The sequence below is a fragment of the Mesocricetus auratus genome, unplaced genomic scaffold, assembly GCF_017639785.1.
Source record: "Mesocricetus auratus isolate SY011 unplaced genomic scaffold, BCM_Maur_2.0 Super-Scaffold_100018, whole genome shotgun sequence".
NCBI lineage: Eukaryota > Metazoa > Chordata > Mammalia > Rodentia > Cricetidae > Mesocricetus > Mesocricetus auratus.
In genome coordinates, this window is record NW_024429199.1 from 9,233,650 (window position 1) to 9,305,738 (window position 72,089).

The window sequence follows — 72,089 nt, forward strand, 5'->3', positions numbered from 1 at the left end:
GATGCTTGCACATACGGTGCCTGTCTTCCTCAGTCAATCTACTCATTTCACATATCAATTATCCCCAGGACACCCTCACAGAAGACTTCCAATATGGAACATGCTTGAGTATGTCTACATATTAGCACTGAAGAGGCAATCCCTACACACTAAGCAGGCTCGGAGGCTTTCCTTGGATGCGGTAGAGACTAGTATGGCAAGTTGTCCTAGATAAGGAGCAGTATTCCTCTGTCTAGCATATCTACATTGCTTATGCTTTCTGGGTTATGTGATGGACTGTTGGAATACTGCATGGCTTGGGCTCATTAACTCTTGTTTTTTTCTTTCTCATGACTCCGAATGAAAGACTAGTGAGACAGAGGAGACACCAGCACACATAACATGGAAGGACAGACTGGCTTTGCTTTCATATGGCAATACTTCAGGACATACAGGGAACAAAAGCATAGACAGAGTTGGATTCCACCTACAGTTTCAAGTAACAACGGAGATCTTAGAATACATCCGCATGGACATGGGGGCTATTGAATTCAGACATGGTCATCCAGGATGAGGGCAGACTTGCCTCATTGTCTAAGCACTGCTATCACGGTGTCCCCATAGGAAAGGCTGGCATCAACTCTGTAAACTTTAGGTGCAACTTAGTACTTAAGCCTCCTGGCCTTGGGATTTTTAATGCTGGAAGATTATCGATTACTGATTTAATACCTTTAATTGTTTCATGCCTACTAATAATTCCTAACCTTGAAGAGAAGCACAAAGAACTCCAATGGTGTTTTATAAAGCATACCGTTTACTTTAAATTATGGCCAAAAATTTGTTTAGGGCCTTACAAGATATTAGTTTGCATTTCCATCGATCAGTTCAATTGGAAAATTGCCAAATACTCACTTAGCGTCTCTATGACTCACATACACAAACACACCTACTGGATACCAAGTGGTCTGTATTTTAAAATTAAAAGGTGAAATTCCAGTCATTTTCTGAACATTTTTCTCATAGTTATGCGGCACGAGTGGATAGAGCCCTTCTGTGAACACAAAGAGGACCTCCATTGCAGAGGACCTCCATTGCAGAGGACCTCCATTGCAGAATGCACCTGAGTGTGTCTCAGTAAAGGTAGCACATTGTACATGCTAGTGCTGAAGTGAAAAGCCCTACACACTAGGCAGGCTCTGAGGCTCTCAGAGGGCTAGGTAGAGAAGACAAATATGCCAAGTTGCCCTACATGGGGAATAGCCTCAGAGCATGGGGTGTGGGTAAGTGTGAGGCTCGGGCCTGCATTCAGCAGCCTCAGGAAGCTGGTTTTGTTCTCTCTGTGTGATTTCAGTTTAATGCTATTTCATGCTAAATGCAAGGCTGACATCTATTTCTGATGTCCCCTAAGGAAGATACAGGATCAGCTGGGATGAAACAGTGGAAACTAGTGCCTGATCCTATCTGTTCCTGGAGGCCTGTTTGTCAAAGGGACATAGAATAGAATGAGGAAAACCATGTGTCATCCAGGCAGTTGGATCCCAAATCCCCACATAGCACCCTTCTTTAAAGAAGATACAACTTACTTTTAAACAAACACGACTTTTTGTCATTTTGGATGGGAAGGTTATTAAATTTAGGCAAATATCCCTTGTACATTGCTCATCGTGAAATGAGGAATTGCAAGGGATGCAAATCTGTTTGTTTGCTTGTTTGTTTGTTTTGGTAAGGGAATTTTAAGAGAATGCATCTTTTCCTCCAACCTCTGCGGCTTAGAGAGCTGTGTGAGGTCCAAGTGTCCAAGTCATTGTGCACAGTGCAGAGCAGTGTGATGTGACCGGCTCCTGTATCCTTGGATTATCCTGGAAATACATCTGACCAAGTCTGTGGAAAGACTGGCGAAGGCTGGATGGTACTCTGGGTTTTGTTCGCTCTCATCCTACACTTGCAGAGTCAAGGCTGCCCTGACAGGTGCCTCAGTTAGGACTCTCCAGAATAAAGATGGGGACAGGTGAAGCTGCTTATCCCAGTACAGAGGAGAGCTAAGCTTTCTGGGATCATTCAGGAAGTTTTCCATAGAGCAGTAGCTCTGAACCTAGAACAAGGTGAGAGAGAAGGAATGAAGAGGAAAACAGCTCAGGCATGACTGACAGCCCGTGTGGAAGCGAGCTGGGAGCAAGCTTCTGCCCAGACCTGAGACGCTTGGAAAAAGGTAGCATTGCCTCCGCCCTCCTCCGCCCCGCCATCTGTGCAGTACTTGTTCACCCTGTCCCCTCTCCGCCATCGGGGGGCTCTGAGCCTGTGGCCTCCTCCCTGCCCAGGTCCCCAGCCCCGCCCCACCCCGCCCCGCCCCGGGGCTCTGGGCTCTACCCCGAGCTGGGCCAAGCTCCGGGCTCCAAGGTGCAAACGCTGGAAAGGATGGCCAAGGTCCCCGAGCTAGAAGACGCTTTCGTGGAAGAGCAGCCTTCCCCCCAACTTCCCTCCGAGATCGCGGAGGAGTGCTGCGCGCAGCTGCTGGGCAAGGGCTTGCTGGTCTATTCCCAGGACAGTGCGTACCTGGCTGCCGGAGCAGCGGCAGGTGGCGGCGGGGAGAAAGGCGGAGACCCCAGGCTGCAGGTGGGAATCAAATCAGGTGAGTGCTCCGTTCGCCTCGGCTGCGAGGCAGAGGCTGAGTCCCAAGGGCGTCCAACAATAAAAAAATAAATAAATAAACCCACACCGAACACACGTAGAAGAAGTAGGGTGTTCTGTCGGGACCATTGCATTTCACCAGGAAAAATGTTAACGGAAACACTGTGAACTCCGAGGGCTTTGCTCAACTCCTGCCTAGCTCCTCCTCGGGCTCCCTTTCAGTGCAAAGCAGGTAGATGTGGAGACCACGGGACTGATCGCATGTTCCCTTGTTCTTTGTCACTCCTTAAACTCGCCCTCAGAGATGCACTTAAGCAATGGTAACTTTTCCTCCGAAGAAGAGGATGCGGACACACACGAGAGCAAGACCAAAGCCGCCGACCACCCACAGCTCTCTCAGAAGAAGAGCATCACGCAGATCATGAAGGACAAGAAGAAGCAGACTCAGCTCACCCTGCAGTGGTAAGCCGGCCCTGCGCGTGCACCCGCTGAAGTCCACCTGAGGGTCTCTAGGGCCCTGGCTTTCTCCCTAGTTGCTTCTCCTTAAAACTTGCACAAGTTTAAAAGACCCATGAGAAATGCATCCATTTTGTTTTCACGGCCTATTCCCACGGTCCAGGTGGTGAAAAACGGGATATATATTTTTGACTAAAACCTTAGGTTCTTCCACATCTAAGCAGTGATGAATCTTTCTGTGATTATTTGTCAAACATGAAACGCATTTATTTCGTATTTTTATGCTTTTGAGATAGAATTCTTCAAAATAACAAAAAGTGGAAGGATCCGCAGGAGGGCAGATAATGCGTCTGTTGGAAAATAGATGAATTGAGTTAGAAGTAAAAAACGGAAAAGTCAGTTAAACTGTCATGATTAAACAATTTTCAATTTATGTACTGTATCCCACATAAGACTTACTATAGCAAAACATCACAAATTGAATTTTCCCAAGATCTTTTAAAATTAAAAGATTATCACCAGGTCTCCGAAATATGAAATATAATATGTTTTTGTTAGTTTGTTTTTTAACACTTGTCTGAAAGGAAGAGACATCTAAAGTAAGTCCGTGTCATTAGGAACCCTTGCATAATGGGAAGAATTAAGGGCACAAATTTCTCCCCAATTCTGAATAATAAATAAAAGATTACCTACTTACTGATTATTTATTCTGTCTGTCTATCATCTTTCTATCAATCATCTATCTAGTATTATCTAAGGGTTAGAAAAAAATCAAAAAATAGAATCCATAAATGCTAGTAAACTTTATTTTTGATTATTTAATTATTTAGTTAGATTTGCATAGCCCGAAGTTCTGAAACTGTATGCTTGAACCCTTCCAACATTTGAAATATAAAACAAATATTCCTGTAAAGTTGTATTTTGACTATTGAAGTTTGTTGTCACAATTACTAGTTAAAAATATCATGGAGCTGTAAATAATTGAGAAATTATATGGAATATTTAGGAAAAACTACTGTCATCAGGATAATTGGGAAATATTTTTTACTTTGGTTTTATTTTAAAGGATTTTGAATGATCTCTCTTGTGTTTTTAGTTCAAATTGAGTGATTTGAAACAACCCTGGCTTTGTTTAAAATTCTTATCGTGTGTGTGTGTGTGTCTAGCTTGACATAATATTTTGAAAAATCAAACAATGACTATAAAAGCAACTACCCAAATGAATGGATTATGGGTATTATATACCTGTCTTTAAAATGTGAATTTTAAATAGCAATTTATCATAAGAATTTTCATGTTTTGAAGAATATAAAGCCATTACATTTTTGTTTATTTTTCTCAGTCTTCTAAAAAATTAGTTAAAACTCTGTTATTTGGAATTTGAGAAATTCTGTAAGTCTGTAGAATTGTCTTGGGAGTGTTAAAATTAGAACTGAAAAATCAAAGTAAAAATCTGGCTTATTAACTCCAACTTTTATTCTCAATTAGCTATTCAATTTTAGGTAGGCACATTTATTTCTTTTGAAATATTGCATCCTAGTTGGTTTGGATATTTTTATTAAAAGAGTAATTGGTGTCTGAAACTCATGGAATGGGTCTCTTAACTTTTGTTTTGTGTGCATTGAGAGTATGTTAAATCTGAAATCTTGAAAGACTTCACCCAGTTTTAATCTGAATAATACTGCATGCTATATTGCTCTTGTGTTATAAATGATCATGACTTTACTAAACATGAAATTAGTATGATTACATTTTTTTGTAAAAATTACTGGACAATTAGAAAAAATAGGAATAGAATCTAGAAGCATTCATTTCTAGATTATCATTCAGATAATTGCAGAACAAACATTCATTATATTACATTTAGTTGAAATCAAATGGAAATCTACCCAGATTTTCAAACTTTATAGAGTTACATCTGTACTACAGAGTTGGGATTGTATGCATTGTATTCAGAGACTTCCATAGAGATATATTGTTTCTTTAGATGGCCATAGGCTTAATCACAGTGTAAAGGTGAGTGGAAATACATCACCATTTCAACTTCAGTGAAGTGAGTTCACCCTGCTGTCTTTTCCAAACAAATATTGTACCATAGTTTCTCTTGTTGTTCAGGATTCAGAAATAGTCTGTGGATGAAAGTAAGGGTGTATGAGCATTAACAAGCTGAAACCTGGCAATCCTTTTAATTAAGTATTAAAAAAAAACACAGCATCTTCAATTTCACCACTCATAGTCCTAGGTCAAATAGTAAACTACTGAGCCCTGAAGATTTATAAGGAAGTAAGACCCAGTATTCATAATGGTGGTCTGGAAGGGGTGGTTTCTACGTTAACATCACATTGTGGTTGAACTAACAAGTGCTCGCTGAGGTTCATACTCTTCTCAAATTAATCCTTGGCTTTGTTTGTGTTTGCCTGCCACGTGTTTACTTGCTTACAGCACAGACATATTGTCTCAGAGGGAGCTTCTGTGAGTCAAGGGTCTAGACAGGGTACTTGGCACTAAGTCCGTGGCCTTGCCAGACACAAATTAACATATTAGTGGATGCTGGAATTTCATGAGACCTTTTTGCTATTGTTTCTCTAATCTCATTGGTTGTTGAGAGAATTTATTCTCTCTGTAGACCTGAGGTCCTCAGCTCCTAAAGATTACCTGCCATCCCCTTAGACGTGGCCCTCTTTAGAAATTACCATGTGTGTCTCCAGATCTGCAGAGGGTGTCTGCTACTAATTTAAACCTTCCTTCCATTTCTTTCTTTCTTTCTTTTTTTTTTTTTTTTTTTTTTTTTTGGTTTTTACGAGACAGGGTTTCTCTGTATTGTTTTGGAGGCTGTCGGTCCAGCCCAGCCTCGAACTCACAGAGACCCGCCTGCCTCTTCCTCCCGAGTGCTGGGATTAAAGGCGGGTGCCACCACCACCCGGCGTCCTTCCATTTCTTAATTACAGACATTGTTTCTAGGGCTTGCAAAGCTAAGTGGAATCATCAAAATAATTTCATTTCTTAAGAAATTAACACGTATACATAATCTTTGTACACATTTTAAAATTCCACTGTTATGTTTTGGTTATGTAAATACTGGATAGTGAAAGTGTTGTAAGGAGTACATCCATCACCATAAACCGGTAAGATTTTTTTTTTATGGAACACACATTCAAATTTCTCAATTTTTGGTTATTTTTATCCTGGTATTATTTTAAACATCATCCAGAACAAAGAAAGCCCATTTATGTTTACTCATTGACTCACTTGTATAGTCTGTTTTCAAAATGAGCATTAAGTCATTGAGGAGGCAGGAAAGTAATAGTGAAAAGGTTTGACCTAACTCTTGGCCTTTTCTCTCAGGCTTGAAGACAATTACATAGTGTGTGAAGGAGTTTGCCTCCCACGGTGCATTCTTTATGCTCACTATTTAGATTTCTGCAGGAAAGAGAAACTGGAACCAGCTTGTGCAGCCACCTTTGGAAAGGTATATGACATATATTGGCTATACTCACTGAAAACTAACATATTAGGTAGATATGTAAGTCAATTCATCTGAATGTTAAGACATTTACTTTACAAGCATAAATGAAATTCCTTAGTGTTTGGTTGGAACTGCTATATGTTTATATCTTGATTTTTTGAGTCACTGAATAATGGCTGTCAGATCTAATATGAGCTCAAAGCAAGCTCCATAAAACAGTAACTTGTTCCTTCAAAGAGGATGCATTCGTGAACATAGTTAAACTATGTTGGGAGGTAAAAATAAATGAAGGTGAGCCCTTATTATTTATATAGTCCAACCATTTGAGTTTTTTATAGATTTTTATTCTATTACTTAAGTAACTGTCCTAAATCTTTGTTTCAGTGTGACCATGTTTATGTCACAGACTTAACATTTTTATGGTTGTGATTGATTAAATTTCTGACATTTAGCATTTCTATCATTAGGATGGGAATCTATAAATCTGACATTAGATGATTTATATGCATTGATATCATTTTAAGGACCAGAAAATAATACTAATTACTTGGAAACACTCATATTTGAAACCTCTTAAGATGTTCTGTCATCTGATAATCTAGGATATACTTGTAGAACTGTAGAAAGTTTGAGTCTGAAGTATTTTATCTCCAAAGTCCAGATCCTAACCTGTAGAAGACTCACTGTCTAGAAAGCAATGAATGCTCTGGTCCAACTCCTCCGATTTTTAGGGCTGGAAGAGGCAACTAATTTGAGCAGGATTTATCTATATATCTTAGACTGACCTTAAACTCATGTAGCTCAAGTTGGCCTTGAACTTGTGATCTCCCTGATCAATCTGATGAGTGTCAGAATTACAGGCATGCATCATTATTCCTAGCTCCCCACTTTAAAAGCTCACTTTAAATGTGGCCCAACGCTATACTTTCAAGTAATTTATTTGGGGGCAGGAGAGATGCCATAGTAGTTAGGAGAACTGTCTGCTCTTCCAGAAGAACTTCTGTAACTCTAGTTCCAGAGGATCCCATGCCTCTTCTGAACTCCATGGTCACTGCAAGAATGTAATATACACATATACACATAAAATAATGTTTAAAAGTAGCTTAATTATTTTTGAAAACATGTTTTCTTACACAGACAGTGTGATATAGAGCGTGGTACTCACGGGCTTAGAATCCAGCCATGCCTGTGATTAGCTTATATGATACTTACTGATGACCAGTCTCCTCAAGGCTTCAGTGCACCCACCCTCTGAATCAAGATGAGACAGCTTCAGATGTCCATGTCAGCACTACCATTTTTCTGAGTCTATCTTATGGCACTGTTCCTTAAGTGGGAATCACAGAGCACCTTGAACATCTATCTGATAACTCTAGAAGTAATTAACTCATCGAAGTTTCCATGGAGCTCTCTTAAGATCCAAGAACCCTTTCAGAATGGAGATGGATATTTAATGTGGGTAAACCTCTGAATAGAATTATTATAGAGGAATCTAAACAGTTCTCCTAAGTATGTAAATAACGTAACCATTGCCTCAGTAGTTACATCAAGCAAAAATAGATCTTGGTGGGCTCTTCCATGGTAACTGGTGTAATTCTTATCAATACACGAGTATTAATTTTCTGTAGCTTAAGTGTTCCTTTTAGTCTACCATTTACATACTTAAATTAGTAGGATATGAGTGGCTTGCATTAGAATTATATAGTAAAAAACCTTATTTTTCTTTTTTAGACAATTCGCCAAAAATTTCCCCTCTTGACAACACGAAGACTTGGAACAAGAGGGCATTCAAAGTAAGAATGAAACGATAGGTTTCTCCTTTATACTTATAGATGTAAGATAACTATTGTCCTTATCAGTGAATGGAATCAGGTATTTTCTTTCTTGATGAAGTAGGGGAAAATAAATAAAAGAAAAGAGAATCTATTAGGTTTAGAAAAGAAAAATTTACAAAGACCACCCATAGTATCTATCATGCTTTTGTCTGGAATATGTTAAGTGAATAGCCTTAATGATCTTAAGCCATTGTTGAAGTCACCAGTGTCATGAACAAGGAATGTACAAGAAAAAAGTTAATGACCAAGGAGATCAACAGCATCCCCTCAAGGACAATGCCAGTATGCCAGTAACAGAAGGGGAGTTCTGCCATGATTCAAGTTTTTCCTAGACTTTTCTGACTCAGATGATGATTTCAGACATGTAAGATTTCTCTTCCCCCCATTCAAGACAAATGGCACACCTAATGACCCGCTTGATCATCTCTCACTATAAATATAAAAGTGCAGTAAGCTCTATGCAGCCTGCCTCTTGGCATTTCTGGCTTTTCTTTTATACCTATCTGTATAGACCTCTGTTACAGGCTCATGCTCATCAGTGATTCATCTGTCCATGGTTTCATTTCTAACAGAATCAGGTCTTTCAGATAAAAACAAACAAACAAACGAACAAACAAATGAACGAACGAACAAACAAACCCTAGTATGTTAGGCCTGTGATAGCCTTCACCATGTTTTTCTTCTCTTTGCTGTTCCTTGAAAGACAAGATTCCATCTACTGCTCCCACTACTGGGCACATTATTCTGCCCAAACACTTCTGTATCTGGGTAAGAACCCAAATAGCTTATTTCTATAATCACTCATTTTACTTGGTTCCCTCCCAGCACTTGCTCTTTCTGACCATCCCCTCTTCAGCACAGCGTCTTGGCCTCTGGCTTCTGAGTCACTGCATCCTCAGCTTCCTCCATCCTCTTAGCTTGCAGGCTGTCTCCTGAATTCCAGTGTAGTACTGACCCATAGAAGGATAGCGCCACCCCATATTAGTATTATATTATATTATATAGTAAGAGTAACAAGAAATGAGTGAAATTAATATTAATAAAGTTTTATTTAACCCAAAATACCAAAAATGATTTCAGTATGTAACCCCTATAAAAATCTGAGGAAGTATTTTATTTCTTTTGTTCATATTGAGTTTTTAAAAATCCCACATATATATTTTGCATATCTCTGTTCAAAACTAGCTATTGTTCGAGTTTTTCCTATCTGTACATGTCTTGTGGCTGCCTTGCACTGGCCAGCTCTGGTTACTTACAAAAAATTAACTCCTCCTTCTTTGAACTTTTCTACTGAAGTTGTTTCTCCTCCTTGTCATTCTCATAGTGTCACCTTGACTCTTTAGTCATTCTATACAATATTTCCACATTGACTTTACAAAATTTATGATAGAGCCTCATTTCTCTCATGCTCAATGACTTTCACAGGCTTACATTTCAACTCTTTAAAAATTATCTATTGGTCGGGTGGTGGTGGCGCATGCATTTAATCACACCACTTGGGAGACAGAGGCAGGTGGATTTCTGTGAGTTCCAGGACAGCCTGGTCTACAGGAGCTAGTTCCAGGACAGGCTCCAAAGCCACAGAGAAACCCTATCTCAACAAAACAAAAAAAAAAAAGAAAAAGAGAAACAGTATCTATTGATCTGTTCTCTCACTCTCTCTCTCTCTGTCTCTCTCTCTCTCTCTGCCTCTCTCTCTCTTTCTCTGCATGTGTATGTGTGTGTGTGTGCACGCGTGTGTGCGTGCATACATGTCTGTGTGTTTACACATGTGCAATGCATGAACCTTGTGGAGATCAGAGAATAACTTTCAGGAGTCAATTTTCTTCTTCTAACATGTGCATTCCAGGGATTGAACTCAGCTCTTTAGGCTTGGCAGCAAGCAACTTTACCAGCTAAGTCATCTCACTGCTTCACAATTTCTACTCTTAAAGATAACTTCTTACTTCTATAATCAAAGTCTATTATGACTTAGTTTCAACCCATTTTCCTGTCTTGCTGTTTACTCCTCAGTTCTTAGTAGATTTCTCTGTTGTCATTGTATTATCACACCAGTACCTTTAAATCACCCAACTGTCTCTCTTCTGTGGCATCTTCCCTTCTGAGGACACTCTTGCCCTTGCACATAAAGCAATTAGTCCTGAATCTTCTCTTCTGAATGTTGTCTTATTCTGCAATTTGCATAGGCTCTTTGCACCCTCATAGCTGTTCGTTAGTATCATCTGTCTCAACATTACATTAACTTAGCCCCTTCCTCATATATTAGGAATATATATTTTGAGGACAGATACTTTGTCTCATTCACTTTTAATTCTTTCTAATGCATTGTCAACCAATACTTATTTTGCTGATTATAATTAATTTAAAAATATTATGGCCTGTGAAAGAAGAATAAAGTTCCACAATGGGAAAAAAGTAGCCCTTTCCTTCTAACTGAGGCAGTTTTATGCTAAGTTTGTCTCAGTTTGGTTTGATGATTTCCAAAGCACTGTATCGTGTAAGTGGAGGTGAGATCAGATAGTGTTTGAAGTAGAAAGATAGGGGCCAAAGAGGCAAAGCAACTCAAGCAATCCTCTTGACAGGATCTAGAAGAGGGCAGGTAGGCAGGCTGCAGAGAAAGTCAATTAATCCCAGAAGGAGCCTTTAGGATTAGGGATGAATCATTAACTGTGCCCATTGTGACACAGCCACACTCCAGTGCTTACGTTGATATAGCAACATTTGGTGACTTCTGGCAACTTATTTGATAATTAAGAGCCATAGACATGCTCAAGGCATTAACAATTTGAAATTTTCTGCCTTATTGATATACCATTTGCTTTTTATGACATGGCTATCACCCTTCCAGGTATTTATATATTGTAAATAGAAATAATGTGCATTGTGTATACTAGGTTTGTTCATAGATATAGCAAGACACATCTTGGAAATGGTGATGCTGTGTCATGATTATTCTTATCCAAGCAACATTCCTGGTTTTGTTCCTAAAAGACATACTCAGATTTTATTTTGGAAGATAGTGCATCTAAGACAGCATGCCTAATGGTTGGAACATGAGTTAGAGTTGGACAAATCAGGGTGAATTCTATGTTCTCATATGTGACTGTGTGACAATTAGATCACTCAATCTCTATCAGTAAAGTGGCTGTGTGATACCTCATATCATTGTTTTAGGAATTAAATAATATATAAATAAATATTATTGGAGGATCAAATATGATTTCAACCTTATAATGATACTCTTTTATAAGAGAAAATTGTGATGAAGGCATCAAAATTGACAATGCAATGAAAAGTTATTGTTTATTGAATTGTACACAGAAGCATATATGAATTTTCATTAGGTTTAATCCTTCCAATAATGATACAAGATAGGAACTACTATGTTTTATAAATAAGGAAACCATAGTTAGAAGGTTATTAACTTGCCTAAGGCCACAAATGCACTAACAATGCTGGCATTTATACGAAGGTTCAACTACTCTAGAGTTTATGCTTTATCAAGTAGTAACAGTACAAAAACCTACTTGTTTCTACTATCAGTCATATTAACAAAACAATTACTTTATTGTACTTTTTTATTACTTTTTATCTATTTTAATTAAAAAATTTATTAATTCTTTACTGCTCTAACAGATCTTAAGATTCATTATGATTAGGTTTTTCCTTAAAAACAAAAATATTTTATTAACCTTCTTTAATTTATTTCTAATAAATTCTTCCCTAATAAATTCTCTAATTTATTCATCTCACCAATTCTAGAGATACATATTTTATATGAAAGCAAATTTGCACCACTAATGAATTATCAGCCTCTTAATTTTAGCCCTAAGCATTCACTATGCTAATGTATTATCTTCCAACCACTATTTCTGCCATGTGTTTAATATTTCATGAATTTGAATTTTATAAAAATACTTTATAGTTATACAAATATGGACAACTAAGACAGAAATACAAATGACATAATCTTATTTTGTAAAATCAGGATATCATGCTTACTTCCAGAATTTGAAGTCATTCTATTGCAATTATAGTGTTTAATACAATAATTACTCTTAAAACTGCTGAATATTTGTTGAATTACTTTAAAATTTAAGTGAATTTGTCAATAATTGTTTTAACTTTATTATGTAGCTTGTTAGAATGTTAATATTGTGTAATATTCTGAAGAACATTACTCCAAAAAGTAAAATTTCAATTTTACCATATTTTTACAGAATCGCTAGTGTCTAAATATTTCATTTGGTATTGTCAGTTTGAACTGTTGCTAGGTGATGACTGACCAAAAGGCTCTTTTGTGATCTGGGTAGGAAGAGGGTATCTGAAGCTGACCTCAGGTGTACTTGGGGTTCATGGAGCAAAGGCTCTTTCCATTTAATGGAAATATGTGGAATCTACCATTTGGGAGACAATGATCGATCAATGTGACCAGGAATAAGAAACACCAGTCTATGTGGGAAAGGGATAGTGGGCAGCTCTGTGAATCCAGTGAATTCACTTGTGATTTTTAAGACTTATTTTCCCAGCCTCAATACAGGCTCTGCTTTTAAGTAGACACCAAAAAAGAAACCAACTTTATCTTCATGTTTTTTCTCCTCCTCCTTTAATTCCAAAGGAATACATAGAGCTATAGTTTATTTCACATTTTCAAATTTTTGTTTTCAAAAAATTAAATTCTATAGGTACCATGGAGTAAAATTCATGAATATTTCAGGAATAAAACATTTAGTTGAGGCACAAAGCATGGTTCTAAAGAACTTTGAGGTGTAAAGAATTATAACATAAATTATCTGCTATCAAGATTTTTCACTATTATTAATTGATAAACATATTTATAATCTCAGTTGTAGCTAGTCTCTGGGGATACAAAATGAACAAAAAGAGCCTGTATGTATCTTTGCTCAAAATAGCTTAACACAGTAAGGGGAGAGGGTTTAGGTGATTTCACTAATAGATACCATACACATGGTGGACTGTTTGAATCAGTTACATTTTAATTTCTGGCAGACTTTGATCAACCAAATCTTGGTGTTCAGACATGATGGGAAAAAGCTATTATCTTATTTATTAGTGGTGATTTAGTGGGTTAATAAAACTGATATGACAGCTGCTCTTATCACAGCAAGTTATTGCAAGTCCCTGAGCAGCTTAACCGCATCATTTCCTTATCGGTTATCATTTGTGTAGTGTAAACAACTAACATACTAGCTCAGTGTGAACATATGTTTCAGGAATTCTATATTGGAAATGGTGAGAAAAAGAAATGTAAGCAAAGGTATATGCTGATTAGCTATTGAAGAGAAGTGCTAGATACAACATGAACGTGTTATCTGTGAAAGAGAAATGTAGTGGTTTCACCTCGTGTCCTAAGAATCTGCTATGGTTATATTATGAGCCCAAGAATTATTTAATCATTCCTGTGCATTCATAACTTACAAATGAGATCAGTCACTTGACATAAAGTTTAAGTCAGATGACAATTGGTGCTAATGAACGAACACAATTCTGTTATGAAATTAAATTTGTAACAAAATTTTTTCTAGAGAACATAGCTAATTATGCTCAGAATTTTAATTGTATTTATAACATGTTTCCCTTAGTAAAATGGATGTCATTATATAGTAATAAAGAACTGTGAAATGTTAGAATTACCCATTAAACAAATAGCAGGTAGAGGTACCAAGATCAAAACAGGTAAGCAAATCTCACTCTTATTTACCATGTATTAGCATATGTTCTTTTGTTGTAATATTCTTGGAAACATTTTCTAGCAAGATTTACTTTTGCAAAATCTACTAACGACAAAACGGTGTTGTAAAATGCTAGAGCGGAGATGAAGAATCCGTGCATACCCTGCATGAGCCCGCTCCTCCCTGTTTTACGGGGTTTATATTTAACTCTGGGAAGACAGGGTGCTCGTGCACTATCTCTTCGCTTTTCTGAAAGACACTAAATCATCACTAAGATGATAACAGGTGCCTTGTTAGACCAAAGGAAAGCTTAAGGGGAAACAATTGTTTTATTTGCTCCCAAAGAAGCTTGGTATGAAGCACGGCAGTGGACAGAAGACAACCCTAAGATGTGTGTCGCCACCAGCTTCCTGTCTAAACATGCTGCCCTCGCATCTATCCTACACAATAGCCAAACACACAACTTTTGCTTTACCCAAGTGTTTTATTGGTAACATGGAAATTCAGTGACAGGTGCTTACAAAACAAAACAAAACAAAAAACTGTTGGCTTTAAGAAAGTTTATGTTTTATTGGTTTTCAAATCCCTAGAACATAATGATTTATAAATGTTTGAGGATTTCCTCAAATCTTAGTGCTTAAGCCATGGATGGAGATACTAATGATTACAGGGATAAGGCCACAATGGGATAAATAGCCAAGAGTGGAATTCAGTGGACAGAGAGATTAGTTTTGCCTCAGAGACTAGGCAGTTCCACAAAGCTAACAATACGCCTCAAAGTTGACTAAGATAGATCCTATCCCAGGAAGGAAGATATTCCTATTGAAGAGTTCAGCAAAACCAAGGCAGGAGCCAGCACAAGCTCTTTATGGAGAGTAATCCAGACAGAAATGGATAAGCTTACAATGTGCTCATGACTGGCTGAAAGGAGTAATCATATGTCCTTATATCACAGGAGATAAAATATTTTTATCTCTACTAAAGTTTAGATTATTCTGATAATACATATGTGATTATATATGCTTGACTTTAATTGTTAAGTTGTTTTTTATAGTTTCTTTATGGCACATGGTTGCCTTTAAAACTTTCCATATATTCATTCAATTATTTAACAAGTTTATTGACTTCCTGTTATAGGAAGCTTGCAATCTAGAAGGTTTTATTTACATGTGGCTGGTCAAATATGAAACATTCCAGTCAATGTTACAGGTCTTAGGGATTCATGCTGATGATTTGTGTGACTCTAACTCATAATGCCTCCTAGAGAGAGTGTGCATAATTGCGCACGTATTCAAGCTATATTTGACTCAAGAATTTCTAATTGAAAGTTCGAGTTAGAAAATTAGTTATATCTTCTGCATTGCAGGGGTGAAGGTAACATGCACTGTTGAAAAATGGTGTTCTATGAAACTGTGACCTTGAATTTTGCCTTCAAACCCATAAGGCTATGAAACAACCTTTAAATGGACCACAGGGTTGGTAAAATGGCACGTGGGGTAAAAGAGTTTTTCATGCAAGCCTGACATTTGAGCTTGGTCTCTAGAAATCATGGTGGAAAGAGGGAGCTGTCTCCTGAAAGTTGTCCTGATCTCTATACACAGGCACTCACAGTCACACTGCTTCACACACACACACACACACACACACACACACACACACAATCGCACATTATGTGCCCACATACTCCAAAATATAATAAAGAAAATTGACCATAAATCACAGAGTTTTTCAAGTTTTGTTATGAAGTTGGGGTAATATTCTACTTATAGACTGTATTTGAAATCACCTATGTATAAGATTCTTTAATTAACTCTTGAATCCCAGGCATCAGCCTGGGAATCCAGCATGGGACTGATCAAGACCCCCTGAATGTGGGTGTCAGTGAGGAGGCCTAGGTAACCTATTGAGCCTTGGGCAGCAGATCAGTACCCATCCTGAGTATACACATGAACTTTGGACTCCCATCCAACAATGTGAGGTGCACTCTCACCCTGAACTCTTGGGGAAGGGTCTAGGCCCTGCCCTATATGAAATGACAGACTATGGACATCCCCATGGAGGGCCTCACCCTCCCTGGGGAAATGAGGGGATAATGGGGGGGGTAGGGGGAGGGCATGGGAGGAGGGGAGGGAAAGGGAGAGGGACCTGGAACTGACTTGTGAAGAAACCTTGTTTCTTATCTAAATTTAAACTGAAAAAAAAGATTCTTTACATTAGTAGGAACTCAGTAAATGGAGACTACTTCTATTATCATTTGCCATTGCTCACTTCAACTGTATCACGTGTTGATTTGGAATCACTGTTCTTTGCATGCTTTCTTGCTCTGAGATTGTTAACTCCTCTAGGTCAGAGACCCTTCTCTACTTGTCACTGAAACCTCACTATATAGTACACAGAACACAGAATACATTTGAAGAAAAGAAGACTCTCTTTTCAGTGGCTCCCTGTCTCCAGGCATGTTCATAAGATGGCATTCATAGAATATGTTTGTCCGTCTCATCAGTCCTAAATAAGGAGACATTGTTAATGAGAAAAACTGCTGTATCTCCCATGCAGAGGTGAAGGTCACTGACAAAGTCAGATCCCTGGTTTCTCTGTTGATATGTCAGTTACATTTGACTAGTGAATAAAATGCACAAAACCTTGACATTGAATTCAAGGAAAAACAAAATCTTCTATTTATGAACTTTCTTGCTCTAATGGTTGGATTAGAAAAATAAACAGGAAAATCACTTTCTAAAAATAAGAAAGTAGTAAGTGTATATGGACCAATATTAATGTCATAAATAAGAAAAAGAAATACAAATTCATACTAGCCAAGGTCTTGAAGGACGTAGCAATATAAAACAAAGGTAACTCCAGGTAATTTTAGAACCTGGAAATATAAATCACTGTCATCACTAGAGCAGGACTGGTAGGCATCTAGCTCAGGAGGTCATGGACTGAGATGAACAGCTGGTCTTATTTTCCATGTCTATTTCATTCATCATTATTCTGATAACTATCACAATGGCCAGATGCGATAGAAATGCTCTAATGTTTATTGAACTTGTGGCTACCTCTTTGGCTGCCACCTGTAAAGCCAAAGTAGTTCTCTATAAACTGCATGGCAAACCACTTTACTGTGGGATACAATTATTTTATTACAGGTTGAAAAAGGGGTTAGAGGTGCCTACAAGAAGATAGGAGTTCTAATAAGTTTATCAGTTTGAAGTGATGCTTAGTGTATATTGTTTCAACAAGTGGCTGAAGTGTAGTTGTTTAAACTGTTAAGTCTAAAGAACAAATAGTAAACTTTGCAAAAGAACATGAAGTTATGATATTTTCCATTTAAAAAGATTTTCGTATGTTTGGTTATCACTTGTTTATTTCTTCAAATGCGGCGACATTATGCTGGTATCTTCGTTCTAAAGTTTTAAAGGGACATAATAATACTTATTCCAGATTACCAATCTCAGAATCCTAATTCTACTACTATATCTGAACAAAGGCATATAAATCTGCTAGTTTATTAATAGTTTAAGTACTACTTTATTATTTATTGTTCTCTGTTTAATGATTTCCTTTACTGTGTTTCCTTTGATTGGGTCTTTATTAATTAAGCTTCTTTTTACCGTAGAAATGTAAAATCAGTTCAGAGTTTCTGAGCCTTTACAGACTTCTTATTTCCTGGGTCATGAAAATGTTTAAGTACGGAACTACTACACCAAGTCCTTTTTAAATCTTGAATTGCCGATGTTAGAAGAATGACTTGAAGTACTTATCTGCCATTGATCTATCCCCTTTAAACTTTATTGCCCAAAGTAGCATTTAAAATACAGTTAGTCTAGTTTCATCCACTTCCTGACCTTAGATGCATGTGGATAGGGAAACATGATGGGAAGGTGGCAGTGGTACTTCCCAGGGAATGTCTTGTGTGGGCTGCAGTCCTTACTGGGTTGATTCTGCTATTCCTACTTTTCCTTTCTCTTTCACTAACACAGAAATGGCTCCTGTCTTGCTGTAGGTACCATTACTATGGGATTGGCATCAAAGAGAGCAGTGCATATTATCACTCCGTTTATTCTGGAAAGGGCCTGACAAGGTAAAGTGATGTCATATTCGAGATTCATCTCTACACTTCTTTAAATATGCATGGTAATCATTCAATAAAATGACTTTGTATCTTTGCTTATTATAAAAATGTTTTCTCCTAATCATCAAATGTAATTTCAGCTTTGTGCAAACATTATCATGATATAATCTATATTACTTGGTAAATTATATAATTGGTTAATGAGAAATTAACAGTGAACTAAGTGTCCCCAAGAGATGAGGAGGAGAATTCAAGGAAGCAGAACTGCCTTTAAATATATACTTACTCATGGATGGGGATGGCTTAAGGGTTAAGATCACTTGTTCTCACAGCAAACCCATATCCTCTAGCTAACAACCATTCAGAGCTCCAGTTCTAGAGGATCCAATTCTGGCCTCCATGGACACAGAACATACATAGTGCACAGACATTCATGCCACCAAAAAACAAAACAAATCCATACACATAACATAAAATAAATAAATCTTTTTAAATATTCTCATTTACGCATAAGATTGGGTCTATTTTCAGGCTGAATTCAATAAAAATGTGACAGTTTTGAAGAGACAGTTGTTTTAAAAATCTGTGCATTTGAATAATACCTTACTAAAGTAAAAGGTTATTATAATAACTGCTAAACACTTGAATCTTTGAGTACCATCTTACTTAGTAAGACAGTACAATATGATTGTCCTATTCGAGTCTGTGGCAGAAATCCATGTTGCTATAAAGAGCACATTGTTTTAAGCTGCCGTTGACTATTAGGAACAGGATATTAATATGTGAGGTTATAGTCAATCAGACCAGACTAATTAATCTGCTCCTGAGATTTCCTCATGGTGTGGTTACTGAGAATTACTTAAAAGTAGAAATCATTTTAAAAGTAAAACATCTTAAAGAAAAAATAAGTAGTTATAAGTAATTTGAGTTATGCTAAGATTAATTCGGGTGTTAGAGTAGCAGGTTATTAGTGAACACTCACAATAAAATGTAAATACAGGCTAGGACACATGCAAACCTTTAGTATAAACTGTTTTGTTTACCTCAAATCTCACCCAACTTCCCAAGATACCTTTTATTTTAATTTCCTCCACAAACCACGTTCTCTTGGACATTTTAGCAGTAATGATATTGTGAACAAACTACTTTTTAATGTCCTCTGTGTTTTCTTCATGCTATAATTATAATTTCTTTCAAACTAATGGAAAGTGTATGATTTTTAAGGTTTTCGGGGAGCAAGCTGAAGAATGAGGTAAGAATGCTTTTCATCTCTATTTCACATCTTCTCTGTGTCTTAGAAACTCAGAAAGTTTTGTTCCTTAAATATAAAAGTGAATGTTATCTTGGGAGCTATTTGAAAAACTAGGACTCCAAATGCAGTTAAGTCAGACTTTGAGTGAGAATGTTCACATAGACCTGCTCAATGGCTTCTAGTTCACTCAGGAGGGATAATTTTCAGTGATCTATTGCCACGTACTTAGGAAATTGAAAAATAGACCACCATTGACCTAAGAGCTTCTACTTCAACAATTAGTAAAGCTCTAATAGAGAATACAGACAGAATTGGTATTTGGATTATGCGAATTCAGGGGAAACCTTGAATAGTTGTCAAGAAGTCCCAGTGCTATACTGCACTGAGATCTGTTCTGCGACTTTATGTACACACACACACACACACACACACACACACACAAACATGAATGCATGCACACACATACATATGCACGCACACATACACATACACACATTCATGAATGCATGCCCACACTCATGCATACACATACATGCATGTGCTCTAAGGCATGCACTCTTTCTCACACACAAACACATGCACTCAAACACACACTGTATGCAATCTTTTCTCTTTGGCTTCCTCTCCAACCTCTCCTTAAAGAACAGATCAGCAAACTGACTTTATCTAAATAAGTTAGACTACCATTAGGGACTGCATGGCTAATTAGACTCATGATAAGACCTTCATTATCTACAGTTTAACTAATCATTAAAACAAGGGGCCACAGAACTAAATGCACATGACAGTAAACCCCAACTAAAGGTAAAGTGTAACTCCATTAGTTTGATGAAATAATGCAAGCACATTATCTTAAAATAACAATAAAAGCCCCCAACCTCCTGAAATGACCAGTTTCTTTCCAGTAATTTTAAAACAGTTAATGGCTAATTACATAATAAAGTCCCGATTGCTGTTTTATCAATGAAATAATAGCTTTTTATTAAATAAACAACTATGAAACTGTAAAAATATTGACTTAGAAATACATATTTGGTTCATTAAAGATTCAGCTAGTAGAAGGTTTTAAGTGATTTCACTAGGGCTTTTAAATGATTCTGCTCAGGTGTTCTTCCAGTTTGACGAGGTGGCAGATCTGATCTATCTACTGATCTGCTGTGTGTAAAGCACATCTTAGCCTACAGAAGAAAAGGAAACTGCCTCTCGGATCTACTTTTTCCTCCTGACATAACTACATTACTAATTCAAGATTTAGCTAATAAAGTTTTTAATAAGCTAGTCTAGGCATACTGAATGGACTGTGTTTTCTACAGGTACCTGGAAAAATTGTGCATCTTTGTGATGATGACTAAAATTGACACATGAGAGAGCTTTTTTAAACCTCAGAACTAAGTACTTTGTTGCAGGCAAGGACTGCGTTTGAGGCCTTGTACATGTTTGACAGTTCTGCTTCTGAGCTGCACCCCCAGCTATCTAAAGTGATTTTTAAATGATATTTGCACATCAAAGTTGAAAATTTAAAGTTATTTTGTGCTTAAGGTAATCAACAATTCCTGTTTGCTAAGGCCAAAAAACAATCAGTGCAAATCTATTTAGACTTCAGATTATTTGAACATTAATAATTCTGAGACAGGTTGAGTAGCTGCCAACACTGTTGATTTACAGCCAAAGCAAGCGAGACTGTGAGATGCATGGGCTTAAAAACAATCAGAATAGGGCTCTACATTTTAAACCCATGATCAAAGCAGCCAATTCACATATTCATGGTACTACAGTTTCTACAAGACAAGGTAGTATGTGGATATTCATGTGGAGTTTAAGACATACATTTATGAATTAACATTTTAAGACAATCAAACTTCATAAGATCACAGAGTAACTATGTTTACTGAACTCTTTGGTTTTTTTCCCCCTTCTTCGTTGTTGTTTAGCTTCTGCTGTAGCCAGCTTTTGTTTGCCTTTACATTTAAAGCTTGGCAAAGCTATGTAGAAAAAAATATCAAAATCCCATATACTCACCATCCCGACTAAGACTTGAGAATGAAGGTGCATTTCTTCCCTTCAAGCCAGAAAGAAAAAAGGCAAATTTAGATGGAGGATGCACACTCTGGCGTAGCAACTTAGGCAGCTTCTGTTAGGTGGTGTTTCTCTCTCAGGTCACAGCTGACTGTTCTAGAGAATGGCCAGCTTTCCTAAAGCTCATCAAACTTCTTCGGCGCCATGCTACTTCAAGGCATGTGATGAGCAAAACAGTTACTTTTCTTGTTGTCATTTTTATTTTTACTAGTATGCTTAATATTCATTTTAAAACAAAATGTATCTCTCTTTTTTTTTTGGTTTTTCGAGACAGGGTTTCTCTGTGGCTTTGGAGGCTGTCCTGGAACTCACTTTGTAGACCAGGCTGGCCTCGAACTCACAGAGATCCGCCTGCCTCTGCCTCCCAAGTGCTGGGATTAAAGGCGTGCACCACCAATACATGCTTGCGAGAAAAACATGCTGATGGTAGTTTTTGTAGTTTATTTGGTATAAGACCCATAGATTTAGTTGTTTTTTTGTCAGTTTTATTTGCTTGATTTTTCTTCTTTTATTGTTTGAGAATATAGTACATGCATATAATGTTTTCTTTTTGTTAAAAATCTGTCCCAGTCCCTCTTTCTGCTCTTCAAATGAAACTTGGGTAGGCTTTCACAGGTGGCATCCCAGAAGAAACTGACTCTCCCTCTACAAGCAAACATCAATTAAACATAGCTCCTCGGCTAGGGGTGGGACTAGGAGTACCTCTTCCAACCATGCTGGGATTTTTAGCTGACTTGATCTTGTGCAGATCTTATGCATGTAGTCACAGCCACTATGAGTTCACTTGTGTAATGGCATTATTCCAGCAAATACTGTTTTGCTACAGGTGTGTATTTTCTTTCACTCGTAGTCTTTCCACACCCTCTACCATGATGACCACTGAGCCTGGAAGAGAATGGGTGTGATACAGATGTCCTAATGAGAACTGAGTACTCCATAGTTTCTTATGTTCTGTACATTGGCCAGTTGTAGGTCTCTACATTAATAGCTGTCTAACACAAGAAGAAGCTTCTTTGTTAAATATTAAAAGATGCACTAATCTATACGTATAGAAAGGAGCCATTAGGGGTTATTTTAATACTATGCCTGTTTACCAGAATGGTAATATTGTGTTCTCCTCTAGGACCTATGATCTGTCTAGAAAGAGATAGTGCTTATAACTATATTCTGAGTTATGGTAGCTACCAATCATGTGAAGCTATTAAACAAAACTAAAAATTAAAAGTTTGAGTCACAGTAGCTATATTTCAAGTACTTACAAGTTATATGCAGTGTGTGGTTACTCTACCTGTTTGGGGGTCAGGGAATGGAGCATGCCACTAGCTAGCCATAGAGGTCCGGAGGTTTTCCAGACAGACAGGAAGTGACATAGCTGGGTAGAAACAGGATATAAGCAGGGAGAAGCAGGAAATTTCTCTTTTCTCTGCTGAGACACTTAGGAGGTAAGGTGTGCTGTGGCTTGTTCCTTCTCTCTGATCTCTCAGCATTTCCCTCTATATCTGACACTGACTTTTTATTATCTAGATCAATTAAGAACTCCCTTTACATAGGTCTCTGAGCTATCTAGTTTCTGGTTTTTAGTTACCCAAGCAGTGTTAAGTATGAGTTCCTTCTTGTGAAGTGGGCCTTAAGTTAAATCAGATATTCATTGGCTACTCCCACAAGTTCTGTGCTGTCAATTCCCAAGCATATTTTGCAGGCAGGACAGATTAAGTCAAAGGTTTTTGGTCAAGTTTGTTTCCACATAGACAAGTTTTATTAATGTTTGACTTCCTGTTTTTTTGAGTAATATGGTGTTTAGTGTTTTTAATAATATATGTTACCAATTTTTCTGTAGTTCAAGTTTCTGTTTTGTACAGGGAGTAATGAGGAATTCTTATTTAATGGAGTAAATAAATGATTTTTCATTTATTCTGTCTTGTCTCCTTATCACACCAAATGATCCCCTCCACCTTCCCATCTAGTTCTTCTTCTATTTTTATGTCTTTTTTTTGTCTTTTGGTGGCCCAATGAATTTAATTTGGGGTTGCTTAAAGAAGCTTGGATGAGGATTATTTACAGGGGCTGACATTATTAGTGGTTTACCACTGAAGAAAATATTTCCTCTATTCCTAGAAACCACTAATTACCTGTAGATATACTCTTAAAAGAAGCAGATCCTCATGATACCACCCTTATACAACACCAACTACATACTACCTACAAATATTCTGGTAAGGTCATGGCCTTGTGAGTCCCTCTCAACTCCATGGGGGAATATAGATGGGCCCAATATTGTGCAGGACTTATGCAAGTAATCATACTCACTGAGAGTTCAAGAGTTCATGGTCATGTCATGCCTGGATGCTAGCATTCCACAACGCTTAACTCTTTCCTCTGGCTCTTATTTCTTTTCTTCTGCATATTTCATGATGTTCTCTGAGCTTTGAAAAGGATGAGCACTGAACAGACACTTGTTTTCTGCACTTTGGCCAGTTATGAGTCTCTGTAGATACTGCTTCTCACTGCAAAAAAGTTCCTATCCATAACAGAAAGAAGCATTAATATATAGTGTAAACATGCGTATTTAAAAGACAACTGGCAGACATTTCATGCCCATTTAGCAAAACAGCAGTTGTCACCTCCCCATTGCCTATGACCTTTCCAACCATGAGCTTTTAACCAGTTTACAATAAAAATTATGAATTCCCACCTGCGGAACACACCCCGAGTTCAGTTGTGGTTGGTTATCTCCATAACAGACATGCCGCTATTACACCAGGGCACACATCGTTCCTGTCAGTTAGGTAGTACAGCACATAGGATCCACAGCTGAGTAAGGCTGTTAAAGATTATTTTCTATTCTCAGACTTCACAGCACTCACTGGCACCACAAAAGCTAGTCGGCAAGGAGGAAGGCTTCAGCTCTCTACCTCCTGCAAATAAAGTCTGTGATGCTTTTTAGCAATAGGGTCTTAGTATTTACTTCTGGTGGACAACCAACATTGGTAGCCATAACTTGTACTATTTTGGGGTAACAGGGGCCTACCTGATGAACAGCTCATAAAGAGATAACGTGCTCCAGGCACTGGTATATTAATTTAATAATCTTATGGTTTCTAGGAGCAGCTTTACCCACCTATACAAAATACCTCTGGTCAAACTCTTTTTTTTAAAACTTTAGTTTTGTGTAACTTATAAAATACCAGGCTTCCTTATGTTTTAAAAATATATGCTTAGTTTTGGTAGGGCAGACCCTCTCCTCACCCCATCCTTTCACTCATCCCATCTTCTTTTCTCATTCAAAGCTTGCCACTCCCAGCAATCTCCTTACTGCCTTCATATTCCCTATGCTTACTGACCTCTGCCACCTCCCAAAAGCCTCCTCTCCTCCCTGAGCTCTAATGGGCCCTTTTCTACTTCATGGTCTTTCCACATAAATACACATTTATAAAGATTACATAATCTGTGTATGTCTGAGCTCAGGTTACCTAACTTAATGTATTTTCTAGTTCCTTTCATTTTGCTGCAAATTTCATTTTTTTACATAGAAGTGGTTGATGTGCATCTACACTGATTCCATTTTCTTGTTGCTATAGCTAGAGTATCATGATGTCTACACTTCTCTGTCATAAGATACAGAATCCTCTGAGCATATGTTCAGGAGTGGTATTGCTGAGCCTTAGGACAGATGTGTATTTAGTTTTTTTTTTTTTGAGAAATTTCCATACTGATAGAGGCTGCTCAGTTTACACACCATTAACAGTAAATAAGGTTCCTCTTTCCTACATCCTCACCAGCATTTGTTGTCATTTGTCTTCTTGAGGCCAACCATTATGACTGGTCGAGATGGAATCCTCAAAGGGGTGTGTGTGTGTGTGTGTGTGTGTGTGTGTGTGTGTGTAGAGAGAGAGAGAGAGAGAGAGGAGAGAGAGAGAGAGAGAGAGAGAGAGAGAGAGAGAGAGAGAGAGAGTACAGACACCCACATGCCACAGTGTGCTGTGGAGATCAGAGAAAAATGGTGGGTGACAGTTCTCACCTTCCACTTTGTGACGGGGTGTCTTTGTTTGCTGCTATGTATAAGAGGACATCTGGCAAGAGAGATCCAGGGGACCTGATTTTCTCCAGCTCTCTTCTTGCCTTAGGAGTGTCAGGGTTACAGACACATGCTACCTCTCTCAGATGTCATGTGACTCACAAGAATTCAAACCCCCACACCTGCACAGCAAACCCTAACCCACCAAAGTCATCTTGACTGTCAAATTCATGTTTCTTTTTTGGGGAACACTCTTCAATTTCTTATTCTGTGTCTCAATTGGGTTGTTTCCTTGTTTAGTTTTCAAGGTTCCTGTGTATTCCAGATACTACTTTTCTTTCAGGTGTATAGCCAGAAGGGATTTCTCTCATTCTACAATCTATCTTTGGCTCACTTAACTTCTTCTTTTGCTGTGTAGAACCTTTTCAATTTCATATGGTCACATTTGTCAACTGTTGGCCTTGTTTCCCAAACAACCAGATCCCTACTTAGAAACATCTTCATTCTCTTCAAGAGTTTTCCTGGCTTTTTTTTCTAGCAGTCTTGAAGTTTCAGCTCTTAGGTTAAGGTTTTTAATCCATTTGTAAGTAATAAGAGATGATCTTGTTCCATTCTTCAAGATGTAGATAATCAGTTTTCCTAGCACCATTTGCTAAAGATTCTGTCCTTTCTTCAATGAGTATTTTTGGTATCTCTGTCAAAAAAAATCAAGTGGTAATTGTAATGTTGTTTCCTTTTCCTATGACTCTTCTGGTTTGGGGTAAATTTTGTCTCAAGCAATTAGAATATCAAAATCACCCTCATCCCTTAGAGAATAATCTCTTACTTTCATAAACTACAATGAAGAAAATTCCCAATAACCAGTTTGTTTCTCCTTCTGCTCATGGTCTGTTTAATAATGTATCAAGATCAATCTTAATCCCTCCCTTCTTAGGTTATGCTTTTCAAATATTTGCAGACTGCTATCACATCTTCCTTTGTCATCATGTAGCCTCACTGGGCCACTTAATTCCTTTCTTTGCCCCTGACCAACAACTTGAAAGATTTTGTGAGCCTGGTACCAAAGATTTTGTTAACTAGTATATGACTTTTGGGGAGAATCATTGTCACCCCAAATGAGATAACTTCATTTAAACTAAATATATGCTATACATATGTATATATGTATGTTTATATATATGTATATATAACTTATATACATTATATATAACTTTAGGTAAACATTAAGTGATTCCTATGGCCTTTCCAAACTTCCTTAGTAGTATTACCCCCTCATTCTTATTGCCCTCCCCATTTCAAAGCTTACTTTTTTCATTTCCCCTTTTTCGTACTTGTGCTCTGCTAGTCCTGTCTCTAGAGTACCTTCTCCCACCTATCCCTACTTGGTCCTCCTTCACTTTCCTGGTTTTTACTGTTACTCTAGGTTATATACTCACATCTAAAAATTCAGATGTAGCAACTATGTGTAAGAGAGGACATGTGAGTGTTTGTCTTTCTGGGTCTAGGTTAACTCATTATAACACTTTCTTGTTCCACCAATTTACTTGCAAAGTTTATGATTTTAAGTCTTCTTTATAGGTGAATAGTATTCCATAGTGTACGTGTGCCACATTTTCATTATCTATCTATAAGCCATAGAACATTTGGGTTACTTCTATTGCTTAGCTATTGTGAATAGAGTAATGAACATGGCTGAGCAAGTATCTGTGAAGTTGGATGTCAAGTCCCTTGGGCGTATTCCAAAGACTCAGATACCTAAGTTATATAGTAGATATACTTTTAGCTTTTTGAGATTTCTCCATACTTACTTCTATAGTGGCTGTACCAGTTTGCAATCCCACCAACAATGAATGAGAGTTCCCTTCCCTCACTTGCCTGCCAGCATTTGTTTTCACTTCTTCTGGTAATCTTTACCACTCTCACTTGGGTTAGATGAAATCTCATAGTTGTTTTGGTTTTCATTTCCCTAATTGCTAGGGAAAATGAACATTTTTGAGATATTGTTTCTATTTCTTCTATAGAGATCTCTGTTCAAATCTATAGTCTATTTTTAATTGGTTCATGATTTTTGGCTGTTTTTTTTGAGCTCTTTATACATTCTCGATATACAACATCTGTCAGAATTATGACTGGCAAAGATCTTTTCACAGTCTTGCACTCTCTCTTTATTTGGTTGGTTGTTGCCTTATCTGTAAAGAAGGTTTTGAGTTTTATGAGGTCCCATGTATGAATTGTAGTTCTTAATTCATGGACACATGGAATCCTATTCAGAAAGTCCTTTCCTATAACTATATCATAAGAAGTACTGCCTATGTTGTTTTTTTCCTAGAATTTTTGATGTTTCAAGCTTTAAAACAAGGTTATAACTTGGCCTTTCATTAAGAACTAAATTTCAGCCAGACACACTAGTGCATGCCTTTTGACTCAGGAGGCAGAATTAAGTGGATCTTTGTAAGTTTGAGGCCAGCCTGGTCTACAAAGTAAGTTTCAGGTTAGCCAGGGCTGTTACACAGAGGAACCCTGTCTCAAAAACAAACAAACAAACAAAAAACACACCAACAAACAACACAAAAATTATTTATTTTTATAAGTCAGCATTGTTTTTCTTTTTGACCTACAGTACCCATCTTTGGTGGTCCACTGACAGTGTTCACACATGGCAAATCCAAAGCAGAGAAAGTCTGTGAAGTAGATCTTGAATTGTGAAGACTGAATTAAATGGAGTGGATTGAAACTAACATGCAATTACACAAGCATATTATTTCTGTAACAGTTCTTGATTATTCTTAAAATTTTATTTAATATTATCATGTTGAAAATATAGGTTAGGGCTAAAATTTATAACAACTAGGAAAAATTGATTTGCATGTCAATATAGGATTGATTTCCATGCTTATATAAAATCTTAACATATGAAAATGGGTTGTTAAAATATTTGATTTTTCAAGCCCCAGAGTCTTCCAAACTTTTTCCTGTATCACCATGAAAAATCTAGAAGGATATACAAAGCCTGGTGCCAATAATACAGGGTAGAAACCTTGCCTATGTATATCAATGTATCGTTATTCTAGTAAACATATCCAACATCATATAGACGAACAAGGAAACACAAGAAACCTAGAAGTCTGGGGAACCTAGAAGGCAGAACAAAATTCCTTCCTTTCTTTCTTTACCATATTTGCAATTTTATTCCTGGCTCAAACTTTTGATTGCAACCATGTTTATTACTTTCCTTTTAGTTTTAATTGTTTTTTGAGACAGAATTTCAGGTGGCCCAGGTTTGTCTCAGACTCCTTATGCAGACGAGGTCACCCTTGAACTCCTAGTTCTTCTGTTTCTTCCTCCCAAGGGTAACTCTCCTGAAAAGTTTGTTAACTTCTGTTTCTAGAGCAGGGACAATCAGTTCTGGCCTGTGGAACATATGCAGAGGCCACAGGTCCATTGGAAACAGACATTCACACTTCCTGTGCAGGTTTCCCACGTGTGTGTCGGCTCACAGCATTACACATTCGTAAACAATGTGTATTTACATTTTTTCCTAATTTGCTGAAAACTGCTTTCCTCTGGGGATGCAAAAGAATGACAAACTTCCGAATTCAGTGTGGGAGCGTTGATGTGGAGCTCAAATTACGAGTTTGGAAACCAGAAGACTTAGATGTTAATAAAATCCAAGCAGTAATTCACCCACCTGAGACTCAGCAAGTGATCTAGTTCTCATCGTCATGCTTATGTTACTGGTAAATGCACAGTTGGGATCTGGCCACCTTGATTTTGTAGTTCAAATATTTTTAGCTATTCCCAAAGTAGATCTTCCAAAATACACCATTAACAAATATAAACTTAAGTTTACTCTAAAAGTTATGAAAAATGACAAATATTCAAAACAAAACTCCCAAGTGAGGGAAAATATTTTGGTGATGAAATTACTTAGCATTTGAGGGCAAATCGGCTGATGTAGCTGATTTATTCCGTTACACAGTTTACCTTAACCTCTAAATGTACACAGTTTGAAATGTTCATTTCTGTTTCATTACTAAATCTGGAGTTCATACCTGTGACATTTCTTTTTGTGCTTCTCTTAATTACAGGGAGGTTTTACTCGTAAATACTCCCTGAGCTCAAAAACAGGAACACTTCTTCCAGAGTTCCCCAGTGCTCAGCATCTTGTGTACCAAGGATGCATTTCTAAGGACAAGGTATCAATTAAAGACACTTCTCTATGGATTTTCTGATATGTTGGCTTCATATCTCCTTTGGTTGGTAATCTTATGGCATTTGCAGGAAGCAGTCAGAAATCTACATTGTCAAATAGAATTGATTGATTTATAGGAGAGACAAATGTTTACCAACATTGATTAAACACTTTCCAATTAATTATTTACCATCTCTATGATAGTGTATAATCAGAAAGTGGTAAAATAAATCCCCAAAGGCTAATGATTATTTTTATTTAAAATTCAAAATTGAGGGGAAAAACAAGACTGTGTCTATTGTATCCAGATTTTCAATGGTAAACTTTATGTCTTTTTGTTAGTTCCATATTATTTCAATAAATAGTCATCGAGCATTTCTCTAGGACATAATCTTTTCCTAGCAATGGGAGGGATACAAAGAAAAAGGTTATAGAAGATGACAAAAGAGAGAATCATTTTCATTGGGTTCATTCTATACGTATTCCTCAATAAAAATTTCCAATGCTTCTTTCATAAAATCTCACACTAAATCTTTTATTTCTGCACTTCTAGAACCATTTGTTGGAGCATCACTGGCTATTTAGTAGTGGGTTCCATTATTGAATCAGAGCTTAATGATCTTTATATGTTTCTTTCAAGTAAAGCTCATTATATTCACATTGGTGAAATTGCTTTGGACACAATTCATATTTTGAGTTGCAAACACACCGGAATGTCATTAATATTTAACCGAATCACTTTAGCAATAGGAGTTTTGTAGAAAGAGGAAACATAGAACATTGATTTTTTAAAGCTATTGATACATAAATAGAGATGCAGAGTAACTATTAGACACGTTCAGATGCCAGATGGACTGTGTTAGGTAAGAAGAGTCCAAGTACCGAAGATAATCTTCAGATGCTGGACACATCCATGCCCTTCTCTTCTTTCCTCTATCACAGTTCTTAGGGTTAACATACCTTTTTATTTATAGATGTAACGACTTCATACTAGAGAAATTGCCAGTAAGTGTTAACATGTGGTGGCTTGTGAGGAGAGCAGAGAAAATCAGAGTGATATTGGCTCTCCTCTGTGGAGAGGGTTGCTTGCATGCACACATGCCATGAAGGTGTTTACTGTGTAAATATACCTGGTGAGAGCCAAAGAAGGAGGCAAGTGACAAAGAAAAATAGAGAGGCGAGGAGCATGTGGCAGCAGCTTATTTCAGTTTCTCTGCTGGCCTCCAAGGAACTCTAACCTTTCACACTGAAATTCTGGCAGATCATTTCTCACTCAGGTGTCTAGGGTGATTGATTATGAGACTCCTTTCTTCTAAGTTCATTCCCAGTGTACTCCAGGGTCTGACACCCTTCTCTTTTTTCCCCCAAAAGGACAGCTTCGCCCCTTTGCCCACCTACACTTGCCAAGCTCTGCAGGTGACCTATCAGATTCTAGAAAGAGGCTGGGGCTGAAGTCAAGGGCTTGAAGCACCATTTTAACTAAGGCAGAGAGAGAGTAGAGAGTGCTCAGTGAGAAGCTGACAACAGTAAATATCATTGCCAACAGCTGGGGGGCTACTCTTTCATGGTGCTGACGTCGTCACTCAAGGTGTTGATCAATTCCACTACATGTTCATTATCCGTAATTGAACTGAGCCTTGATTTTTTCTGGTACTGTCTAAAATGATATCTATTCTCAGAAAACCAAATCGAATGATGTTTCTGAAGAGTACAAGTACACTAAAGAACAATTAAAGTTTAATGTCATAAAACATGTAAATATTAAATGAACACTAAGATCAAAAATTTCTGATGAACTGTGTGTTTTAAAACAGCATATTTGAAAAAATAAAGTAACACATGAACTAGAATTTACATTCATGTTTTTAGAGTTTGGAGCCAAACAGGTTAATTTTTACTAATTTATGTAAATTGAATACAGTGGTTAATTGCATTATAAAATTTTAATACATGTATATTACTTACTTTGATCATATATTTACCCAAATTACCTACACTTTTCTCCATTTCCTCATCCTTTTGTATTCCCTAATAGTATCAAGAAGTAAAGTTTTGACAATATTATGACTTCCTTTCCATCCTTTATGCTGTCTTTATTCTCATTTGAAAGGTTTGCCTTGGTGATCTACCTAAAAATAATAACTTTGCCTAAAGTGTAGAGCAACTTTCATTTGCTTTGACGAACACATGTGGTGAGCATAACCCCTTGGAAAGAGACTGCTAGTTTTCATGCCATCATTATTCAGTGGCAAACTAGACCATGAAGACAGATGCCGTCCCCAGAATAAGAGGTAAAATGCAAAATATTAGGACAGGCTATTATCACACTACCATAGATGCTGTTGCGATTCGAAGAACTAGCATTCATCATTTTGAAAACATATACTAGCCACTTTGTATGTGTTAATTCACTTTGATTAACGTGACTTCAGAGTCACGTGACTACACCACACTGCTCCAGCATCCAAAGAGTTTATGTATTTTAGACCAGACATAGGACTCCCTTAATTCTGGCACTTGGGAGGAGGAAGCAGGCAGATCTCTATGAATCTAGGGCCAGCTTGGTCCCTATCATGAATTTAAAGCTGGCCAGGGCTCCACAGCAACATCTTGTCTCAAAAACAACAACAACAAAAAGCTGATGCGTTTTGACGTCTTACATCCCGTTTCCTAACAAAACATTTTTTCTTTTGCAGAAAGTTAAGATGATGTTTTAGCCAATAACTGCCTTTTAAAATGCTCTTATTATAATCGTGTTGTATCACATTTCATTTTATTATGTCGTATGGCATCAGATCACCAATTCCCTCGTCTTTTTTTCCTTCTATCCTTGAGATAAGGACCTGTTCCTCATTCCAGGTCCTCTGCACTGAGCAAAATGCCTGGTCTATAAAAGGATCTCCAAAGTATGGGATGAAGAAACAACGAATTAAAAACACATTCTTTAGTTAAGCTTTTTCTTCCTTAACATAGGTTGATACGCTCATAATGATGTACAAAACTCACTGCCAGTGTATCCTTGACAACGCAATCAATGGGAACTTTGAAGAGGTGAGGTGACAGAATGCTTCTCTGTGGCATTATGCAAACACTCACATCCTGTTCTTAAGAAGTTCACTGTGCTCTTTGCTCTACAACTAGATCCAGCATTTCTTACTACACTTTTGGCAAGGAATGCCTGACCATCTCCTTCCCCTGCTGGAAAATCCTGTTATCATTGACATTTTCTGTGTCTGTGACTCGATTCTTTATAAGGTAAGCATGAAGAATTGTTTCCTTAAATGACACTTTTTACAGTAAACAAAGCCAGCTCACTTACAGTTTACAGTTAAAAACAATCCAAAATAAGATGTGGTGGCTAAAATATACAAAATTCATTAATTTTTGTTACCTCTACCTAGGGGATGTTTCATAGTAACATAATGCAACATCTTTCTCAGGTGAAAGCCTAATTAGATACCTTCCTGGGAGTAACGCCTTGATAATCTCTAGCTTAAAAGCATAATGTCCAGTTCTGTCCCTAAGCTAGTAAGAGTCCACAGATTTCTTCAGAATGGTCACAAGAAGAGGTCCTGGGACAGATGACCAGGTTGACCCGGCCAAACGTTTACTGGGAAAAGAGAGAGCATCTTCCACAGTTGAGAAGTAAGAAGGCCCAAACCGAGCAGTGAAATGATATTGCACTTTAAAGTGAACTTGCCTGCATTGACCTGCCAAATGGTCATATAGAAAAAGAAAATTATCCTTTGAGAACATAATCTGAGAAAGTTGGCAAGAAAGTTCAACCCTGGACTCAGGCACACAATTGTCACCGTCAGAGCAGCACCATTAGATGACAACTCAGCTCTTCTGAGAAATACCCACCCATCGTAACACACACACACACACACACACACACACACACACACACACACACACACACACACACACACAAATTATGTTTAAAATTTTAGTGTGGGTGCCAGCAAGGAAGCCTAGGTAATCTATGGGGCCTTGGGTAGTATTTATCCCTGGCATACAAATGAATTTTGGCTGCCAATCCCACAATGAGGGATGCTCTCTCAGCTTGGACTCTTGGGGGAGGGCCTAGGCCCTGGCCTGAATGAAATGACAGACTCTGTTGATTGGAGTGGAGATTGGGTGGGGGACTGGGGGACCTGGTGGGGAGGGCAGGGGAGGAGGGGAGGGAGAGGGAGCTGGGATTGACATGTGAAGCAAGCTTGTTTCTAACTTAAATTAAAAAAGGAAGAAAATAAAAAAAATAAGTTTCAATACCATTGACAAATCCTCAGAGATGATATTTTCATATCAACTAGAGTTACTGACAGTCTCATTCCCCTCTTACCAGATAGGAATTTCAGTGTCTTTTCGGGCTCTTATTTTTTAACAAACCATGATGCAATTATGATACCAATCCTCACTTTACATATTTCCTAAACTTGCATTTAGGAACTCAGGGTCCTGAAGACGTTTTAGTGAGAAGAACATTAATCGAGAGAGATAGGTGAAAGCAAGTTGCTCTGAGTGGCAGAATGGAAGGCATGTGGGGAACAGTCAGAGAGCAACAAAAAAAATTTTATAGCAACACAAAAATTTCCTGATTTTAAGTATCAGTAAGTACATTTAGTTCTCTTACTCATGGTAGAGCCAGGGAGGCACAGAGGACACAGCAAATAAAACAGTGTAAACTGAACATCTGTGAGTCTTTTCCCACGTCCAGGGAGCATCCAGCTTCTAGTCTGAAAGCCATTGTGTGATTAGCAAGGCCAATCCACGGGTGATTCACGCTAGGGCTGTTGATTGACTGTCTCCTATGTTCACATACAACTCACACATATCCATTCATGTGGGAGAAAACTCTAACTTTCAGATAGGAGTCATGCCACTCTCTATGAAAGTAACAAGCAAAAGTCATCAATAAATAGTGCACCTTGCATTAGAAATAATCATTTCAGGAGATGGTTCAGTCCTCAGCTCTGCCTCAACTGGGTGATAAGACACAAGCCTGTTCTTCCATAACTCTAATCACAGTCATTTCTAAAGGTTTGTGTTAACCCTGTTTTGCTTTGGTTAAGGTTCTTACAGATGTCCTCATTCCTGCAACGATGCAAGAAATGCCTGAAAGGTATGTTCAGCTGGTAAAAACAGGTTGTCAGAAAATGACAGTTTCATATACTATGTGAGAAACATTGCCATGGAATTCGTTCTTTTATCAAGAATACTTTTTCTATCTATCACCTGGGAGGGATGTAACTGGGTCTCCATATTTGGGCATCAGTGAATAAAATGATTAAATGAAAACCGAAAATATCTTCAGTGTGAGGCCTGCCAAAATGAAAACAGTTGGTATCCAATCATGATCGACCTCCAATGTGCTTCGAGAGTTCTTCAAAGGAGACTAGCTGGAGAATGCATGGGATAGGCAGTGGGAAAATAAACAGAATAACAACATGTATGAGGGAATTTTGGAGAAATCTTAAATTATTATACTTTATGATTAATCTTTAAAATCAGGAAGTGACATAATGACAGTACAACCTTCTTTCAAGAAAAAAACCTAAATCTTAAATAGTTTATTTAAAATACGTGGGGAAAGTTTTTACACAGCCATTTCTAGGGTGAAGACATATAACTTTGGGGGAAAATGAGAAAAATTTTCTCTTGAAAATGGTCTGTGGAATAATGTAAGTTACTTTTCAACAGACCCCACAAACCAGTGTCTGCCCTGATGTAGCGCTCAAATACATATTGACTGATAAAAATAATTATTTAATTTGACATCTTTTCATTGACATGTTTTCCTTCTTTATACAATAGTTGGCCTTGGTCTGGTCAATAGTTTCTTTTAATTATCCCTGGTGCTAATCTGTACTGTGAATCAGTTATACATGACAATTCTGTGTCACAATCCCAGTGGCTATGCTTAGTTAGTGGCAAGACGCTAATTATGTCACTATTTAAAACAACAGTAACATCTGAGTTTTATTCAATTGTATTTTTTCAAAATAGTTTTGACTATGCACAGCTGAAATACTGAAAGTACAATCTTAACATTGTAGCAGTTCCTCTGAGAATATTTCCACATCAGTATGCACTCTCCTTTTAAGAGAAGGCATACATTCCCATTATCCAGAGGGAACTGTACTTTATTTAATCAACTCATTGTCACTGAATGATGTAAACGTTTATTCAAGAGTAGATATTATCATCCAAAAATTGCCAAATGAGGAAGTTGGAAGTGAAGTTTGTTTAATGTTCCAGAGGCAGCTAAGCCCCAGAATTTGACCCCAAACTTTGTCTTTTCCTTATGTTTTATCACTTCTTCTCATATACAAACAACATAAACTACACTTAGACTGCTACTGTGAAACAAATATGAAAAATTTTCAGTTTTAAAGATTTATATGTTCTTATACACACCCTGCCATAGTTTGCAATTTTAAGTTGACTCTATAAGTAGTACATTTTTGATTATCTGATATATAAAATTATACTTGGACTATAAGAAAATACTAATATAATAAAATGAATTAAATATATAAAATGTTATAATGTCAATGTAGTATCATCAAAGGATTCAAAATTATGAAACCAAGGCCAGCACATTTTTCCAAGAAATGTATTTCACAGAAAATAGTAAGTTATGAGTTAATGATAATAAGGCACCTATTGATCACTACTTTTATACTAGGATCCAACAAGGGCATTTTCCACAAGTTATTTCATGTAATTCTCAAAATAATCCCATATCCAGATACTATTCTTGGTCCCATTTAGTAGATGAGGAAACTGGAGTTTGAGGAAACTGAGCATTTTTTATTAAGATCACATAGAGCAGATCCAGGCTAAGTCTGATGGCCTTCAAATTCATGCTTTTAGAAGTGTTGTCCAACAGGACCCATCCATTGAAATGTAGATATCCAATATGTTTTTGAACAATGTAGCACCTAACCCAGAGTTTTCTTTGTAGCTTGCTAGCAGACATAAGAAATTTTGCTAAAAATTGGGAACAGTGGGTTGTTTCATCCTTGGAAAACTTGCCAGAAGCCCTAACTGACAAGAAAATTCCCATTGTGCGAAGATTTGTGTCATCTCTGAAGCGACAGACGTCTTTCTTACATCTTGCTCAGGTATGGGGTCCCCTGAGAATATGAGTCACCCAAACCAAAGGACCCCTCCAGTTAAGGACCGTTCACAATGTGAAGGAAGCAGAGCATGCCACATCAAGAGGGAGTGTGTAACCTAGGGCAAATACTAGACCCAAGAGAGGATACATAGCTATAGAATTGTGTCTGCGTGTCTATTTATTCCAGCTGTACAGAACGAGTACTAATATCTTACTTTTGAAAACAGACAATGCCCATGAAACATGATGCATATACTGTAAGAAGTTGGCTGGAGAGCATTCTGAAATTCCCTGCACTAATTTTGCAATATTGCTGGGATTCTAATTTATTTCAAAATAAAAAGTAATGTCACTGCGATGTCAAAAGCAAGATTCCAACCTGTTGTGAGGAGTGAGACTGTGTTCTTCATTTTACACATTTACCTTTTAAATTGTGTGTGTGTGTGTCTGTGTCTGTGTACGTGTATACGAGTACAGGAGAAGTAAGGATGTGTGGTTCCTTTTTCACATGTATCTTTTAAATTGAGTGTGTGTATCTGTGTCTGTGCACATGAGTACAGGTGTCTGCAGAGGCCAGAGGCATTGGATCCTCCAGAACTGGTGTTACAGGTGGCTGTGATTGACTGACATAGGCACTGGGAATCGAACCCTCTGGTAGAGCAGTAGGTGGTCTTTCCCTCTGAGTCATCTTTCTAGGCCGACTTGCAATATTTAATGTTATTAAACCTCCAGGCCATCTATACTTAAAACTGCTACTGACAGTCACTGTCAAATATAGAGCAGCAAAGTAATTCATAGGTATGAATACCACATACAATTGTCACTGTCACTATAATTGTTGCCTTTATGAAAGTGTTCAGTGTCCCGAATTTTTAAAAAAGAAATAAACTAGCTAGATAAGTCCAGAAAAGAAATATAACATTTAAAATGTTATTTTAAGTTAACATTTAAATTTAGTCATCCTTGCTTTGTGATGATGTGTCAAAAATATTATTTTCATTTTCTAAGTTTCAAATGAAATTTTAAATCTATCTCAAAGATGATCACGAGTTTCAGTTATTGCTTTTAATTTTGAAATGAAGAAAAACTTTGAGCAGAGGAGATAATTCAGTCAATCAAATATTTTCCACACAAACATGAGGATTAGCACCCACACAAGAGCCAGGCATGGCAACAGCTTATGCCTATAAAGCCAGGGCAAAGAAGACAGAGAGATGAGGGTCCCTGGGGCTTCCTGGACAGTCAGTCTAGTTGAATCTGTGGTTTCAGATCTGATGAGAGGCTCTTGTGTGGGAGAGAAATCAAGGAAGACACCTAATATAAACCTTTTGCCTCCATAGAGATACGTGCATACAAATAACACACAAGCATATATTTACACACAGATAAACAACTTTTATCAGGGCTAAAGACTCATAGTTGAGACACTTGTCTTTGTCTACGTGCAGATTGCCAGACCAGCTCTCTTTGACCAGCATGTGGTGAATTCCATGGTGTCTGATATTGAAAAGGTTGACTTAAATAGTATCGGATCTCAGGCGCTTCTCACCATTCCCAGCAATACAGACACGGAATCTGACATCTACAGTGAACGTGAGTCTGTTTAGCAAACAGCAGAATCTCCTAACTTTGACGCTATCAAATTCTTGGTTGGTAACTTAACTGACAGACAGGGAGGCTGTGTCGTTGATTGTAGGACATTTATTAGCATCATTGGCCTCTGTGCACGCATACACTTATGGTATAAACCTATATCTCAGTATATCCCAAGACAGATATACTGATGACTACCCTTAGCATTTTTGTTAGTATTATCAGGATGAGAAGTTAATTCATTTCACATGTTCATCCATCTCCCTTTCCACTTTATGTCATAAAATTTCTTTCTTTCTTTCTTTCTTTTTTTTTTGATTTTTTGGTTTCTTTCTCTGTATTGTTTTGGAGGCTGTCCTGAAAGTCGCTCTGTAGACCAGGCTGGCCTCGAACTCACAGAGATTTGCCTGCCTCAGCCTCCTGGGATTAAAGGCGTGTACCACCAATGCCTGGCTCATAAAATTTCTAATGATTTATAGCTCAAAGTTTTATCTTGAGTTCAAAGTAGTTGTGATATATTTTAATATTTAGTTACCGCATGCTAATTATTTATAATGACAAGTTTTATTATGAGATTTCATACATGTATATAATGTATTTTGATTAGATTTATCCTTAATTACCCTTCTTCTCTCTCTCACTCCCACCGATCCCCTTCCTCTTCCCAACTATTGTTTGTTCTCTCTCTGCTCTTCCCTTCTTCTCTTGCTCCTCCTTTTGACATGGTAGATGACTCTATCACTGTGTTCCAAGAACTCAAGGATCTCCTTAAGAAGAATGCTACGGTGGAAGCATTTATTGAATGGTTGGATACTGTGGTAGAACAGAGAGTTATTAAGGTATTTTATGAATAATTCAGAAACTGTTTTAAGAAAAACTCCTGAACTGGCTATAATTTTTTGGTTGGTGTGGGAAAGGTCCAGACTGTGTATTTTAAAACCATGTTTTGTGTATTTGGGATAACAGGGAGATGGGGCCAGCCTAGGTGACACTCAACAGATGAATGGGTAGTGAAGGTGTGGTCCCTATCCACAGTGGGATTCTTTTCATTTGTTACAAAAGATGAAATTTGCTGGAAAGTGGCTGTATCTGGGAAGTACAGTATTAAGTGAGGTGAATCAAGCCCCTAAAGACAAAACCACATACATGTTCTTCCACACGCATGAGCCTGACATGGAGCCTGAAAGCGCATACGCACTATGTTGTGACTGTGGGTAAAGGCAAGAAAGGGTCAAAGCAGGTGATAAGAAAGGATGGGGTGGGAAAAGGCCACATGTGACATGAAAGAGGCGGAAGACCTGGGTGGGATTACGGGGAGTCTAATCATAGCAGTAGAGGGTGAGGGGATGAGGAGGAAACTTAAAAGTGCTTTGAAAAGTTTTTAAACCCTATAAAATCAAATGTCCCAAATACTAAAATTAGAAATACAACCAGTTTGAAGGCACTGAACACATAGTTCTGTTTCTTCTCTAAAGGCTATATATAGAGTACTATTTTTTTCCTCTATCAATTTATAAGGTTACCTGAACAATACCATTAGATAAACTTAGAAACTGAAAAGATTTGATTCTTCTCAAAAAAGCAAATTTTCTCAATATTGACTGGAACTGTGATTTTTTTATGCACTTGAAATTCTGATGCTGAAAGGTCACAATTTTCCATTTTCTATTTGGTTTCTTCAAGTCTTTCGGTTAACCTTCAAGTCATCCATCATGCAGAAAGACACTGAGAACAAATATGTCCCTCGCTAGCTGGTGAGAGCCACTCCATAGCAAGGAAACGGGCTATAGTCTGGGGACTTTTTGTTCTGGAAGGAAAACAGACTCTCGTTCAGGACCAGAGAAGTCTGTTAATCATTTACAGAAAAGTACAGCCCTCACTTCATACATTACCTTTTGTCCTCTTAAAGCTTTATCAAAAAACAATTGAAGATAAAAATGCCTGTAAATTATTTCATTTTACAGTCTAATTCTAATAGGAAGCGAAGCTATAAAAAATAAAGATGTAGTGTCTTTAAAATGACAAAACAAAGCAAAACAAAACAAACAAACAAACAAAAAACCCAACCATGGGCTAAAGTTAAAAATCCCTGGACAAATCACTTAATTTGATGAAATAAGTACAGAGCCAGGCTATCGGCTTGTCAGTCCCTTTATCTGTCTATTCATCTGAACAGGGCGCATGTTCAGTGAGATGGCAGATTTCAAAGCTTCATTTTACTCTTTTCACTTTTAGACAAGCAAACAAAATGGGAGATCTCTGAAGAAGAGAGCTCAAGACTTCCTGCTAAAGTGGAGCTTTTTCGGCGCCCGTGTAATGCACAACCTTACCTTGAACAACGCATCGAGTTTTGGTATTTAGTGTGCTTTAATAATGATGTGTCTCTGAATGATCTCACCCATTCTTCAGTTCACACATTTTCAACACCTTAGTGCTCATTTTCCCTTCTAAAAACGCATCTGAACATCAACCAAGTTGAGAACGTTAGTTATAAGCTACAGTTCGGGAATCAGTCCTTATGCAGTGTCAAGTCCTAGCATTGTTTCTCTCCTTGAGGCATTACCTAAGCCAGTCTGAGGAAGAGTCCTTTCATAAGGACTCTTATGTTAGACGAGATGATGTGAATGAAAACACTTTTCCCCATGTGTAGACGTACTTGTATAGATTTTCTGCATAAAACAAACAAATAGAAACAATAACGGAGGCACTATTCCCCAGAGGCACTACTCATTGTGTAACATGGCTGCCTCTTCTTCTTTCTCTGGTATCCACTTAGCTACAGTTGAAGAACCAATATGTAAATAAGAAGGCACAGGCTCCTAAGTTTCTGAACTGTCTTGCCTGATCTTTAAAACTGCAACATAAATTGGGTTGTCAGCTGTTTTCAAAATTTGGGTATCTTCTTTGCCCTAAACTTTCCAAGCTTGCTAAATTTTAGTTATAATGATAAACTTATAGACAGTGAATTGGATTTTAAGGATTTTTCATATTACAAAACAGGTTAAGAGTCAACTAAAGTTTGGAATTAAAGTCAAATAATGTGTTGCAAGGTCAAAAACAATAGTCTATTGTTTAAAATAGTTTTCCTTATATTTCAAGTTTCTTAAAACACACAGCACTAAAACCTAACTTTATTATGAAGAAAACACTTTTGTTAGGAAAGCCGCTGAATGATTAAAAGAAGATTAAAGTTTCCAGGTCTACCTTTCACATGAAAATTGCTCATTTGCTTTTATTTTTTTAAATCAAACATGGTTCAGGCTAGAAAGACATCTTATTTGATAAAATTTTCAGACAGCGTTGGCCATCGTCTAATTATTTAGTACAAAGTAAACAGAAGTCAAGCCGAAGAGAGCTCATTCTCCCCAGTTGAAGCTTATCGTACCCGGTGTGTGCCCTCTTGAAGCATAAAGCCGGGCTCACTTTCATCCACATTTCCCTTTGATGTAATTAGTGGCCCAAGGGCCGGCAGGACAGTGCATACAGGGAGCTGAGCAGGAGCTGCACAGAAAGATTAGAGCCCCGAGTTAGACATGTTGGTCTCAGCAGGTCATTCAAAGTCCAACACGTATTTGTTTATTTCAGTTGTTCCTTGTAAAGTGTGGTGAGATGGTCACAAAGATAAGCTTTCTCTTTCCTTTTCTCTCCCTCCCCCTTTCCGCCTCCTTCCCCCTTCTCTTTCTTTCTCCCCATTTTCTCTCTCCTTCCCTCCTTTTCTCTCTATACACACCCCCTCTTCTATAAATAAGGGTCTTTCCACTTGATCCGGATGCTTCTGGATGAATACATTCTCCTGGCCATGGAGACTCAATTTAATAACGACAAGGAGCAGGAGCTACAGAATTTATTGGACAAGTATATGAAGAACTCAGGTAACTTAAGCAGCTGTTATACCTCACATATTTATTTGTTAAACCTAAGTTTAAGTACTTGCAGGCACACAAGGGGGTTCATATAGTCTCACTTTTCCTCTCAGTTCAGCACCATTAGCATCAAACCTGGACACCGATGGAGTACTCTTTCCCCTCCATTTAGACACAGCAGTGAAAGTTCCTCAATGGAAAATGGACGTTTAAACAACGTGCTTAATTTCTGAGACTTTAGATGAAGTTAAGGAAGCGCCTGCCCTTCCCTGCCCCACCACAATCGATGTAATTCAAAAGAATACATGTAGCAATGCCAGGTAGAAATACAACAGGAGATCAGAGAAGGAAGGATAGCCTGCCTCAGGTGAAAAGCCTGCATTTTGAAGCCTGTTTAGCCCAGAATGGATTGTTTAGTACCCTTCAGAACATGCCCGCCCACAAATACTCAACCAACAAACCCAGCGCTGTAAATATCAAAGCCTTCCAGCCTGTTTCCTGTGGAAAATACCATGCAGGAGTTTCCGGATTCATTACTCAACCAAGATCCACTTTCAATGTCTTTTGCTAGGGCTTGTCAACCAAGAGTATTTCGTAACCCCATCTTTGTCGATTTAAAATAACATTTGCAGACGCAAGTAAAGCTACCTTCATGGCTTCCCCGAGCTCGTGCTTTCTGGCCAACCGTAATAAGGGCAGCCCGCTTTCCAGTGACACTGTGAAGAATGAACGCCACATGGAGACATCCTACGTCCCATTGCCTTCCAGCCAGCCTGGAACCGTACCTCCTGCTCTGCACCCGTTCCCAGATGAGAACCCTGAGAACATGCCACTCACAGGTATGCCCAGAAGCAAGAAAGCACACCTACATTTTCCAGCCCATCTAATTGGACCCATTCCTTCATTTCTCTTAATGCTCCCAACCCTAGGAATGCCAAGGAGAAAAACATCTTATATTATAAAAGAAAAAATAACACACCTTTTTTTACAAGTATGAGTTAATATTTCTGACTTTTTTTCAATTACTGTTTATATTTATACCATTACTCGTGGGATTATCATACACTGACAGTAACTCGCATCAGAAGTGTGAATAGGTCTCTTCATTTAATAGAAGAACACCTATCTTATATATGCATCAAATCTTTAAGTTACTTACAAGATAAAGTATGAACATCTTTCCAGGTATAGTGGCACACTTCTGTAATCAGCATTCCAGGGACTGAGGTAAGAAGGTCATGCAGTCAATCTGGGCTGGGTGGTATACCAAAACCCTGCCTTTCTCTTTCTTCTCTTTTCGACACCAAATTATTTACTTCATAAAAAAATACAGTAGTGCATTGAACTTCAAATTAAAATCTCTTACTGTATATAAACTATTAACACATAAAGAACATTTCAATTGATAGGCTTTTCAGATTCTTGTCCTATTTTTTAGACATAAATTCTTTATTGATTCTTTGTGAATTTCACATCATGTACCCCAACTCTACTTATCTCCCAGTCTCCCTATCTGACTCTCACCCTTGAAAAGTCCTCTGAAAAAAGGAATTAAAAAAAACCTCTCTTTGAATGCCTTATTTATTTCTCATAACAGTCCTGGAAGATGAGTACTGTTATTGGCATGATTGCATTTAAAAGCATGGGACTGATCAAGACCCCCTGAATGTGGGTGTCAGTGAGGAGGCCTAGGTAATCTATTGAGCCTTGGGCAGTAGATCAGTATTCATCCCGAGTATACACATGGACTTTGGACTCCCATCCAACAATGTGAGGTGCACTGTTACCCTGAACTCTGGGGAAGGGTCTAGGCCCTGCCCTGTATGAAATGACAGCCTATGGACACCCCCATGGAGGGCCTCACCCTCCCTGGGGAAATGAGGAGATATTGGGAGGGTTGGGGGGAGAGCACAGGAGGAGGGGAGGGAAAGGGAGAGGGACCTGGAACTGACTTGTGAAGCAACCTTGTTTCTAATCTAAATTTAAACTGAAAAATAAATAATAAGAAGAAATAAAAAATAAATAAATAAAAAGAAAAAAAGCCCTCTTTGCTCCCACTCCTCTTTCCTCCCCGCCTCTCCAATACCTCTCCATTCATCTTGGTGGCACTGGGAGCTGCAGTGTGTCACACAGTGTACCTTTTGCCCAATCAGCCTTACTTGCGAATGTTCTTGCAATGAGTCCTTGGTCTTTTACAAGGCCTCTGGTTTCTACTACTCCATATCACCAGGCCTCACCAAAACTCTCGGGTATCTTGCCACTACCCTGAGTCATGAAGTTCCTGTGGGTATCATTCCACAGGACCAGTCCCTTCAAATGCTTCAGAAGGATATAGATGGGGTAAGTGTTAGGGTGGGCAAACCCAAGGCCCTGGATGTCAACTGTGCCCAAAAGCCTGCCTTTAAAAACTGGGTTGTTTCTGTGATTTTGGATTTGTTGAGATTTCTCTTCCAGCCACTTTAGGACAGCTATATAATAATTTTATTCTTTGCAGCAAAATGAATTTTCAGTGATGTGAACTAGATGTCTGAGAATACTTTAAATCTGCTTATTGGATCATGGGCTTTTTTAAAAGTCCCACTTTATACATGAATTCACTGGGCATGCAGACTTTTAAGACAAGAGAGACCTTATAATGCCAGTGATTAATGATACCAAAGAAAACCTGGGAGTTGGAGACATCTAGAAATCCCAGTGCTCACGAGTTGTGTTTCTGTGATGTTTTCAGATGTCCCTGAAACAATGGGCATTGCGATGTTACTGCATTTTTTAATTGTTAAAGATCAAATAAGTTTGTTTTTTGTTATGGTTCAGTGTAGGCATCATAGTCCTTTATTTCATACTTGTGAGATCTTTTCTTTTTGTAATTAAAACTATTTTTCATCAGCCTAGTCTACAGAGATTTCCAGGACAAGCCAAGGCTACACATGGAAAACCTGTCTCAAACAACAACAACAAAACCCAAGAATTTTTTCGTACAATATACTCTGGTCATGTTCTTCTCCCTCTTCCTTCCAGCTCCTCCCAGATCTTCCCCACCTCCCCCACCCTGTGAGAAAATGAAACAATCACAGGTTTTACTCTTACCCACTCCAAGTTACCAACTGCTGTGAAACAGCTGTATTGTGAATATATGTCTACATATATATTCTCCAGCTCAGTTATTTACAGAAAGTAATAATTACTATGTTGTGACAAAGGTCACATTAATAAGTCATTTGGATACTTTTAAAGTCATGATCCCATCTGCTTACTATACCACTCATAAATGCTCTCACTCTTTTTTTTCCCCAGGTCAAATAGAGCTTTCACAGAGTACAGGCCATCTGATGACACCACCTATTTCTCCAGCCATGGCTAGCCGAGGGAGTGTCATTAACCAAGGGCCGATGGCAGGCAGACCACCAAGTGTGGGCTCGGTTCTATCAGTTCCAACACACTGCTCAACGTATCCAGAGTCAGTGTATCCTACCCTCCCTCCAGCCAACCACGACTTCTATGGGACCAACTCCAACTATCAGACTGTGTTTAGGACACAGTCTCAAGCTGCGTCAAGCCTCTATACTCACCGTGCAGAGCATGGGCGATGTGTGGCCTGGACCGAACAGCAACTTTCTAGAGACTTCTTCAGTGGCAGTTGTGCTGGGTCCCCATATAATTCCAGGCCACCTTCCAGTTATGGACCATCCACACACACACAAGAGTCACACGGCATGCAGTTTTTGAACACGGGAAGCTTCAATTTCCTGAGTAATGCCGGAGCTGGCAGCTGCCAAGGGGCACCATTGACTTCTAATTCTCCTAATGGTACATAACTTTTAATGACATTTTCCTGGCTTTTGAGAAGGCAGTGGAGCAATCTGACACTGAGTTTTACCTTTGCTGAGCTGGGTGGGGGGGGCTGGAGGGTGGGTGGGAGAACGGGAGGAGGGGAGGGAGAGGGAGCTGGGATTGACAGGTGAAGCAAGCTTGTTGCTAATTTAAATTAAAAAAACTGTTAAAAAATCACAGAATCTTAGCTCTTGTAGAATGTGTTGGCCACATCCAAATATTTTCCTTCATTCTTGTGGATTTACTACAGTTTATCATACATAACTCAAAAAAAAACCAGTCAAAACGTATGCGATATGCATAGAAATAAGGATATTCTTTCCTTTGATAATATTTTCAATGGAAACTATGTCTTTAAGAGAATTAGCAGCACATTTTAAAGACTGGCTCTAAAATCAATATTCCTTGTTTGGTTAAAAACAAAACAAAACAGAATACCTGAAGTTAAGGAAACAAAGACCTCTGAATTTATTGAACTTTTAAAAAGACTTTCTCCTAGGTGTAGGTCGGTCTTCCTCTCATGAACATAATTCTTCTGTCTTTCTTCATAGAAATGCTTTATAAATTTAGCTAAAGAAAATATGACAAAGATATGGTCAGCCTCAAAATGAATAACATGTCAGTTACCTTTTAACTCAAAAATATAATAGTAAACCATACTATATAAAAGTATGAGTACAGCTCTGAAGTTAATAATAGACACGATATTGACCACTTAATGTTTTTAGTACTATATCCAGCTATGTTGTTGCTCTTGCCTTTCCCGTGATTCATTTAGAAGTAAACAGAATAGTCTCAACCTGTTCTGTTCTAGGATACTACGGAAACAATATGAACTACTCAGAAGCTCACAGGCTCGGATCAATGGTGAACCAACATGTTTCTGTCATCAGCAGTGTTCGCTCACTGCCTCCCTACAGTGACATCCATGATCCACTTAACATTTTAGATGACGGCAGCCGGAAACAGAGCAACTCGTTTTATCCGGACACATCCTCTCCAGTTGCATGTCGGACTCCTGTAGTAGGTAAATTGTTTTCATAGTCACTGAAAGTATTTTAAGAAGTGACAAACTTCAGAGATACAGAATGACCTGGGGGAATGTCCAGGTGAATTAGGCATGCGTGGCCCTAATGTAATTTGTCATTAGATCTGAAGTCATGCTTTTGTGTTTGTGTAAAGAGTAAACTTACATTTCTCATTCTTTATATGATTAGTACACCTGATTTAAAGTCTGTTGCTCCTTCCAAAACAAGTAACTTATGTTTACTATCTATTAAAAATTTAATATAGCTTGTCAAAGGCATTCTAAGTAATAGTCAACTTTATGAGACCAGAAATGATGCATTTTCCTCTCCCCCTGGTGACTATCATGGGATTCACTAAGAAGTGCCAAGAGCTATCCTTAGACCCCATCATCTCCATTAGCATCCCATGCCACTGGGAGTGCTTACAAACATGTAAGCATATGTGTCCATGGCAACTAGCATTTTCTCATTTATTTTTGTAAAATGAGATTGAATACCCTGGGAGAAATGTTGCTATTTTTATTATTCTGTAATATGCAATTCAAGTCAAAGTGAGTGAATCACTGTACCTGCTGCGAAGTCTTCCAGCTGCTTCTTCTAACCTAAGCCTCATCTATGAAGGTACTAGATGCAGCACATAGCTGGCTGCACAGCAGGAACTTAGCAAATCAATGGAGAAGAGAGTGCAAACTAATCCAGAGACTTCAGGCATGGCTCCGGTGTCAGAACCTGTCATGTGTGAAGCCTTGGGTTGACTTCTATAGCCAAACTAACAACCTTAAATTTATACATACATTTAGTATACTTTAATTAATAAGTTATTTCTGATAGCATAGGCTTTGAAACTAAATCTATGAATACATTTAGTTTTGAAAATTAATAATGAAGTGTCACAAGGAAAGTACACATTCATCAAGTATCAGAAAGAGAGTGTTAATGCGTGTACAAGAGAACTGAAATCTTCAATGGAATTGATTTTAACACTAGTGTAAGTGAAGAGCATATTACACCCAATAGAAGCACTGGGAAAATGAAATAAATTCCATCTCTCATCACTCAGTGTACTTTTCCAATAATTCAATAGGAAGTACTTCTTCCCTTCCTGTGGCCATCACAAATGTGCTCTGAGTGGTCTAGCAGCTCATCTTCTGCTATCTGCTAATAGTCATTGCTTCTAGGTTACTCTAATGAAGCAGAAAATTCCACTTCAGGAAGTTTCCTCACCACCAGACTAAAATGTGCCGCGTTGCTATTGTTACTATTAGTTCTGTTTGCTTGTAGAGATAATGGAAGCTTTGATGGAGCAAGGCTTGGAAGTAGGGTGGATTCTAAGCTTTAGCTGTCAGAGCTGGCTCCTGAGAAGACTGCAAACTGGGTTTCAGAGTACAAGAGGAAAGGGAATAAGTGAACAAGCACTGTGGGGCCTGGGACTCATTAAGTCATTGTTAGTTATAAGCCTGATCCTTAGAGACAGAGAATGCATTGCCTTGACAATGAGAAGGTATCAAACATGCCAGAGGGATGTAGAGCTCTTGAATGTGTTAATCAAAATTTTAGAACAACTGTATATAAGATGAGGTCACTGAGGTAATCAGAGCTTGGAAGAAGTTTATGTTGGAGGGGTGGGGGAGATTAAGGCATTGAATATGCAAATCCATACATTACAAAGATAATTCTGTCATCATAGGCTTTCTCTTGTGTGAAATCTGGATATATATGTATATGTATACACACACATATATGTATATTTATATATATAGGAATACATATAATGAGAAAGTACACATTGTAATTAGTTGGGCAGGGGGAAAACCAGCTGGGAGGGGAAGGCCAGTGGGGGGTGGGAATAAATGGGAATAAGTATAAAGACCATAGTTGCTATGATAAAACTCATTACTTGAAATATTAACCTAAAACAATTTATTAAAAGATAACTTTAGTGTCTCTGAAGTGTGTAAGGTGGGATCTGGCAAAGTGGAAGCTGCTTGAGACAGGTGTCAGTAGAATTCTGAGGCAGGAGCATTGACATTGAGAGCAGGACAATCTAGAAGAAGCGCTGTGAAGATGGAATGAGGACGATCTGGACTGAAGAATCAGTTACTACAGAGCCTCTGCAATCAGAAAAAAAAGTTGCATATTTCTGTGAGCAGAAAGAAAATCAATGTGCCTTGAGCAGATAAACAAGGGAGACAGCAGAGCAAAGTAAATTTAAAAAGTCAGTTGATGGGGGATTTTATGAGTCATGGTGACTGGGTTCTGTTCCAAGAGTGTAGGAAGTCATTGTTGTCTGAAAAAAAAGAGTAGGAGGTGCTTTCACATCAGTGAGATCTTCCTAGCTCTTCTCTGTAGGGTGAGAGACTGAAACAAGGGTGAGAACACGAGGTTGCTATGTTGATCAGGAAGCAATGGTGACCGGAGGGGCAGACAGAAGGTAGAGGTAGACTGGAGACATATTTTAGTGACAGAATGATATATGATATTTAGTTTCCCTTATGAAATAATACTTGGAAAGACAACAAATGGAAAAAAATGAAGAAAACATTATTATTGTTCTGGTGAATCATGCACATTCACATTTGAGACACCTGATATGTGCTAACTGCAAAAAAAAAAAACATAAGGAGGTTCAAAGTGGTGAGTGGATCTGTGTCAGTTTGTTTTAAATTGTTGATTATATTTTCCCTCCTAGCTTCCACCTTGCAAACCCAGATTCCTTCGTCTTCATCCCAGTGTATGTATGGAACTTCCAGTCAGTATCCAGTGCAAGATAATCTGGACTCCAGTGGAGCAAGCAATAGAGAAATGGTATCCACTTTACCGCCCATCAACACTGTGTTTATGGGGACAACAGCTGGAGGCACTTAAATGAACAATGTGGAATGCAGCTGAAACTCAAAATCTCCATGGCATTGATGCTATTATCTGCCCCCAGCTGCCATGAGAGCAAAGAAGGTGGAAAGTGGAACAAAGGAGACATAGTGGCTGGATGTGTTTTTCAGATCACTGATACTTTGGACAACTCCATAGTAAATGGAGATACTTAATATTGCACACAAAGAGGCTAAAATGTGAAGTCATTATTAATGGTAACTTCAAACACTATCAAATGAAGCCAATGGAAATTTGAAGATGCAGATATTACAAAGATGTAATATTTCACTTTCTAATTTATTGAAAAAATCTCTATGTTCCTTCATCTTTGGTTTCTAAAACAAGAAAATATATCCAATGCCTTCACAATGTCTTTAATTTATTAGGCTCTTCTAATCATTGTTTACTATCACTTATTTGACAAAAAGTCAAATGTCTATGTTCTACCTCCTGTGGAAATGTTTACAAGGTCAAGATTTAAATATATGTAGCCTAGACCAAAGTGACTTGACCTTCTCTCCCTGTGCATTAGTGTGGTGATTTCTGTTACATAGCAGAGTTCCAATTCTATGTAACTGAATAGTAATGATAAACACTTTCCTTCTTTATTTAAAATGATGTGAGGAAATAAAAAAGAATGTATGGAAGCATTTTCGAAGGTGTGATTGCTCTTGGGATTGGTACTGTTCCTGAAGTATTTCAGATATGAAATGAAAGAAAAAATAAAGATGCTGCTTAAGATACTATAATTCAAGAGCAATTGTGTGACAGACTCATGCCTATACATGTTAAAAAATTAGACTTAGACTCTTTACTTTTCCTTGTAATTCAAAGTAGTTGCAAAAAAAGTACCTTGCAAAAAAAATAAATTGGGAATAAATAGGTATTCAGGGATCATCTGGATGCAAAGCCTAATTATGGGTGAACTAATGCAACTGATACAACCATCTATCTACCTATGTTTCTTTTTCTTTTTCATATGTTGTAGCTATGAGGTTCATGGATTACACTAGAAGACTTCCATTATAAAATCTGTTATAAAGAATCTGCTATAATCTTCTGATAATGAATCTCATACTTTCTGTGTAGAGAATTAGGTTAATATATTAAGCTCCAGGTACATCATAAGATTTGAAAGTACCAAATATCCATGATATATCATGCTGTGATTTGGTAAAAAAAAGTAAACTGTGGAATTGTTTCCAATAACAAATTAACAATTGCTTGTAGACTTGGGCTATTGCTACCATTTGCTTAGTAGCATGCCCACTTGGCAGCATATGCTACGATCTAAGAACAAGCAGAGAAAGTTAGCAGTATTAACAAATCATGAGAAATACAAAGCTAGATGTTCTATTCCTTCCACTAATAATATGGGTGGGACTACAAAGAAGGGTGAAACTATAAGTTTGGAATGAAATAACAGAATTAGGGAGTATTTGAACATAGCTCTTGAGAAGTAGAAAGCAAAATTTCAAGGCATGTTTAGCATTGTCAGGTGCTATGTTATATAACACGGAAAACCATAAAAATTAAGGTGACACTGTTGTACCTTGAAACAGCCTTGTGTAGAGATAAAGGGATGAGGTGAAATTAAAGTCTCAATAGTTGGGATTAAAAAAATAACATTGACTAAATGATGGTCGAGGAGCATCTAACAGCGTTCAGAGATGAGGAGAGACTGGATAGGGAAGCTTTTACCTGGGGACAGTTTGAGTACAGGTAGATGTGAGATACATAAATATAAGAGTATTTTCAAAGACACAGAGCATCCTTCAGATAAAGTGGTGTATGATTATTCTATAGGCTTACTTGCAAGGTATCCATTGGAGGTAGCTGATCAAGGTGTATACAGAAACCCAAAAGACAGGTGAGAAGCATCCTTGGGCTTCATGTGCTCCTGACTGATGCTGACTTCAAGAAGCAACACACGACTAACTTTCCGTTTATCTCAGAGAACGGGCCTGGAGTCTATGTTTTGTAGATGTGTGACAATGTTTCCCAAACCTGACTACTGGTACTCACACAAGATGTTTCTACCTTATATAACTTATACAATTACTGTACAAGATTTAGTTTAAAGTCTCTGGTCCTCAAACACTAAGTTCCAATAGAACTGTCCTTTTGTGTCATATTTCCAAATGCCTCTAGACAGGCAATACAAATCCTAAATGACTCAAAGGAGAGATGCCTTAAACCTTATGTAAGAGGAACAGGAGATCATGATGTAGCATACTTACCTACCTTTGGTTGCACTCATCATTTAAGAATTGCTCCTTTGGCAGGGAAAGAGTGAATGAGGGGGATAGAAGAGAGGTTGTGGGGGGACAGAAAGAGAGGAGGGAGGGGAAACTGCCACCAAAATGTAAAATAATTGAGAAAAGTTATTTTAAAAAAAAGAATTTCTCCTTCAAAGTTCTAAGGACTGGATGCTCATGACAATTTGAAACGTTTTTTTTGTAGGGCAAAACCTAATTAGTCTTATCAATAAAAACCTGTAGTCATATATTAGGGGATACATGCTGAAAGATCAGAGAAGCAGAGCAACCAGCCACTAGTTCTTACCTCTACTGAATCTTCCAACCAAATGGGCAATCCTGTCTCTAGGAATCCTCACACTGAGTGCAATGAGCTCCTGTCTCCTCCCGCTTTATATTCATCTCTCTGCCCAACCATATCACTCCTGTATCCACCTCCCTAGTGCCGGGATTAAAGATGTGTGATTCCCATGGGATTAAAGGTATGAGCCACCACTGCCTGGTGTTTCTCTTTTAGACTGCATCAATCTTGTGTGGTCCAGGGTGGTCTTGAACTAACAGAGATCCGCTTGCTTCTGCCTCCGGAGTGCTGGGACTAAAGGTGTGTACCACCACTGCCTGGCTAACCAGTGACTAGCTCCACTCTCTGATTTTCAGGCAAGGGGCATTTGTTAAAGTACAAACAAAATATGTGGCCTTCCCATGAACATTATGGAAGTTGTGTAGTATTCATTACAAAGAAGTAGCCATTCAAACTATTGCTTACATGAAATGCAAAATTAAGGTTATAAACCTAAGTTTTAAAATGCTGCACTTATAACTAAACTCTTAGGGTTTTTAATTTTAAATTGTACATAATTGTGGCTACTGTTAAAGACAGGTAAATATTTCAATTGATTCAGTGAATCCTTAGAATAATTTTAAGATCAAGAACATATTCTATGGCTACCAAAACAAACAAACAAACAACAACAACAACAAAAAAAAAACACACAGAGAGCTGTGTCTTCTATACTGAATCACAGATCAGAAGAGAGCTGGTTTATTCTCTTTTCTCTGGGTAGTTTTGCATTAGGAAAAATCAGCGATCTCGCTAGTTATATGCTCACAAGAATATTTTCCAATAAAATTTGGGAGCTTTTGAACTTTAAAGACAAGTTCCAGTGACAGTTGCAATGACAGCCCGCTTTAAGAAAGGAGACTCCAGGAGACGCTGAAAGCCCCACCCAACGAGAATCACAGAAGTAGGATTGTCACTGCGTTTTAAGGTGCGATGAACATCTACTGCTGACATAAGGGCTACAAATATCTGGTGATGTGTGGGATAGTTTTACACATCGGGGCTGTCCTACTTCAAAAACCAGGGACATTTCTGTAGATGAAGGAAAGCAGAGCAGTAGGCTGTTGGATTATTGCCCCCAAACTTTGCCCAGTGGATTTTTATATTAGACAGCCTCTGACCAACTCAAGAATCTCCTTAGGAAAGATGACTATAAGAACATAGTCCAAGAAACAAGCCTGCGGAGGCAGAGTGGAGGAAGAGTCTAATCTCTGAAAGAGGCTCCAGTAGGCAGCAATTGGTGGACTCTTCCAATGGGACACTGATAGGACAGGTCTCTAGACCTGACACAGAACAATGGGACATCACTTTATGTCATCCTGGCCAATGTGGTACAATGGCCAGTGCTCCTGGGTCCATGGCATTTGTCCTCCAAGCCCTTGCTGGATGCATTCTCTATTTAGAATACAGCTGCCCCAGTGGTCCTTTCTGTCTCCTACAGTGTGTAAGCCTTCTGCAGCTAAAGTTGATTAGCAGTGAATTTTAGGCTAATACACTTTATTTTTGATGAACTGAATCTGTTCTCACACAAATACAATCCACAACAATAGGATAAACAAATGTTCTTATGCTTTTTATAATTTAAGTTTATTCTTAACTGATAACACAAAAAGATGAAAGCTGGAGACATTAAAGGGATACAACATGATAAGGTCTCTTTACATACATATTATTTACCAACCTCAGTCTAAAGATACATACATACATACATACATACATACATACATACATATATATATGTAAGAACTTTCACCTGAGTACTGGGGATTGAACTCAGGGCCCAAGCACATGTGAAGCAAGAGCTCTCCTACTAGGCTACATCTCTAATATTTCTTCCAGCTTCCTGAAACACACGTTTCTCTTCTCTTCTCTTCTTCTTTTTCTTTTTTTTTTCTTTTTGAGACAGGGTTTCTCTGTATAATAACCCTAGCTGTTCTGGAACTTGTTTTGTAGACCAGGCTGGCCTCAAACTCATAAGCCTGCCTCTGCTGCCTGAGTGCTGGGATTAAAAGAGTGAGCCACGACACCCAGCTATGAAATACACATTTCTTGAAAGTCAAGGTAGGTAAAGCATCTACTCGCTTAACCCCCAAAAATCACAAAGGGAGGAAAAGAGAAAGAGAAAACACTGGGCAGAAATATATCCTGAAACTCAAACCTAAAGGTGTTTCTTTGGGTTTTGTTTGGGTTTTTGTTTGTTTGCTTGTTTGTTTCTGTAGGAAGCACATGGAGTGATATATGCTTGAAACCCCTCGCCCTGGAAAGGAGTATCACAGAACTTCAGTTTTCTACTTAACACAGAGAGATATTAGTTTCCATATGATCACCATAATAGCTCTGTGCTCTTGTTAGCAAACTGTTCACACTATATTGTGGCAGCAGATGTATAAACCAGGGTAAGCTGTGGAAACTTAAGCAAAGACCTTACAGAAAAGTAAACAGTGGTGACTGTACCACATAGGACATTTTGTTCTTTGGAAAAGATAAGAAGTGATGAATTTAAATGAAAAGATATTGTATCATCTCATTAAATTATTAAATTTTAAATTAAATCCTCGAGTTTATAAATGGTGAAGAGTACAATCTATGTGTTTCAAAAGCACATTTGTTAAATGAAATAAAATAGTTTTTGGTCCCTCCCTGATTTTTGGGACAGATGGCTGAAAAACATTTTATAAGTGGACCATGATTAATGAACCCACTAATTTTTAAGGCATTTGATGTTTAAAGAGAGTTTTACCTTGTTTGCCTTGATAAAAGTTTTTCCAGTAGTACTCTACCACTGAGCCACACCCAGAGATCCTTTTTCACCTTTATTTTGAGACAGGCTTTTACTAAGTTGCCTAAGCTGGCCTGTATGACAAGGTCCTCCTGTTGCTCATCCTGAATATGGGGTTATCTGACATGCACAATCTTGCCTACATGTATCTCTTCAAAGATAATGATTTCAGCCAAGGTGAACAACTTTCAGTAGAATTCTGTATTGTTTGTGAGTGTGCATGTGTTTGAGGTATATCATGGGCACCTGTAGCTTTCTCTGTGTGTATACACATGTGAAGGTGCTCATGTACACATTTGGGTCTGTGTGTAGAGAGCTGAGTTTGAAGTTGGGAGTCTTTATCGTCCTCCTCTTGGAGATTTTAAGATCTCTCTTTGAACCTTAGGTACACTGATGGGTTAGACTGGCTGGCTAGCCAATTCCAGGGTTCCTTCCATCTCTGTCTCCCCAGCACCAGGATTTACCAGTTCTCACCACCATGTCTTACTTTTATGTGGGGGCTGGGGATGAAACTCAGGTCCTCGTGTTTTCTGGCAAGCTCTTTGCCACCTGATCCTCCTCTTCATCTCCTGTATTCTATATCCACAAATTCAATCTCATAGTACTTCTCTTGGAAAATGAATTTAAGTAACAAAGAGAAATAAATATTAATGTATTCAAAGGACATTTTCTCATGTTGCTGGTATGATTTTAATTCTAAAGCTGAAGGTAAGTGAAGATGAGGATGAGGATGAAGAGGCCCAAACCGGGATCTCTTGATGTGATGCTGCGATTTTATGTCTTTTCTTGATAGTTGTGGAACCTCTGAGGAATCAGTGCACACACATTGACAAAAGTGAAAAATTAACTACTCAACATGATATCTGCTCTAGAGTAAAGAGAAGCTATTTCTTTTATTAGGTAAAAACAAGGGTGCTGTTCTTACCAATCAATAGTCACAGTGAGGGTCAGAGATTTACAGCCTTCAAGCATCTTTAAACACACTGAAGCAAATATGAGCTTCGTGGGCAGTTTGTTAATCAGCATTTGTCATTTGGATTTGTGTACTTTAGCTTATTAATGCTCTGCACATGACCTCTATGGAAAATAAAAGTTCCCATATTTTAGATTACAAAGTGGCAAGATTTCTTGTCTTTGTATTTGTGTATATGGGGGTTTGTATTTGTGCTGGTTGGCACGTGTGCAGTTTGTCAGTCATTATTCATTGTGTGGACACCTTTGCCGTTCATAACATCCATTTTGACTTTCTGTTGTTTGAAGGAACTACTTAGAACCTAGAGACTGTATCTGGAAGAACACTTGCTGGGTTTTCACAGGTGGCTGGGTAGACATTTGCCTAGGGATTATAGAACAGCAAGCCAGCAGAGAAAGCCCTCTGAGGGTACACCTCCCCCAGAGGAAGAAACAGCCGCTGGCACAGCTGTGTTTCCATCATGTGTGGCTGTTCTCTAAGAATACAAGGGCAAAGTGGCTGGGAACTGACTGGTACATCCTGACCTGTTTCTCTCCAAGCTCGTCTTTGGCACAACCTCAGAGCTAAAAGGTGTGACCTAGTGTGGCACCTGTGAAGCATGTGCTGTCTTTCTGCAGTTGAGTCAGCAAGTCTTCATTCAGTAGGGAGCAAGCTGTGTCAGGACGGCACAGCAGCACCCAAAGCGTTATCAACAAAACCAGCTTCCTAAGTCCCAGACTCACCCCTCAAAGACACAGAAATGAGTTCCCAGGTTCTCATTAAGAGATAAATTCAAAATTGATGCAAAAATATGATTTCAGGGTAGGACATATACACACAGCACTTTATTTTTGTTAATTTTTAGATGGTTCCATTGCGGTATTTTCATATATGTGTATTATTTAGACACAACAACCTAAACATGTCAGATTTCAGCAGATCTGTGCTGGGGATTTCATTCATGTGTTAGAAGTTAGGCAGTTCCTTATCTGAAAAATGAGATAGTTGAACTATTCAGCACTGCGGTTCCCGACATGCCCAGGCTCCATTATTGCTGGGGTTACCATTACTGTTATTCTAACCTCATGGAGTCAGTCAGAACACACCATTCATTTTTGTCTTTATGTGAAATGTAGACTATGCTCTTGCATAGTCCTCAATTCCTGGGATCACATGTTGACACCCTACTCTTGACTACATTTCCCAGAATCCTCCTCTACTCCTGGTCCCACCTATCTTGCCTCCCTATTGGCCAACAGTGCTTTATTATCAACCAATAAGAGAGACATATTTACAGAATGACATCTCCCATCATCTCCTCTTTTATGTCTAAATAAAACGAAAGGTTTTAAATTTACCAAAGTAAAATATATAACAAGGACATAATTAAGCAAGAACTATAAATACAATATTTAGTCCATTAACATTTATCAAGATTTAAAGAAAATATCATCTATCCTATCTTTGTGAGTCTAAAGTCTTATATGTAACTTATCTTTAATCCTAACTAAGGAAGACTATAACCATAACGACCTGTCTTCAACTCCATCAAAGATCACAGAAGGATAATATATAAACGCTAGAATTGACAGAGATATCTCACTACCTGGACAGTCATCTGAAGTTCCTCTGTAATGTTGGGGCATCCATCTTCAGCCCATAGCCCACAGTGTGTCTGGCAGACTTCTCAGGAAAGCAGGAAACTTTAAACTGTTCAGTTTGTCAGTCATTTTTCTGTGTTCTGCAGAATGTCTGGCAGACTCTTTCATAAAGCAGGAACCCTTTAGGACTGTCCCAACAAGTTTAACGGTCACTTTCCTGTGGGTCCTGCATGTCCAGTTTATACAGTAACAGTCAAATAGTCCAGGCAAGAGCAGTTTATTGCCCAAATGGCTAGTCTTGCCATGTTGAAAGCAAAGACCATAACGAGTTTCTTCGATGCCCATCTTCCTTTCAGACATAATTGGTGATGCCAGGAACAGATATTTCTCATTGTCAAGAAAAACCCTAAACCATTTAAATGCCATATATTCTGTAGGTCTTTGAAAGGTTTGAAGAATAGCTATCCATCTCAAATATATCTCTGTGTATCTAGAAAACCCAACTAACCTAACTATAAGTTCTGACTATTATAGGTGACTATATACAATCTGTATTTTATTATGCATTACATTTTAAAAGATAAGTATAAACACAATATTTAAACAAGAGAAATATACATATCACAACATTGACCTTAAATTTGTATCAATAAATGATAATTAATTCCAATACAAACTATTTATTTCTATACCATAATCTCCCTTTTACTTTTTAAAAGAGGTTGGTTGTGATCATTAACCATTTATAACCAACCCTGTATAAATTGAAACAAAAATTTATAAACAATATTTGACAATTTGGGTGTTGTTCATTCCAAAATGTTTACTGCTGATTGGGGGTGCTGTCCATACCATGAGGATCATGACAAAACACAGAAACCTGACTAAGTCCTTGTTTTTGTAGTCTGTAAGGCTATATCATCCTCGCTGTTTCAGATGCTGGACTGCCTGGGACATTTCTTCAGGAGGTCTTGCTTCATCAAACCATAGAAGTCTGGAAGGAACCCACAGCTTTTCATTTTCTGTTGAAACACAAGTAAAAACTTTTCCCCAAGTAACCTGTCCTTACATTTAAATTTAGAATTCAAAGCATTTTTAAAATATTTAAGTTGGATTAATTCAGCAGCATTGATAATCAAATATCTTTAGCAATTGCTGCTCCTTCCACAGCAATTAAACAATTCAAAGATAACCCAATAGCATACAGTATCCAGACTCTCTATTTTCCATCTTTACATGGCTTTTCTATTACTCTATTTCTTTTACTTTTATTTATTTTTTCTCTGAGGCAGGGTTTCTCCTGGAAATCCACCTGCCTCTGCCTCTGGAGTGCTGGGATTAAAGGCTTATGCACCACCACAGCCAGCTTCTCTATTTTTTTTTACCACTATCCTGTTTCTTTTTTTCTCCTAAACCTACATGTATTTTTAAACACACTGTAAACCTTTTAGAGGTTTTACTTTATCTGAATCTGACTTTACTGTAAATCTTTATGTTTTTCTGGCCACGTGTCTATTATCTGCTAAACAACATTGCTAAAATTAAAGTGGCAGCAGCTGTTTTAGCCACTGACTTTCCAATATGGCAGGTGTAAGTTTATTGCCAGGAATGGGAGCTGTGCTCACTACCTTAGTCTATGCTGAAGTCAAGCAGCATGCTGGCGCCTTGCAAATGTAGTCTGCCACTGCCAGCTGCTCATACACACCATTCTTGTTTGGTAGTGGGGTCTCTTAAAAGAGCCCTGTGGTTTTTTGTCGCTTATGCTGAGTCAGGAAGACTCCCTTGAGGGAGCTGTGTGAGTCTCTACTTGTCTCTAGCAAAACAGAGCTCACCCGAGAAATGTTGCTACCAAGAAGCTGTGTTTGCCTCTTTTCTTTTGATTGTAAAATCCCTTTTTAAGCTTTTGTCAAGTTTTATGTTCTTAATACCCACGTTGTGGGCGCCATTTTGTTGTGAGATTCCCGCCTGGGTTCCATTGCCACTTTAGCCCCCAAAATAACACACAGAGACTCTATTAGTTACAATGCTGTCAGCCAATGTCCAGGGCTTCTCATTGGCTAGTTCTGTCTTAAGTATTAACCCATGACCACACTAATATATATTTCTATAAGGACTTATCTTTCTGAGGATGCCGTCCTGATGTGTCCTCAATTCCTGGGATCACATGTCAACTCCCTACTCTTGACTACATTTCCCAGAATCATCCTCTACTCCTGGTCCCACTATCTTGCTTCCCTATTGAACAACAGTGCTTTTTTATCAACCAATAAGAGGGACATATTTATAGAATTGCATCTCCCATCATGGCTGTCTGCCTCTGCTTCCATCAGCTACTGGATAAAGGCTCTAGGATGGCATATAAGGTAGTCATCAATCTCATTATCCAGGAAGGGCATTTAAGGTAACCTCTCCACTATTGCTTAGTTTGCCAGTTGCTGTCATCCTTGTAGATCTCTGGAAATCTCACTAGTGCCATTTCTCTCCTCAAACCTCTAATGACTCCCTCTATTATGGTATCTCTCATCCTGCTCTCCTTTATTCTTCCCTTGGCTCAACCTTCTTGCTCCCCCATGTCCTCCTCTCCCCTCCTTTTCTTTCCCTCTCTTTTTCCCAGCTCCGTGTCCCCTGCCCCCATGCTCCCAATCTGCTCAAGAGATCCTGTCCATTCCCCTTCTTTGGGGGTACCATGGATATCTCTCTTAGGGTCCTCTCTATCTTTCTAACTATAAAGTTAATGACAAGATTGCTCTGTTCTTTTTTTCACAGTTATAAGGGAAACCTTTGCTAAAACCATTCTCCCAATCCACTTAGCTGGATGTCAGCAGTCTTTGCTGAACCTTGCCCCATGGGTGTTCAGCAGATACCTCCATGTACACACCCTGAACATTTGTGAACCCCCCCATGGGTGTTCTGCAGACATCTCTATGTGCACACTTCTGGATCACATCCCATCATGTGGCCCTTGACCTTGTGATGCTGTGGCATTGACAATCCTGATATGTTAAATCTTCCTACTGCCCCCCCTTTCTGGGTATTCTATTACTGTATATTCCTGAGCCCACTCACCTTGTACACAGCCCAGGGTGAACTCTCGTTGCTTGTCATACTGATGTTTTCATTCTCAACTTCATCAGTTCTATCATTTCTAGGGGGCTCTATCTTAAGTACAAATCATGCCTCTACTTAAGGTCCTTCACTTGCTCCCCTTTGACCTTAGAACAACGCCCATACTTGTGTGTAAGCTTTCCCATAACTTTCCCACTTGGTGTAATATTTATTACTGTAACATATGTGATTTGGGGGAATTTGTCTGCAATTTAGTTTCCAGGAGTTTTAGACAGCAAAGTGAATCACTCTGCTATTTTGGACTTGCATTATATTTTGTGGATTTGCTTAGGGAATGTTGGGATGGGAAAGACAAATGGTTAATAGAGCTAGAAATGCTTATAAAAATCAATAGCTATATGATATTTCAAGACATTGGCATTTGATACAAGCAACATTGAAAAGAAAATATTTTAACGGAAACTTTAAACTCAATGCAAAGTCTTTCTAATATGAGGCAAAGTGATACTGAGAAATGAGGTCAGATCTTGACCTAAAGCTCAATACTAGACACAACTGAAGCTGAAGCTGAGATGAGAAAGTTAATACACGAGAGTTCATTCTCCTTCCATAAGGCACAAGCCTCTTTTGAGCCTGGAGGATCCTTGTTTAACCTTTTAGAAAGATGTTTCTAAATCTGTCCTGAAACCCCAACACTTGCTCTCCATACTCCCTGTACAATCCCATGACTGGTATACATACTACACAAATGCTTGTACCTTTCCTCAGGAGACAGATGTTAGGATGTTCACTGGAACATTATTCTTGCTAGCAAGACATTGGCACATTAAATTGAGACCAATAAATGCATGTCTTGTGGAATATTTGTTTAACTATGCAGAGATGTGTTGCATTTAATTATGTAAAGATGTGATGCTATTTATCTTTGCCTGCCTAAGGCATCTGATTGGTCTAATAAAAAGCTTAATGGCCAATAACAAGGGAAGAGATACAAGTGGGACTTATTGACAGAGAGATGAGGGACCAGCCAGCTCTACATGGAGGAAGGAGAAAAGTACAGAATTAAAGAAAGGCAAAAAGCCCCCAGAGCAAAATGTAAATGAATAGAAACAGGTTAAATCAAGTTAAAAGAACTAATGGGACAAGCCTTAGCTAAGGCCTAGCATTCATAATTTATTTAATAAGCATACATGTTTTTATTTGGGAGCTGGTTGGTGGCTCAAAGAAAATGCAACTACATACATGGAGTTTTAAAGAACGAATATGAGTGCAACGCAACACTATAATTCAAGAGTAATGAAAATAAATTGAAATGTTGACAAAATACAGGTAAAAAGAATAAATTTTAATAGCTACATGTGTTTCAAATCAATAAAATATTATTTATAAGTGAACATGTTATAAAAGTACAAACATGAGATTGGGTTGTATACGAGTATAGTCATGTGCACACACACACACACACACACACACACACAGAGTTATCTTCAGGATAATGATTGCTTCTGAGAGAGGAAGAGGAGCTGGAAAGATAACTCAGTAGTTAAGAGCACACACTATGTACCATCCCTTCAGAGGACTGAAATTTGGTTCTGAGCACCCATGTTAAGTGGTTCACCACCACCTGTGACTCCTGCTCCAGAGAAATCAGGCACCTCTGGATTCTATGGGCACCTGCACTCATATTAACATACACATGATTACAAGTAAAAATATAAATATTTTTTAGGAAGAAAGAAAAACAAAAGAGAAAGGAGAGGAATGAGACGAGATTGAGAGCTTAATTTTATATGTGAAACACCTTGGTTTTAAAAAAAGTAAAGCAAATTAACAGAACGTATTTGTTAAAGTTTGACATCAGAAGCCCTGATGTTCGCTGTAATGGTAGACATCATTTTCAATAAGTTGAATTGTTTCATATTATTTTTGCACGAATACCTTTATTATTAACTGCTGATGAAAATTAGAACATAGCTGGGCTCGTCTGACAGGACTGGCAAAGGCAGCTTCACTGAAGAGAAAGCGTCGAGAGATTGAATTCTCACCGGATCTGACCTCTTGACTCCAAACCTGATAACAGGCTCCTGGTCCAGATCCTCAGGTTGTCTTTCACAGTTCAGTTCCCTGAAAACTTCCATCTCCCTGTGAATATCACGGGTCCGGTGTCAAGCAGCCACACGCTGGAATTCCTGACCAATTGGGCGGTATAGGAAAGGTCCAGTTGGTCTTGAGAAGGGTGGCATCGACGGGCATACACGAAGTTGGCAAGAAGCTGAAGTCTGATCACCAAAATCAGCACAATGGAAACCGCCAGTAATGAGGAATGAGCGCTGGAATTCAGCACAATGCGAACCGCCAGTAATGACTATTGAGCGCTGGAATTCAGAGCGCCAGATGTTCTAGAGACGGAGTGCCAGTATATTCAATTTTCACTCCGAATTCCACATGACAAAGATCCTTAAAAAATAAAATAAAAGTAAAACACATTTGTGGGGGAAAGAAGAAGTACGAGGAATATCTAAACTACTGAACGGCCCCCCGTTTGCTCCTGATAGACTTCGATCATGTCTTCCTCCTCCATCTCCAGCTCTTTCGGAGTGTGGCTATCAGCGATCCTCTGGCCTTCAAAGAGAAACTTCAGAGAGTTGGACGGGACGCCCTGTCTCTGACAATAGGTTTCTTTGAGCTTCTTGAGCTGTGTCGTCATTTTCACTTTGAAGTGTATCTCATTGCCATCTTGGGCAATCACTTTGATTTTAATAACTTCTTCCTTCTTATCCTCTAAAACTTCCGTTGAAGATTTTGCCTCCTGGTCAGACATGGTGACCGACGGGTCGTTTCCCCAGGAAGTCTCCATAGCGGCCACCTGCGGTGGAGTAGAACTTCTGGGGTTTACAAAGCCGACTCTTCGCAACAGCGGACGCCGTGGTTAGAGGGACTTCTTGTACATCTTGTGTCACTTCCGGGTTCCAGAACGTGAGCATCTAGAACCATTATGGGAAAAGGGGCTGGTGGTAGCAGGCTGGAGCAGTTCCTCATTTCGATCCACAGGAAAGAGACAGGGAGAGCTCTGTTTCATTTTATTTTAAGTTAACATTAAAAATTTAGCAATAAAAGAGAAGAGCTTGATGAGTTTTAAAACTTTACCTATATGGTTGGACAATGTAGCAGCGAATGGAACAGAATTACTGCTATTAAAAAGTTAAAGAGAAGTGAAATCCCAAATAGCCATGTTTGTCTCTCTAGAGACATCAGCTAGACAGTGATTAATGTATTCTTAGCAAAAATGAAGAATGTTTTTCCTAATTATAGTAGCAAAGATGCTTAGGAATAAAAAAGAAAGGAAATCCCACAAGCAATCACTCATAAATAAAGCCTACCTACATAATCTTATACATACACACAAATGTCCATGTGCACACATGATTTTTTAACACATCTATATACACGTTGCTATATACTTAACTACTTGTGAACCTTTCTGGATTATATAGATTATTTTGACAGAAAGTTGTTGGTAACTGTATAGTCTTCATGTGAGTATATTATAATAACTAATTCCCAACTACCATATCTTCCCAACACACATACCCTTTCAAAAGAGTCTCACTACCTAGTTCAGTCTGGCCTTGAACTCACAACCTCCTTTAAAGGAGGGAAGGAAGCTGAAGACTTCCAAATACTAGAAATCAGTCCTTGCCAGTTGGTGTGTGTGTGTGTGTGTGTGTGTGTGTGTGTGTGTGTGTGTGTGTGTGTAGGCTACATATCAGTGTCAACTGTCTTAGGATACATTTACTGTTAACTTGACACAGCCTGAAAATTGTATCTTACTCAAGTAAGTATCTTTATCAGGTTGGTCTGTGGGTGTGCCTGTGAGAGTTTGTCTTGATTGATATAGGCTAGCACAGACCACTGTGAGTGGCTCCATCCGTAAATGGTCCTGGCTTATCAAGAAAACCAGCTAAGCATGAGGCTGTAAGTCAGAGAATAAGCCAGAAATCACAAAAGCTCCTGCTTGAGTTCCTCCTTGAATGGAATCATAAACCAAATAACCCACTTTCTCACCCACATTGCTTCTGGTCTCAATGTTTATCATAACAACATAATATTGGGTGTCTCCTCTTCAATTGCACCTTATTCTTTTGAGACAGATTTGGCTAGGCTGTCTGGGTAGCAAAAGCCAAGAATCAGCTTGCCATTGCTTTCCCAGCACTGACATCACCTCAGTGCTTGAGATCTGAACTCAAGTCCTCATGCTGGCTTGGACTTCACCAGCTAAGCCGGCTCCCCAGCTCCCCAGATACCATTATTTTTAAAAGTAACCTATAGAATTTAAGAAAAATAATTTCTTAGTTCACTGGAAATGATAACTAATAACCCCATCTGAATTTTCATTGAGCCTTAATATGCAAATTTAAGAATAAACTATTCCTGATCACAAGGAGTTGTCTAGGTGGCAGACTAAACTTCTCAGATAGTTTTAGCCTCATATATTTTCATGCCTAATGCCTGTATTATCCTAGTCAGCTGTTAGTTTTTTCAGTGATGGCATTTTGGGGGTATGCATATGATTTTGCCTGCTCCTCTTTGAAGTTAGAAGAAAGGGGCCCACATTTTAAAATGTTAAAGCAAAATTTTTAGGATATGCTAATGTATTTCACTATTCTTATAGAATTCTTTCTAAAATATTAACAAGGCATATTAACTTAATTTTCACAATGATAATATTTAATATTTTGATTTGTACTCATGGTGAGCACTAGGAGAAACTACTTTATGATACCTTAAAAGTATTAATAACTTTGTTGGTCTGAACCCCCCTAAAAATCTTCAAAACACAAACATTTGTATGTGTTCAAATTAACTATGACTATATCTTTGGAGACAGGGAGATCTATGAAAGAATGATAACAGAGTAGGTAAGAGATGATGAACTCCACACATAATTGGCAGCAAGTAAAGTCTCAGTGAGTTCATAGCAATAAGCACCCATGTTTATTGAAATGTTGGCATTATAGAGGTCACAGTTTGACCCACTATCAATGGCAATGTCACAATACATACTTTAAAGTTCAGTGAGTATTGATGAGGTTATAAACATATGGCTTCATCCCTTGAAATTATTCTTCCATGCAAACACACCTCTCAATAGCCTAGCAACTCATCTGCTTTCAATGTTGGATGACTATCTCACATTCCCTTAGACAAGAGAAACTATCCAGACACATCTTTCTCATAGATATTCCCAAGGAATTAAATCCAATTTCCTGTCAAAGCTCAGAGCAAGCACTATTCATCAAAAACTTTTCCAAGTTGCATGAAGATAAATCTTTTGCTTGAACTATTTTTGCTGGAGATAATTTTGTATACTGGAGTAGAAGCAAATTCTAGGTCAAAGCTTTAGGTGTAAAATAAAAGCTATATTTAATTCCTTGGTTACTACAATTTCTTGATCAGTGGAAACTATACTACGGTATTGTAGACATGATATGGTTAAGGACTCAACATTTACAATAATGTAATAAGCTTAAAAAGGAGAATATTAGTCAGGTGTGGTGATGTACATCTGTAATTCCATCAGTTTGGGACTGAGACAAAAGAATTGAGGGCAACCTGGGCTACATAGTGAGTTTACAGTCATCATGGGTGTAGTGAGAAAAAAATCAAAATGCTAAAAATAAGGAATGAACAGGAAGCATGGATAATATTTAACTGATTGATCATTGGAGATGCTGGTGGCAAGATACAGGAGGGAAAATAACTGATTTGGAGACTGCACACATGGTGCTGCCAACTGACTAAGAGCTACAGAAGGAAGTGACACACTCCTACAGCACTATCTGATGAAGGGCAGAAAGTGGAATAGCAATTTTAAATAGATGGACATTGTGGTGCCTTAGGAGCATGCCCCAACCAACCTAATTTTCATTCTGAAACTCTTTAGAACAGTAATTGTTGGAATTATATACATGTGGTCATTAAGATGTTTTTGAAAATTGTGAACAGTATCAACTGTACCATGACACCCTCTTCACATGCTGCTGACCATGTTTTCTTAAGACTTGCAACATTTGTTTGTTGATTAAACCTTGTTCTTCAAAGTCTCCATATCCTGGCTAATGAAAACTGTGACAGTGTAGGAAATTGGTGAGTGAAGGTAAAAATCCACATCAGATCTATTTCCTTATTTGATCGATTATTTCTTAATTGCTACATCAGCAATAAAATTATGCAACCAGGTTGCATACCCCCCTCGAAGTTTAGTGTTTTTCATCCAAAAGACAAGCCCCATTATCAAAGGGACAACACCACAAGAATCTTCATAAGGCAGAAGTTGCAACAAAATCCAAGTTAATCGATACATCTCATGACATTCTCTGAGTGTCAGAACTTAATTAGAGGAGTTTCCAAGAACATATAAAGGTAAATTATTTTTCCTTGTGAAGCAGAATGTTCTGAAACAGCAACAGGTAACTGGAGAAGGCTTGTTAACAGACAATACACTTTTAGCTTTTTATTAACTAGTAAAAGGTACAGTAGACCCCCACACACACTTTGTTGATTTCCAGCTCATTTCTGAGATCTATTCTAACTCTCTCATGTACTTGTAGACTTATTAAGACAAGTTTTATGATTATGAGCAGCAAACTAACTGCTTGTGCAAAGTATGAGAATTGGACAAAGCAGTGATTTAAGAAATTAATTTCTGAGGAAGCTAATATCTAGAGGATTGAGTAAGGTTTAGAAATATATTGAAATGTCCTGTGTTTGTTTGTTTGTTTGGTTGGTTGGTTGGTTGGTTGATTGGCCTCAAACTTACAGAGAGCTGCCCTCCTCTGTCTCTGGAGTGCTGGGATTAAAGATATATTTTATTGGCTGAAGGTTTAGAAATTTGTCCTCTTGTTTGTGAGTGTATATATATATGGTCAGAGTGTGAAAACGGCTATATCAAAATAGCCTTGTCAAAATATGTGACTTCCTTAGACTCCCTTCTCTATATTGCTGAAGTGTTCACATTTCTTTAAATCAATAACTGTATTCTTGTTTTCTTTTTCACCTTTCTTCTTTGACATATGACTGATATGTCAATTCTTCATCGACCTTACCTTACCCATTGCCAGCTGTCATTACCTCTCATTAGCAGTTCTAAGTTCTTCTATGAATAGATCATTTAACATACAAAATTAATATTGTAAAGCAGAAATGCCCACCATCTAAAGAAGGGGAGTCACAGATTCCAGAGCCAACAGCCTTTGACTGATAGACCTCATTTTCTTACCTATAACAAACAACTAAGATCTGTGTCCTGGGAATCAGAAACAATGCAAGTAATCAGTCATGAGGAGTAAATGAGTTTGCAGCATCAAAGTGACACAAAATCTCAGTGGCACCCAATAAAGTTGTACTGCATGGTCTGAGAGATGTTAAGTATTATTACCATCTAAATGGCATGTACCCAAAATACATAGTCATAGAAACTACACCATACTTTATGCATTTACTTCACATGCTTGAAGAAACAAGTTAATACAACAAATACCTAGAGCATCCTGAGATAAATTTGCCCCTTCATCATTCACATAAATAATAAAAAGCATTCATTCTGGAAAGCATGACAAATTAATATATAAACTGTAGACTACATAAATACATTTTGGGGTTTCTTGGCATAAAGCTGAAATATGTGCCCTTTGCTTAGAATGTAAAGAATATAAAAAGAGAAACATAGAGTCAAAACGATGATGTAGGAAAACAAGGTAATAGATAAATTAAGTTAGGAAACAACAGAAGCAAACGTTCTGTGGCTCTGTGGAGTCATGAAAACGAATAAAGGATAGATCTCTGACCATAGAGTGGCAGTTCCTACCAATGTATATCTGAAACTACTTAAATGTCCTGATCCTGGTGCACCAGCCCCTCTACTTCTGGAGTTTTTCCTTCTTGTTGATGGCACAGATGGACTCACAACTGGGGAGAACTTACAAAGATTCTACCAGGCAGCTGAACTAGGACAGCTGACCTATCTTCCTCAGGGCTTGGTTGATCATTACCTTTGATCAAATAGAAGGCACATGTTCCAGCTGCCCTTCTGCCCTGGTTACTACAGTGGGAGAAAGGAAGGCGAGAGCAAGCAAGACAGCGAAATTAGGGCAAGACAGATATGTGAATTTGTATATTTGCTTAAATCCAAGCAAGTTATATGTGTCAAATTATTAATTAAAAAAACAGATATTTAGATGGAATGGGAACGGCCCCCAAGAAGTTCTGTATGCTTTCTGTAGCAGAAACAATAAGCTCATGAAAGGAATTGGAGCTATTAAATTAGAAAAGACTTTTTAAGGCACATTAAAACACAAAAATATATACAACTTCAAAAATGTATAGAAAATACTTAAAGTTTGGCTAGGCATGGAGAAGAAAAGCACATGGGGTGAAAGGAGGGCCTATGCAGAGAGAGTTAATCCTCACGACTTCATATTGAATCTTTGTTAACGTAGACATTCTGGGACCACCTCCCCTGCAGACTTTCCAGTTGTACATTATCATTTAAGGCTGTGGCTCTCAACCTTCCTAGTGCTGCAACCCTTTAATACTGTTCCTCATGTGGTGACCCCCACTATAAAATTATCTTTGTTGATACTTCATAACCACAATTTTGCTACTGTTATGAATTATAATGTAAATATATGATATGTAGGATATCTAACATGTGACCCCTGTGTAAGATTCATTCAAACTCAAAGGGGTTGTGACCCAGAGGTTTAAAACAATTGATTTTAGAAGTATCATATTGTCACTGAACAATCTTTCTTTTTTCCATTTAGAGTTTGCTAATATTTAGTAGATCTGAAGATTTACCTAGATACTTCTGTAAGCAAACTGTACAAAATTAAGCTTTCTTTCTCAAATGAGTTTCAATACTTAGTGTCACTTGAGATAGATAGATATATAAAAGTAGTAAGTATGAGAAAACAACTGACAAATTAATATATACAAAAGCATGTTATTTCCTTTAAAATGTATAGTTTGGCATAAATATAAATGAGACAAGAGTAACTGAACTTGAGTTCATTAACAGTGATTTTCTATGGCATGAGGAATTACAGGGAACTCTTTTGAGTTTAATAACTTTCTGTGTCCATTAAATGATTAACTATCATAATAATTAGAAAAAACCTGAAACATTGTATACTGTAGATTGCATTCAAAATTGGTCATTAAATTGTGCTTGGAATATATAGCCTACAGAGTCTGGATCTTTTGCTGATAATCAGGGACTAACCAGTGCCCTCTTGAAAAGTCTCCTACTTAGCAAGCTCTGTTTTAATCTGATGAGTCAGAGCTGAGAAAGTCAAATCCGAATACTTGCCTTGCCTTTCAAGGACCACTTTGCATTAGAAATGGTAGGTATTGGTCAGTAAAAGACATGTGCACAACTGCTGCAAAATATAGCAGACATAATGGACTGTCCCAAACCAAAACTCAATTCGGACAAAAGGAAAATATTTGGAGAAAGTATCTATGGAGATACATGAATAAAGTTGAAATGTGAGAACCTTTACATCTGGAAGACAAGAGGAGTTGCTGGATGGGTAAGAGGTCAGGGGAAACTTGAACAAAGCCCTGGAGTGACATCACTGAGCATGCAGTTGCTTGAGCCTTTGAGATAACTATATCTTCTTTCAAGTTTTAAAGGAAAATGAAGCTGAGTAGGAGCTCCAGTTTTACTCATTAACTTCGAAAGACTAAAGACTAAGACTTTGAAGTCTTAAAGTGAAAAGCATGCAATTGCACAGCAGTGCTGTTTCCTTAGATGTCTCCGCTAAGACAGGGATTGACTTCCATGTCAAGTCAGCAGCTCATATGTGATTATGTGGCCTAGTTTATCCTTATGACACTGAAAAATTCATATGTTCAATTTTGAAAGTGTGATTTCCTTTTTAGATTTTTTTTTACATTTGATTAGGAGAAAAACTTGCAAACCAAAAGCCATCACACATCAAAATTAAGCAGACAGACCCTAAGTGTATATGCTCAGTGAAAATCTATACAATTAGAATAGACACTTGGAAAGGAAGATGTACGGCTTTACATTGGATTTTACATTTGAAAATGTAAAGCATATGTAAAAACAACAATGCACATTATGGCAACTTGGACTACACACACCTTGTACATAATATGCTCACTGTGAGAACAGCATTCTTCCTTCCGATAGTGGCCAACACCAAATGTAAATCCCTTTCCTAAGTTGTAGCAAAATGCATAATGGGATTTCAGGATTCAGATCGCATCCCTGTAATTTCACTTTCAACCATGTATTGTATTCCCGTTCTCTGTCAACAGCTGGTGGTGTTCTGCCAGAAGACAGAGCACATTTTTAGCTGCTCAGCCAAGTTCAGCAACAGCTTCACTAGCTAATCCCTCCAGCATGAGTCACATATTTCACGGTATACAGTTGTCACTCAGTCCTTGCTGCTAAATTTGGTCCATCTCAAGAGGGCTGTTGTAACTCAGGTAAATAGGTGCCTTCCATTTCACAGTCACCTTGTTTTTTAGGGCTTTTAGAAACAAGTGGGTCCTGGAGTAGATAATTTTCCATGTCCACGTGGTTGGAGATAGCATCTCTTCAACATGGCATTGTCTGAAATCACTGTCTCCACGAAGAGCATCTGCAACCGGCTTTGTCAAACAGAGTCAGGTCAGATCAAAGCCAGGCTTTGTGAACAAGGCTTCTGGCAAGAAGAGAGTACAGCCAGTGTAGAACAATCGGGCTGCGGAGGCACAGCTGATGGGTTCCTGTGCTCTCTCTCACGTCTGATCACCTTCATTTCACACGTGCTGATAAGAGGCCGAAAAGTATCAGAACAGGAAAAAGAGTAATGATAGGATATTTTAAACAAAAATCTAGAAATATATAAATATAAAAACAAGAAATAACAAAAATTTTTCAAGATGAATCGTGTTGACCACATGGTTTTCCCTATAAAGATATGTTAAGGACTTCTAGTTTGCCTGTGAAGCAGTTTGTCAAGAATGCACCAGAGATTTATCATTTTTGGAGGGACACTAAGATTGGATGTTCGAAGCAGGCTCATAAGCCTGAATATACC

General features: G+C 38.1%; 2 protein-coding genes across 2 annotated transcripts; one reads left to right on the plus strand and one right to left on the minus strand.

Moving 5' to 3' along the window:
- The first annotated feature begins 2,346 nt into the window (after positions 1-2,346).
- Rfx6 (regulatory factor X6) lies at positions 2,347-50,684 on the plus strand. Its single transcript, XM_005073285.4, has 19 exons — positions 2,347-2,608; positions 2,910-3,069; positions 6,409-6,532; positions 8,261-8,322; positions 18,064-18,141; positions 19,357-19,384; positions 29,564-29,671; positions 32,641-32,718; positions 32,809-32,922; positions 34,743-34,792; positions 36,638-36,797; positions 38,242-38,386; positions 39,116-39,225; positions 40,622-40,739; positions 42,136-42,258; positions 42,882-43,088; positions 45,544-46,056; positions 46,895-47,107; positions 49,798-50,684. Exons 1-19 carry the CDS (start codon positions 2,395-2,397, stop codon positions 49,971-49,973), a joined length of 2,781 nt encoding a protein of 926 aa, XP_005073342.1. The 5' UTR covers positions 2,347-2,394; the 3' UTR covers positions 49,974-50,684.
- A 12,211-nt stretch (positions 50,685-62,895) lies between these two features.
- LOC121132870 (small ubiquitin-related modifier 1-like) lies at positions 62,896-63,923 on the minus strand. The gene has a single exon (XM_040728334.1). It carries the CDS (start codon positions 63,830-63,832, stop codon positions 63,494-63,496), a length of 339 nt encoding a protein of 112 aa, XP_040584268.1. The 5' UTR covers positions 63,833-63,923; the 3' UTR covers positions 62,896-63,493.
- Between the last annotated feature and the right edge of the window lie 8,166 nt (positions 63,924-72,089).

Excerpts from the sequence above, each read along its gene's own strand:
- Rfx6 (XM_005073285.4), top strand. The coding sequence starts at position 2,395 with ATGGCCAAGGTCCCCGAGCTAGAAGACGCTTTCGTGGAAGAGCAGCCT. Across the intron at positions 3,070-6,408 it reads ACTCAGCTCACCCTGCAGTG|GCTTGAAGACAATTACATAG; the intron begins GTAAGCCGGCCC and ends CTTTTCTCTCAG. Across the intron at positions 8,323-18,063 it reads GGAACAAGAGGGCATTCAAA|GTACCATTACTATGGGATTG; the intron begins GTAAGAATGAAA and ends GTCTTGCTGTAG.
- LOC121132870 (XM_040728334.1), bottom strand. The coding sequence starts at position 63,832 with ATGGAGACTTCCTGGGGAAACGACCCGTCGGTCACCATGTCTGACCAG.